The sequence below is a fragment of the Trematomus bernacchii genome, unplaced genomic scaffold, assembly GCF_902827165.1.
Source record: "Trematomus bernacchii unplaced genomic scaffold, fTreBer1.1, whole genome shotgun sequence".
NCBI classification, from domain to species: domain Eukaryota; kingdom Metazoa; phylum Chordata; class Actinopteri; order Perciformes; family Nototheniidae; genus Trematomus; species Trematomus bernacchii.
The window spans coordinates 6,213,565-6,285,653 of record NW_022987803.1 but is presented as its reverse complement, the minus strand read 5'-3'; the positions used below and the strand labels follow the sequence as shown (position 1 = coordinate 6,285,653).

The window sequence follows — 72,089 nt, the reverse complement described above, 5'->3', positions numbered from 1 at the left end:
GTGTCATTGTCCATATCATTCGCACCACTATCAGGTAGCACGTGCTCTCCATGTTTACGATACACATGACGCCTGAATGATTCGTATAATGTGAACGTTGACTTGCAGTCATTTAGTCCACAAGTAATATTAAAGTTGGCTTCGTGGGCGTGGATAAGACCAACATGTTGAACCAGTTTCATTAAGGTGAAGGTGGTTCTTCTACACCTTGTACATCTATATGGTCGTGGCATTTTTAGTACAGTAGATTGATCATTCGGGTCACAGTGACTGGTAAGGGCTTTTCACCCACCTCAGTAATGTCTAGTATAGTACGTTGGAGAAAGGTCAGCGTATTCTTCATGTAGGGTGGGTAAGCCAAGTTGAAAACAAAGTAGGCACAGAAGGCTGAAATTACCCCATCTTCAACTCCTGCGCCCCTGCACAGATCTACACTGTCCAATTTGACCAAAACCGGAACCTTCCTGGTAAAGGCCATCTTCCAGTCGGTGTCTACCAACTGTACAGTTGGGTAGGGACTTGGAGCGTCGTGCTGTTCAGAGAAAAGAAATTACAGAACAATGGTGAAGTTAGCAAGTTATTAAAACCGATCCAGCTTCATGATCAAGGCTCCATACCATCATCATAGTCTAGCAAAAAACAGCATGAAACTTAATTATTACAATTTTCTAGTGAGACAAAAACAAGTGTTTTACCCCTGTAAATTATAAGGCACTAACTCCATACCTGTCCCAATGTAATGAACTGGTCGGCCTTCTCTTTAAAGATGTGGGGCAGCAGGATCAGCGCAGCACGGAAGTCCACATCTGTAGGACAAGGTGGAATAAGTAAAAGTTAAACATTTAAACGTAATTTGAGATTTTCAAGACCTAGCCTAGTTGACTGCCTTTTGATAAGAGTGCACAAAGCAGATGGACATCACTTCAGGCAACATGTTGACTTTTCTGTAAATTGAATGCAAAAGTTTAATGAAAACCCAGTCTGTGCCTATTAAAGCCTTTTAGTACGAGAGAAAAATAACTCATAAAATAATGATTTCTTTTCTACAAAAGCGCTTTAAAAAAAGCACTGACCATAAACAAAAATAAAACGGTAGAATACCTGGTAGATCCTCTGCCAACATTTCCTCCCTAGCTTCAGAGTACATTTTGGCTAATGGGGATTTTCCGTGTGCTAGCTTGACCACCTTCGGCACTATGCAGGTGAAGCCCTCTTTCCAACGCCGGCACAAGTTCACCGCAGATGGCTGGATCCTGTCAACCTCATCGCACAACTGAAAAGAGTTGATAGAAAGGGGAAATTCATTAGTCATTTTACCAAATCATCTCAATATTGAAGGACCAGACCAGTATTAAAAGAACTCTCTTTTCTTCTTTTCAATGAAATTGACTGTTACTGTTCCGAGTGCTATGGAGTACTTACATTGACACCAAATGTGTGCTTTGAACAACTGAAAATTGACTGAATGTACTTTAATTCATATCACTTACCCCTGAGGGTGTTCTAAGGAAAGGATATTTTTTCAGTACATCCTCAACTGTCATTCCATCCGCGATCTCCTTTCGGCGCCATGAAAAAGTTAGCTGCATTCGGTCTTTTACAACAGAGGTGTCTGGGTTCATCTTCTCATACTGCATTTGCAGAACGTGCACATGCCTCTCAATAGAGGATGCATCCTCACCGATTACAGCAGGCACCTGTTGGAAATAAAAAGTGAAAAGGAAACAGTTCAAGTTTGAAGTTCAACTTCACAATGCAAACATTTTTTTTATCTCATCTGAACTAGAATTTTGCAACCACAAAAAATTACTGTTCAGACACTTCCAGTAAAATATTATCGTGCACAATAACTTCTCCAATAAAGGTATGCAGCTACATCAATTCACTCACTCCTGACACAGATCTGCAACAGCTTCTTGCAGCTTTCGTAGACTCTCTGGCTCTCTTATGGCCAAACTTCTCCTTACTCCTTTTCACCTCATCTTCGTGGATTAAAGGTGCACGCTCAGCTTTGAATTTGCGTTTGAGGGACTGATGCCAGGTATGCTAACACAGACAATGAAACAAAGATAACCCGCACTATTAAAAAACAATTAAATGAACGTATCCAAGGAAAAGCATAAACATAATACATTTGTATGCATTATTGTATTTTATATCATTCAATGTTTTCAAAATCATTACATCGGAAAATAACTAGCTGCATAATATCACATCATCTATCTTTTTAACTTACATAGCCGTTTCCCTCCAGATCCTTAAGGAAGGGGTACTTCATAATAAGTGCTTGAACCACTTGCACATATTCTGTGTTGGTGGGATACCTGTAAGAAAGATTAAATTAAGGAATAAAGCTATTTATACTCTACCAACAAATTGCTGTTTAAAAGCCACAATTGTGAACATACATCTTAGAATGGATCTTGAAATTCCCACAATTCATCACTTCCCACAGTAAATTTGGCTTTGCATCTTATCTGCCTGAAGTATATTGGTGAAGCTAAGAGTAAAAGTGGACAATACTGACTTACATTGTGTATTCTATTATTGCTTCATGGAGAACACGAATGATCCTATGTCGATCTCTGGATGACTTCTGACAAGCTTCTTTGTTATCAAGTTTGGTCTGAAGATCTCTGGGGAAAGGAGGAAGAACGAATCCAGCAGGCAGTCTCCCCCTTGCCTCATTTCTGACATGGGGTGGGGAAGGGAGGGGATGAGGAACTTGTATTACCAGTAGTAGACAGATCAACCCCAAAGTAACACATAATTATAATTAGCAACCAAGGCAACAATATATTCAATGTTATACTATTCCATAATACCTCATAATATCTATTAAGACATGTTTGAAATTCTTTGCAATGTAAAACTTACCTGTCAATAGTCAAAGACTGCTCAATGTGTTCTTCGGGCACTGGTACTAAAGTTAGTGTTACAACATCCTTCAGCTCCTGTACAAATTTGTTGAACTTGACTTGTTTTTTGAATGACCCAGGAAAAAGGTATGATACCATGGTATCTGTCAAGCCACACTCTACTGTTTCTCCATCCACTTCATTGTCTGAAAAGAATGCAGGCGCACGCACACACACACACAGAGAGAGGGAGAAGAAAATAGTCATTTTTCAAACCAAACAAATACAAAATATATACATTAAGAGAGTAAATAGTGCACATCTTGTATAAAAAAAAACGGTAACTCTTGGTCTACCAGTGTGTAGTAAAATCAATAGCTACCGTGAGAGCAGGTTACTGGTCACCGTCCTAAACAGACATTACTGAAACGCATTTGATAAGCGACATCAATAACGCCTGGTTTAGTAGCTTTTATGTGCAGCCGGTCAGTGCTACACACAGTTCAGGGCTAACTTATTAGGAAAAACATTGACTGAGCACAACATACAATCACACCTGGACAAAGTAATAGGAGCATAAGCACAAAACTCAGCGGCTTCTCTTTCAGGCGCAGCCTTACTTGAGAGACGGGATCACGTACAAGAGCTTCACTCAATCAAGCTAACATTAGCCAAAAACAAGCAACTATAATATAACTCCTGTACTCGACAAAACGCCCCTGTGTAGACAGTCCTATTCAAAACAATGGCACGTCGATAGCTGCACCATGAACTGAACTAACGTTAATGGATTAACAAGGTTTTTCAACTTTTTAAAACACTTGTACCTCACCTCTCGGCAGAAATCTGCGGACTGAGGAGAAATCACGCTGAGCAAGCTGATGACGTCATCAACGGGATAACGTAAAAAAAATAAAACTCCGCTCAAAACCCCATATCAAAAGGTACATATAGACCTTATAAATTAACGGAAAAAAACGACAATAGTAACAACATAAAATGAAGAGGGATTTTAAGTGAAATGCATCTCTCTTTTTTTATATTCAATAACAAGAAGCATGTCAAACACAATGACATGGTGAATTAAGCCCTTATTACTCTCATGAAGGCATAACATTACTGAACCGTTAACGTGCAATCGTAACAATTGTTAGGATTTCCACTGTCTTAAGGTTAACTTATTAAAGTGGAAACTCACAGGCTATTTCAGATTGACCGCACTTAATGTTAGCTTCAATAGGTTCGCTAACTTTAGCTAGGTAGCTTTTTAGCTAGCAAGCAAGCCATTCGGTTCAACTCAATTAGACACGACCTTTAGATAAATCATTTAACTTAGCAGATAGGGTCTATAAAGCCATACATTGGTCATGCACTGGAACCTGTATTTTTGGAGCGATAAAACGGTTAAATGGCTGAGTTTAGCAAGCTAACGGTAGCTAACCCTAGGCTGATAACGTCAATTTTCTAGATAACACTAGCTAGCAATTTAGCCATTCAGTTCAGTTAAAGTTTCTTCAGTTTAGACAGAATAGATTGCATAGAACATATAACGCAGTATGTCAACATAATATTACCTCTGAATCTCTGTGCCTCTTCTTCGGTCACCTTTATTCCTGACTCTTCCAACTTCTGGAGGAGCTCCTCGGTTGAAAGCTCCATGGTTTGCCGCCAAGTGCAAATGACAGTTTGAAGTTTGAATAAGCAAATGACCTGCCGTTGCTACTGCTACACCGAATGCGCATGTGTGAACTCTCTCATTCAAATATCCAAATCCACCATTGTAGCTCTTTATTTAGCATTATCATCACTGTTGTTTCCAGGATAAATATTTGAAATTTAGTAATTTGCTGTCCAATTCTAATATTTCCAGCCTCTAAAAGGCTTCGGCCTAAATATTGCATGGAATTGTGTAGGCCTACATTACAACTCAATTCCTTCTAATCAAATTTCACAGACAATAAAAAAGTATTGTTGAACCTAGGCTTAATGAATGTGTGCACGCACAAAACCAGATTTCACAATTGCCTTAGCAGCCCTGATGCATTAACCATCCCATCCCCCAACAGCATTTTGGTCACACACTGACATCTTTGTGATTGTACCCCTATATGATGGAAAAATGGTACAGACATGGACCCTTTCTCAGTTTGTAACTTATATGTACCTTATCAACCTAGAAAAAGTACCTATTAGTACCTTATGGATCAACTATGACCCTTTGAGGGTACATCACCAGCAGTTGTACCTTAGAGAACATAAATGGACCTCCACCGTACCCTTTTTTCTGACAGTGTAAGAAACATGAAGATGATCCGTGGCTGGAGCAAGTATATTGTAAAGCCGGGCCGGGCAGTCACAACATCAGAGTTCTTCCTGAAGAATGTGAACCAGTTCATGGGGTACATGTCTGAGTCAAAGCCCCGGGGGTGCAGGCTCACCCAGTCTGATATGACCCACATAATGAGAGAGGTGAAAGCCAACATGAAACACTTGAATAAGGCAGTCACTCTACACCAGTTTAAGGTGAAGAGGAACAAACTGGATCGTCTGCCGAGCCAGGCGGAGCTTCTCGCCGCCATGGCGGCCGCTGAGAAGCGCATCCCGGAGCTCCTCGACCTGATGGCCGGCAAGCCGACCTCAACCACCCAGAAGCTTCTCTATGGCTATCTCACCCTCCATTGGAGCCTCCTGTATGGCCACCGTACGGGCGTGTACGCAAACATGAAAAACAGTGAGGTCTTAGAGGCAGCCATAAGGGGAACTGCTGAGGGCTACATCATCCATGTGCAGGATCACAAGACGGCCAAGACATATGGCGAAGCACAGCTGGCGCTTACAGTAGAGGAGTTTAGCTGGGTCATGCGGTGGATGGGACGAGGGCTGCTATAACAGTACTGCTGAGAGCAGCAGACAAGACCCCAACGATACCTCTTCTTCAGAGCACGAGCAACCTGATGGGTCATTGGAGCGGCAGCAGCAGCGGAAGCGGAAGCGGGAGGGAAAGAGGCCAATGAAGTCGGGACCGGGGCTGGTTGACACTCCTGATGATGGGGCAGGGGCCGTGGACTCAACCTGTTTGCCCTGGTGCACCGTACGAATTAGACGCCTAATTTGGTCCCCAGAACCCCGCTAAACATTGTGATTATATATACCGTGTATATAATTATTATTATTATTATAGTCCCACTGTTAGGGACTGGTGCTGGAGGTCTCTAGTCCGTCCTTCGGGGCTCTGTGAGTGGGCAAAGAGAGGTGATTTTCCCGGACTCTCTCCTGGAGGTGTGAAATAAACAGAGTCCCACTGTTAGGGGGCCATGCTGGAAGTCATTAGTCCGTACTTTGGGGGTCTGTGAGCGGGCAAAGAGAGGTGATTTTCCCCTCGTCTCTCCTGGAGGTGTGAAATAAACAGAGTTTGTTTGTAGCCTTTATTTAACCAGGTTAAAAAATCCCATTGAGATCAACGATCTCTTTTTCAAGGGAGACCTGCGGTACATTAGTTACACATAAAAACAAACAGAAAATAAAAACAAACAGAAAGTTTGAAAGAGTGAAACACAACGTAGGTTAAACATTTTAGTAGTACTGTTATAGCAGCAGTAGTGCAACGTGTAAATAGTTGATGTTTTAGGCTGTGTGTACTGTGGTTTTTGTTACTGCAACGTGTAAATAGTTGATGTTTTAGGCTGTGTGTACTGTGGTTTTTGTTCAAATAAAAAAATAAATAAATAACCTTGATGGTTCCCAGGGGCAGATAAAGTGCCACTTTCCATCAGCACCGGGGAGGCACTCTCCTTGGTGCTGAACCCTGTGATGAGCGCTCAAGTGTTGGCGGAGGAGGTGTAAGCCAGAGGAGGGTGAAAAAAAGTTAAAGTGTTTGAACCTCCAGCCCAGAAGGGGGGTGGTGGTGCCAATAAGAAGGCCGAATTTGGATGCTGATGGGCCGACATAAAAGCACCACAAAATCCACCCCCTTTAGGGTCACCAGGGGCACGAGAATACCCTCCACAGAAGGGGGGGTGGTGCCGTGAAGAAGGACGAATATGGATGCTGATGGGCGGACATAGAAGCACCATAAAAACCACCCCCCTTGTAGGATCACCAGGGGCACGAGGTTCTGGTGGGTGTGAATACCTGTGTTTAGTCCGTGGGGGGAGTGCTTAACTGCGGGGGCCCGGGGACTCACGGTGTGCAAGGTTATGGAGGTGCCACTGTTATGGGGACATGCTGGAGGTCTCTAGTCCGTCCTTCGGGGCTCTGTGAGCGGGCAAAGAGAGGTGATTTTCCCGGTCTCCGCCCTGGAGATGTGAAATAAACAGAGTCCCACTGTTAGGGACTGGTGCTGGAGGTCTCTAGTCCGTCCTTCGGGGCTCTGTGAGCGGGCAAAGAGAGGTGATTTTCCCGGTCTCCGCCCTGGAGGTGTGAAATAAACAGAGTCCCACAGTTAGGGACTGGTGCTGGAGGTCTCTAGTCCGTCCTTCGGGGCTCTGTGAGCGGGCAAAGAGAGGTGATTTTCCCGGTCTCCGCCCTGGAGGTGTGAAATAAACAGAGTCCCACAGTTAGGGACTGGTGCTGGAGGTCTCTAGTCCGTCCTTCGGGGCTCTGTGAGCGGGCAAAGAGAGGTGATTTTCCCGGTCTCCGCCCTGGAGGTGTGAAATAAACAGAGTGCTACATTTTGTAAATAGCAGAATACCTCCATGGCGCATAACTGCACTTTACAAGCCAGGGAAGGTGCTTCAATCCTGGGTATACATTTTGTAAATAGTGCAATACCTCCAGGGCGCATAACTGCACTTTACAAGCCAGGGAAGGTGCCTGAATCCTGGGGTAAACATTGTTTAATTGTTTAAGTGTTTTTAAATGTATGGAACAGTGTTTTGTCTCTTTCAAAACTCTCCCGCCATTGGCCGGATACATGGGGACGATTTTATATTCACTATGGCCGTTAATATTCCAGTGAGACGAAGTACGTCCGGTGACGGGAGTGATCCCATGTTAATTTTGTCCAAAAACCAGAGCATTCCCTCACGCAAACAACAAACTAGACTTTTGAAACTACAGGAAGATAAGGAGGACTTTTACAAAACAGTAATAGAGATTGTTGTCCAGAAGGATAGCATGGACTTATATTCATCTTCAAGTCAAGGTAAGACCACAACTGTAATGAAAATGGGATCTTACTTAGAAAGAACAATCCAATATTTAGATTTTGGGTATCCTTTTGTTGATCGGTCTGTTTAAAATTAATCATAGCATCAGACTAAAAAAGCTTTTGAAAATAACAGAATATTTCGATTAAGGTCAAAATAGGCTATAATATTTGTAAATCTGACTCTTTCAGAGTCAGTGCCTCACCAGCCATGAACCTCACCGCACGTCACTGGTGTCTACGTACATGCACTCCTTTAGGATAGGTTGAGGGAAAAAGGATAAGAAGTAAGGAACAGGTGGAGAGGCACAACGTGTTTACGTACATGCACTCCCTTAGGATAGGTTGAGGGAAAGGGGTAGCAAGTAAGAAGTAAGGAACAGGTGGAGAGGCACAACGTGTCTACGTACATGCACTCCCTTAGGATAGATTGAGGGAAAGGAAAGTAAGGCAAGTAACAAGTAAGGAACAGATTTACATACTAAACACACCGTCTCAAACTCTCACTCATCGACGCTGCATTACTACTATTATTATGTGTTTATGACCAATAAACATTTGAAGAATTGTATAATAAATATCGTAAGAAATGCGCCATGGCTTCGTCATCAGAGGACTACAGAAGAAGACCTGCCCCCGTCGACGTCAGCCAATGGCTGAAGACTAAAATACGATATAAAACATGACGTTAGGGAGAGAAACGCTCTCTTTCATTCATTCTACTGCAGACAGCTAACTGCTTAAAGTGGACTGTGGACCAGTGAATTGAATTTAGGAACCACAGCTGTGTTCCCTTCCATTGCATTAATAAATAGTTAAACTTTTCGAGAAGCTTCCTGGTCTTCTTTAGACTAAAGGCCCTGACACACCAGGCCAAAATCGTCCGTTTTCGTTAGTCGGACGATGAAGCGTGCCCTGTCGCCCAAACTCAATTTGGTGTGTCCCTCACCGTCGGCCATGACACGCCTTATTTGGCCTTTCATGGCCGACGCACGGCCGATTCAACATGTTGAATCGGCCGTGCGTCGGCCACAGGCAGTCGGACAAAGAAATCACTCTGATTGGCTGTTCAGCTAGCGAATCAGTGCATGAGAAGCGAAACGGTTGCTTGAGAATGTCTTCCACAAGCAACACTCCAATGGCTGATAGCTCCAGTACCGCACGAAACATGTTTTCGATGGACGAGAGTGAAAATGGAATGCACACGCTATTTGTTGTTTGTTTATATCACGCAGTCTGTTCTTCTTCTCTGTCTTCCGGTTGTTGCCTCTTTTGAATGACGAATACACACTACCGCCGCCTGCTGCTAAGGAGAGTTATTGCCACTCACGCATGCGCAGTTCGTACGTGCTCGGCTGAAGTCTTTGCGGTGTGTTCCAGTGCGACACATGGCCAAGACGCAGGAGAACACAGCGACGCAACAGTCGGCGTCGGCGAGTTCTCTGGTGACTGCTTGGTGTGTCAGGGCCTTAACTCTTGGTCTTCAAACAAAAGAACACAACATCCCCAAACATATTAGGCACTGATACTGGTAGTTCCCCTCCTCGGTACTGCTGGATGCCATTGAGCAAGGCACCAGAGCCCCACACTTCCCCTGGGGATGATTGGTTCATTGCTCCTCAACCAAGATGGGTTAAATCTCCTGTTGTGTTCGGGTCAAATCTGACCGATTTACTACTTTCAATCAATCATAACTTTTTTGTTTTACATTCGATTGCATTAAGGCTTTATGATATCCTTCACAGTAGACATTTGAACATATAAAATTGCTGATCACCACTTTCATTGAATTTTGGATGATTTAGTCAACTTTGTAACACAGACAACAAAGAAATGGAATTAGTAACCATCCGGATCAGATAAAACACACACACAAACACCCCCACACACACACATACACTAGATGTGTGTGTCCCCTTATGTGCCCATCCCCCCATGTGAATCACACCTGGCACACACACAGGCGCCGTTTACACGAGGAGAAAACTGCTTGTATCTGCATAGTTTCGCGTGCGTATAGCCCTATTATTTACACAAGGCCGATAGAAACGGACCCCACAAACGATAACGGGTCCCAAGGTGGATAGATTTGCAAACGAAATGCTCTGGGGGGTCAACCGAGTCCGTGTAATACGTGTCTATAATACGTGTCTATACGAATATTTCCTGAAAAAAGAACGATAGCCCCACCTCTCCTGCTCACTGCTGTAGCATCTGTAACGATCAACTATCAAAAATAGCTGTGTTAATTAAACGCACAAGGGGTTCTTGAATGAAATAATATTATAAAAGGCAAACCAGAATTGTTAACGCCCAATATACTCCTTAAACAAAATAAACAGAGTCAGATTTCATGCATTGATCCATTATATTGACAATTTTCCAGCCAAACAACACAAACAAAATTAAACAGTCCGCTCTGCGATACACCAAACTTGTCTTTACTGCCTAATCCAGGCCATTATTGTTCATTGCTCCTGCGCCCGTCGGCGGCAAAAAGAGAAATGTTTGTAGGCAGAGGACCGGCGTGTCCCAGAGGAGCGATCTCACCCGGTGTTTGTAGAGAATATCTCTCTTTCTGAGCGCGTCGATGCAATATCCACAGATTCGGTTTCTTTCAGTTAACTTCCCCGTTGCATTTATCCATATATTTACATGCTGAGGAAATTACTATATCCCGCTGAATACCAGCAATCGCCACACACACTTCCTCCTGTCAGTAGCTACTGCTAGTGCTACTGCTACTGACCATGCTACAGATATTAGTGCAAAATCTACAGCTCCTCTACCACAACCATCAGCAACAAGTGGACATGGAGAATTACATGAACTACATGTTGCTAAATACACCGCGGGGCATAAACAGAAGGGTAGCCATGGCAACATTGCTGCGGGGCTGCTCCGGGCTGCTCTTCTTCGCTGCTTTTGGTGTATTTTGGCGGAGGTTACAGCGCCACTTACAGTCCCGGCATATGTACTACAGCGTTTCCAGCGGCCTCGTTTGAACAGACACGTTAAATTAAACGAATGCATGTGAACGGAAGACTTTTTTGAATACGCATACTGTGCATAAACGCAAACGTTCCCGTGTGAAGGAGGCCACACACACAGAACAATTTGATAGATTTCCCGCTCTTATGTGTCCATCCCCCCACATGGATCACACCTGGCACACGCGATACATGTTCAGTGTCTATTCTTTGTATATTTACTGCAGTTTTTCATGTATACCAGTAGTCTGATACAATATGTACAGTTTGAAAGGGTGTTAAATGAAATTTGGTGATGATTAATGTTTTTTGTGTTAATGTAATAACAGTTAAAACAGGACCGGTCAAATTTGACCGAACACCAAAGTAAGGGGGGGGGGGAAACGAACACAACCGGAGGGTTAAATGAAGATTCTGAATTGTGTACAGAGTGAGGATAAACATTTCCATTCCATTGAAATGCTGTGAGGTGAAGTCAATACTGCTTCTCATGCGAATGTGAAGAAGAAAAAAACATTGATACTGTAAAGCTGTTATGCAGTGTGGGGGCTCAGATTTGTTTAAGAATCATGCAGTAATATTGAAAGCTGAGCTCATTCATTCATTCCTTCCATTCACAGCGTATGCACTCACTGACACTCAAGTGCTGAGAGAATCTGTCAAACACTTCTCTGGCCTCTGACTCAACTCTCTTTTCCCCTCCTCACTTTCTCCGTCTCTTTTATTCATGCTCATTTTACAGTAAAACATTTATAATGTAGCTGCACATGCATTCACAGTAGCTAAGAATGTACACGAGCAAGCATGCCCACATACCCACACACAAAAGCACAGATGGCATGCAAGTTTGTGTTTGTGTACTTTATGTGTATTTCTGTGAGACTATGCGTGGGTTACCATGGTGACACATCTTTCTTAAGACTTAGTATGGCACTTACTGTGAAGAAAGGGAGCATAGGAATTTAGGAATGACACAAATAAAAAGAGGGGGAAAAAAAGAAGAGAAAGGAGGGTATGCTACATGTCCTTGAAGCCTACAGTCTTTTTTTATTTAAAATAATTTGAAATGTGTTTTTGTAATATTTGGCTTTATATGATTTCATTGATTAATGTATTATGCTGAACCAGATTTAAAGCAGGAGAAGGATAAGGGAGGACTGTGCCTCAGGTTGTAAATGGGCCTCAACCAATCAGAGGAGTCAGAGCAACCCCAAATTGCTCGATGTCTTCTAAATGACTTGAAATAAAAATAATAATCAAGTTGTTAAGGATTTTTCCCCTAACCTGGCATTTGTTAAAGTAGAGATCAAAGGAGAGAGTGAAGTTAAGCAGGATGTTTATGGCACTAAAGAGAAGCAGATCTCTACAAGGCAGAGCTTACCGCTCTAAGCTGGTATGCCGACAGCTCTTGTCACTGTGGATATCAGTGGAGAGCTGTGCATCTGTAAATAGCAGGTAAAACTAAAGCTAGCATTAAGGTACCTGTACGAAGAACTACAATTGCAGAAGTATCAGAAAGAATAGACATTACATAATGTCTCCAACACAGTCAGACTGTTGAGAGGTATTCCTGCAGAAACCTAAGAGGGTGGATAGGTCAACAAAGACACAGAAAGAGAAGAGCTGGTCCACCTTAACAGTCAGTCCACCTTAAGCTTGAGACATTGTTTCAGAACAACACAGTCTCACGGCATTTCGTGTTATAGTCACAACATTTTTTGATTTCAGACTTTCTAACCAACAGACCCCAGCATGTCAGGTTGGATAATCTCTCTTCCATGACCCTCAGCCTAAATACCGGTGTCCCACAAGGCTGCGTGCTGAGCCCCCTCCTCTACTCCATCTTCACCCATGACTGTACCCCTGTACATGGTTCAAACACCATCATCAAGTATGCAGACGACACAACGGTGATCGGCCTCATCCACAACAACAATGAGACGGCCTACAGGGAGGAGGTTCAGCATCTGACTAAGTGGTGTGCCGACAATAACCTGGCCCTTAACACAACAAAAACTAAAGAACTCATTGTGGACTTCAGGAAATCGAAAGGCAACACACACACTCCCATCCACATAAATGGAACGGCGGTGGAGCGTGTGTCTAGTAGTGATGGGAATTCCGGCTCTTCTTGGTGAGCCGGATCATTTGGCTCGGCTCACCAAGAAGAGCCGGCTCTTTCGGCTCCCAAACGGCTCTTCAGTTTACCACATATTATACCTTTTATAATTCAATCAAATGTAGCCCTGTTTTGACTAATGATTTATATGTGTACACATATCATTTAAATTATTCAATACATCCTTTGTACTGAAGTATTCAAAAGTAAAAATTACATGTTTAATATCAATTATTTGCTGTGGCCAATTGTTTTCATTGCATTTACAGACCCTTGTATCTCTCTGATACCACCCAATGAATGCACTGACTTGCTTGTAGAACCACGCTACACAAAGCAGATAGCAACACAAAAACGTAAGCATAGACATTTAAAAAAAGGGGCTACTGTATCGACATTTTAAAATTATATTTAAAGAAAGGGCCCTGACAAAACAGCAGGGCTCTATTTCAGTATTAACTATAGAAAAAAAGACAGCAACAGCTGACATCAAATCTTTGCTGAGCCCAAGGATAATCATAAATAAATAACATAGTGAAAATAAATGTATTGCAATGCTCAACACAGCAGCATCCAACCGTCTCTAATCCTTGGATATTACATGTCACTGCATGCATGCACGGAGCAGCTGTAGCGCGGAGATCATCATATCATTCTGTCTTGTATTACTTAAAAAAATTAAAAATTTAAAAAAAAAAAACGGCTCGTTCGCGGGCGCGAGCCGGCTCGTTCGCGACCGACACATCACTAGTGTCTAGCTTCAAGTTCCTGGGGGTCCACATATCCGATGACCTCTCATGGTCCAACAATACCACCAACATAGTAAAGAAGGCTCACCAGCGTCTCTTCTTCCTGAGGAGACTAAAGAAAGATCACCTCTCTCCTCAGATTCTGGTGAACTTTTATCGCTGCACCATCGAGAGCATCCTGACCAGCTGCATCACAGCCTGGTATGGGAACTGCACAATGCTCAACAGGAAGGCATTGGCGCACAACATCTTCAAAGACACCTCTCAGTCCTCCTACCCTCGGGGAGGCGCCTCAGGAGCCTCCGGTCCAAGACCAGCAGGTTCAGGGTCAGCTTCTTCCCTAGGACTGTTACCCTGCTGAACTCTGCTCCCTGATAGACTCAAGCCCATACCCACCACCCACCTGTTTCTATATTTTACTGTCAATGCCGTTTACACTGTATATATTCATCTGTTTATAGCCTATTTATAATTATTCTTATTATGTAGACTCCTGCACTGCTATTTTGCACTTCTAGTCAGATGCCTAAACTTACATTTCATGTACTATGTAATGACAATAAAGTTGAATCTGAATCTGAAATTAATCTATTGATTCGTGTTCACCAACACGATTTCGCCATTTTTTTCGTGTCACACAGAACGATTTTAAAAGCAATGTAAATAATAACAAATGAGAAGGAAAAAATAAATTCAGTATTCTGACACAGAACGATTTAAGAAGCAATGTATTTATATGGGTAGTATGTTTCGTGCCTGCACCAAATAATAACAAATTAGAAGGAAAAAAAGATGACAAAAAATACAGATTTCAGTATTCTGAGGCTCTTTGCCCCATTTATTTTCCTCGCGGACGGCAAAAAAACTCCGACATTATACAATTTAAAATAAAAGGGATAGGGTTAGGCTTAGGGTAAGATATTGAGTAAGAAAATGTTTTATGAACCACACAGCTTCTGGTATTCTAAGACCCGACCGGACAAAAAGACGTGGTGCAGGCACGAAACATACTACCAATAGAAATACATTGCTTTTAACCTGTTTAGCCCGAGAGACCCCGGTACCGGGGCCCTCCCGCAACATCTTGCAGGAAACAGTGTCTGAGGGCATGTTCATTTAATAAACTATGAATGTTTTATATCCATGTAACGGGAAGAAACTCATCTAACTGATTTTTAAAAATTTTTTTTTAAATAAAACCCACAATGCTAACGCTGAGCCTCTGAATTAGCAACGAGCGAAAAATGCTAACAGATTACTGCACCGAAAATCACTCATAAAACCTTATTATCTATCTTTTCTGCACATCCAATACATCGATTCACATCGTGAGATGGCACAGAATCGATGGGTACATACATTATCACTCTATGATACGAACTCGCAACTTTATAAACAAAAACAGACATCAAAACATGTGGCGCTAGGTAGCTAAAAACGCTAACATGGCTTACCTGTGTCGTAGTCTGGTCAAAAGTGGTCTTCAATGGCATTAAAACGATAAAAACGCTGCTGAAGTTAATCCATAGGTTAATCCAATGTGTCTGTGTCCCTTTGAAATGATTTCTGATAATCCATAAGCAATAAAACTGCTTTTCCGTTTCCAGATGTCAGAGCTAGAGTATAGAGTGGCGAAGTCACGCCCATCTACTTCCGGTCCATGGGACCTTATTTCGGAAAAATAATGTATTGAAGTCAATGGAGAGAGAAAACTTATCTTTCGATCCCGTTTGAATTGTGCCATGAATTACACATATGATGTTTGTCAATATTAAAAAATAATTTCCATGTAAAAAAAGTCACAGTTTGTCGTAAAACTGTTGAAATATAAGACTATGAAAAATACGCAACTAGAAAGACTACAAATCCCAGAGTCGCGTAAGTGATGTCACAATTGTTTTCCTCCACTAAAATAGAGATAGCTAAGATAAGATAACGCCATATAGATAGAATCTATCTATATGGCGCTGGCTAAGATAAGATAACTTTAACAAGATGCCTGTGTGCTTAGTACCAGGTTGTTATCATACCAGCAATGGGTCTTGCTCGTTCTTTTGCTTCCCGTCTGATGAAAGGACCAGGAGTGGCTTGATCAAGTTAGCTACCTAGCAAGTAGCTAGCACGTTAGTTAGCATTACAGCCTTGTCATTTTTATTAGCCTTAACATGAAGTAACATTAAGTAACCCAAAATGTTAAACAGTAAGAGTAGTAGTCATATTTCGTGAACCCTTTGAAGAGTACTGTCACCGGTGTGGTCATTCTATAATACACAATTTAAGCCCGGGGGAGAAATGCTAACGCTAACGCTAGCGATCTTTTCTACTTCATGCTATCTGCACAAATGGTTGACATTAAACATTAAAACGACCAGGCAGTTCAGAGAGAATCAAAGGAAGGCAGCTTTGCATGACATTCTTCAGGACCTGTTTCATTGTGGTGATAGTGAGGGTAGTCAATCGTTTTGTTGACAAGACAGTAGTGACGGCCATCTTGGTGACGTGTGTTGTTGACCAGAGATGTAGTTCATTGAGCGTTTCACACAAACAAATGTTTTACGACACATTTTTTTTTTTTTGACTTGCAAAATTATCTTTTAAATTCACAAACATCATATGTGTAATTCGTGGCACAATTCAAACGGGATCGAAAGATAATCTTTCTCTCTCCATTGACTTCAATACATAATTTTTCCGAAATAAGGTCCCATGGAGGTCCACCGGAAGGGGAGGGACTTCGCCACTCTATAGGTTCGCTCTGATGCAAAACTGCATGCGCGAAGCCCGCACCTTTTATTTTTACCATGTGTGTGTGTGGGGAAATCCCCCTTCGATTCTATTGGCTCTAACGGTCAGAAAGAGGTGTCAACCATCAAAATCGACCAAGGGGGGCCAGAGATATGGAAAATCCACCCAAATGACCCCAGAAGTGTTTTTATTTTGCTAAATCTCTCTAATAAGGTCAAATGTCACTTGTTTTGCATCAATCTTGATACAGGGTACTTATATGTTGTACTTTGGATTCCTAAAGCTTTTAGTCTATTAACCCATCTTCCAAGGGTAGTTTTCACTATAAGTAAAAAAGAATCTTTGGACAGACACTATAATTTACAGTTTTTTACTATGTTCAATCTGAATTTTCTTTAAAATAAAAAACATCTATATTGATTCTGACTTTTCTACATCCAACTCACAGGTTTATCATTACTTTGAGAAAAAATATTATTAATGTAACCCTTTTAGAAGGGAAGATATGGTCATTTGTTCTGGGAATGTCATTTTCGAGCCTGAGACCTGAAAAATAGGCTCAGGAAAATCATGTTATTGAACACGAATCAATAGATTCAATTAATTTTGTGACTATAACACGAAATGCAGTGAGACTGGGTTGTTCAGAACACCTTTACTTTTACAAGCAAGGGGTCTCTAGGAGATGTAGCAATTATAGTTGTGCAGCAATGGTGTATTTTTATTTATTTAATTTTTTAGGCCAACAGGGTTTGCATCGCAAGCGCTCCCTCGCAAAAAGACAATGATATGTTTCCATTGGATTTTCATACAAAAGGTCTTTGGCAAACATACATTTATAATACTTATAATATTTGTTCAGCAGGATGTTGAAGTGAAATGCATCAATCTGGTGCACTTTGAGCACAACATGAATTTATGGAAACAGCTCTCAACACTCAGATGAAAGGGAGCTGTATACTTTTCAATAATCCAAACATCTTTAGAATATGATCACAACCAATAACAAATCATTTAAACTGGTTTATTCTTATCTATTTTAGTTCTAATAATGCCTACAACAGGGGGTGTGTGTGTGTGTGTGAGACAAGGACAGAAGCTGCGGTGTTTGCTTATTTGCAACTCTGTACGTCCAACAATGTATAGGTCTAACGTCTGTAGATGGTGATATGACGTTGTAGGCTTGCCTTTGTAGGCTTGCCTTTGTAGGCTTGCCTTTGTAGGCTTGCCTTTGTAGGCTTGCCTTTGTAGGCTTGCCTTTGTAGGCTTGCCTTTGTAGGCTTGCCTTTGTAGGCTTCTCTTAGGAACACGTGGTGTGTCTGTGGTGGGGGGTGTGTGTGTGTGGGGTGTGTGGGGTGTGGGACAAGGACAGAAGCTGCGCTGTTTGCTTATGTCCACATCTGTAGGTCCAACAACGTCTTGGTGTAACTTGTGTCAATGATTATGTAACGTTGTATGCGTGTCTTTGGAACACGTGGTGTGTCTGTACAGTGCTAATGTTAGTGCTAGTTAGCTCTCTGTTGACGCTGTTCTTTGGATGGGCCAGTTTAGCCAACCAGCATTTACTACTGAATATTCTACAACCTATCACATCATACCCTGACCTATTAGTGGCAAGTGTGTATTGGTTGTAATCATGGCTACAAGAGGGTGTGTGGGACCAGGACAGGAGCAGCGCTGTTAGCTAATTTGCACATATGTACGTCCAACTATGTATTGCTCTAACTTCTTTACATGCTGAGAGACAGAGAGAGACACAGAGACACACAGAAGGTCACTGTAGCTCATGCTAGCTGTGCAATAGCCATGTATCTGTTTAGTATGGGCCACGGCACCATGTCACCTACGTGTGGCCTACTGCATTTACTCATTGACTTTTCATGTGTCTAACTCATCACATAAACATAACACATCTTAGTCATCTCTACAATGTCAGTGTAAGGCTTACACCTGCACTTACAGTCATTGCACTTTCACCCATTCACTCTTAAAGCTGCATAGCGTCAAAGGACAAGCTGTCTGCAGCCAAGCTTGGCTCATGCCAATCCATTACAAATCTATGGCCAATCAGGAACTGAGAAGTTAGTGGAACGTCTTTGTCACACATTTCAGACGGTGGTCTACCATAGGGCTGTGCGATTATGGCAAAAATCATAATCACGATTATTTGGGTCAATAATTGATATCACGATTATTAAATACGATTATTCATTGATAAATCAATTTATTGAACTTTAAAACAAATACAAATAATAATTTGAACAGTATCTTTTTAACTGTTGATTACCCTGAACGTATAATTCAACTGAAAAACAAAAATAAATGATACATTTAAATAAATAATATCAAAACAATAAATACCAATAAACAAGATCAACTAATATGTTTGGAGCGCACTTCCCCAAGCTACTAAACATATATAAATATGATAAATACAAATAAATGACTCCAAATTAAATCAAATATGTTGCAGTGCACTGTCACAACCTAGCAAAGCAAAATTATAGTTTTTTTCGATTATGTTTTCGTAATTGTGGCAGGCCAAAATCGTAATTGCGATTAAAATACGATTAATTGCACAGCCCTACTCTACCATATCTGCTTTCCAACAACCACCATCTCTGAGTTGCTCGTTCACACTATAACATTTGTGTTGCTTAATGTCCCCAAGCAAATGGTCATATCATGGGTTAATATGCTGTGCACCCACTACATCATGGCATGTTATGTGTCATGCCATATTGCTGATCAAGTACTTACTGTCATGCTACATAACTGACATGATTGTGAATTAACACATGAGCAGTCGTTACATGACCAATGACGTCTGGCCATGATGTGTAACTGTGTTTTTCTGTACGTTTCAGATATATGTGAGGATGCCAAGGCGGAAGAGGCAAAAGATGAGTCGCTTCCCTCGAAAGGCAGTTCCTCCTGACAACAAAGGTGAGCGCCATGAATCCATTCAATGCACATGTGCTACATTGCCTTCCTCTGTTATTGTCCAGCCAACGACAGTTGGTAACAGGTGGTTTACATTGCCTATGAAAGGACAACCAAGGGCCAAGTTGCGTACTGTTGCTGCATTGATACGACACACACTTTCATGTGTCTGCACATGGAAGGGTTCAGTGCTGGACTCCATTCAGATGGAAGCACAGAAGCTGGACATTGAAGTGCTGGCCCCAGGATTTGAAGGACACATTGACATCTTTGACTCTCTCTGGACTTTCTCCATGGGCCCTGAGACTAAAGGTCTTTGTAACGTCACCCTGTCTGATGGTAAGTGTCCTGCACTGTATGAAGCTTTGCAACTGGCTTTGCTGTCACATGCATCATGTTTGCTCGACATAGGTGGATTCTATTGTGCGATTATCAAGCACAATGACAACTTCTCTGTTGTGCATCTTCAGCCTGGTGATTCCACAGCACTGCACATGTCATGTGGCAGGTCTGTGGCTGTTCGGCACACCACCTTCGATGACCTCATGCTGTATATCACTGCTTTGTCACACACTTACCAAGCTCCTGACTTCAGCGTCATCACTGTGAATGCCAAGGCGGCACTACATGGTGTGGCAAGTGATTCACACAAAGCCGATAACGTTGCACTAAGGGTGCACACCACATCTTCTGAAGTGACCTTCAGTGGTACATCTCCCAATGACAGCTGCCCATTGTCAATACCCAAAGTGTTGTATTGACTAAGTGCTTTGTGCCCCTTGACAACTGGTGCCCAAACGGAGATGGCGGCAAACACTTACTGCCAACTCACACTGTGCCTTAAGTACTGAGTCCCAGTGATTGTACGGCTCCCCCTGAACATGTCAGATATGTTCAAGGGCATTTCCATCAAGCCCACCGCAAATACCGTGCAAATGCAGGACGTCAATGTGTTGCCATGTCTTTGGCCGCTATGGCTTGTCACAAGGGGAAATCGGTCATGACTTGGAACAGACGACAACTTGATGAGGTTCTCAATGCTGGGAACAAGCTGTACTCTTTCCTGGCTAGAAGCCATTGCATATCTGATCTGTCCCGGCGAAAACATCTTCTGATCGCTGATTTGCCACCCACTGTCACTTTACCACCTTACACATACACGTTGGACTGCAGCAGCCCCGTCAGTGGAGATCTGTTTAAGGACACCGGTGAGCTCTACCATCAAGGACTTGTATTCCCTTTAAAGGAGGGTCTTAAGAAGATCTTTGCCACATACAATCAATGCTTCCTCACTGTTGCAGCAAGTACTTGTGCTATATTCCATCAGGACGGACAGTATGTTGTTGTTGACTCGCATGCACGTGATGTCAAAGGCAAGCCCAGTTCAACAGGAAAAGGCATACTGCTATGCTACAGGACTGTGGAGGACTTATGTGTTCACATTTGTGTTTGCAGAGGCAGACGCTACACACAATCCACATTCGGGGCCAACTTTGAGATTACAGGAGTTACTCTGAACAGCACAGTGATGATTTCAAGCCGCCACACTTCTCCTGATGTCAGAGCTACGCCGCCCACCTCAGAACCTCCTGATATTGATGCGGCCACACTTGTGATGCATTACACACACAGCAACACCCACTGCGCCAGTGTACAGACATACCGGCGAAGCCTGATTGTGTAGTGAATCTGGACATACTTGCCCCAAGTCCTATTCAGCTGGTAGGCGCCACTCACAGTATGGACAACGAAGATGTTACAATCATTGGCGTAACGGCAATGCCAGCATATCAGTTCAATGTCTTGTCCAAAGACGTGGCACACACTTTGACTGATCAGTTACAGTTGCACTACACGGACAATGGGGCACCCCCCAGTGGATTGTATGGCGCCCTCGGTGCCCCGTGCTCAACTGACGACATTGTCGCTGATGGCAACTGCTTTTTCAGAGCCATATCACAAGTCGTGTGTGGGAGCCAAGATTCCCATCACATATTCAGGCATAACATTGTTCAACACATGATGTGCAACGAGGAGCTGGTAAGTTGCTTTCTCAGACACCAGCACTCCAGCGTGAAGGACTATTTGAAACAATCCAACATGTCTCACACATCAACCTGGGCTACAGAGGTAGAGATCCACGGCGCTGCTAACCTGCTTGGACTAGATATCTACATACACAGTGGCACATGGTTGAAATTTCAATGTAGAGGACCCAGACTCACACAGCAAAACATTTATTTGAAACATTGCAATGCCACACACTATGAACCCGTTCTTTGCACAAAGAAGGGGAACTTGTTGGAATGTCATATGTTGTGTAGGTCTCCAGCCTTGCCCTACGCTAGAGCAATGGTAACCAGGAGTGCTAAGAGGGGCAACGTTGTGCCACAGGTTGCAGATGACATGTCTGACACACAGCCCACTGAAATCCACACCTGTCCTTCAAGCGCCCCTCGCTCCCAACCTGGGACCACTTCCAAGTATATCAGAAACAGGAAAAGACTGGATAGTAAACGACAATATCATGCAGACACAACCTATCAAGACCTGAAGAAGACAAGACGTGGAGAAAAATATCACGGCAATCCACCATACAAAGCCAGAGTGAAGGCAGCCTGGAAAACACACTACAACGACGATGACATGTACAAAACAAAAGCACTCAACACAAAAAAACAGCGATATAACGCAAGCACCAGCTACAAAACCGCTAGGCGTGAAGCAAGCATCGCCCAATACGCCAGAAGCTATACGTACCGACATGCTATGCGTGAAGCCTGCCAACACAAATACAACACCAACGACCCACATAAATCGACCAAACGTGAAGCCAGCATTACCAAATACTATCGAGACAGGAAGCATCGCCGTGCTGTTAAAAATGCCAGCATTACCAAATACTATGGAGACACGAAGCATCGCCGTGCTGTTAAAAATGCCAGCATCACCAAATATCACAAACACAAGCCACATAGACTCTCCGTGATAGCGGGCGGTGCAAGACAAGCCGCTGGGACCAAACTCAACAAACAGGACTTTGCATGTGTTTTGACCAAGTTCAATGAAGATGTACAGCACGGTCCTAATTACGTGTGTAATACATGCCAACGGTCCTGTTTCAGAAAACAGGTGGTACGTTGCAAACGCAAAAACTACCAGCACAGCAGTGCTGCCAGGACTGCAGCAGCACACTGTATCACAGACCAGTTTTTGCACAAATGCCGCCACTGCCCAGTGCCCTGCAGGCGGAAAGCCTCACCCATGGGCAAGTCATGGATCTGTACCGACTGCCATTGCAAATTACGTCGCGGTACCATGCCGACACTGTGCACTGTGAACACCTTGCACTTGAAACCCATACCTCCTGAATTAAGTTGCCTGAACCTTCTGGAGACACAGCTGATTTCTGCACACATTGCATTTCGGAAATGGGTGCCATTACCTAGAGGTGGACAAAACGGTGTACACGGCCCAGTGACATGTGTCCCTGCCAACATCACGGCCACCACAAACATTTTGCCAAGGTCAGACGACGATGAGTCACTACTGCGAGTTCACCTGAAACGCAAGATGTCATACACGGCTAATTACGGCTACCAATACGTGAGTGTTCAGCGTATCAAAACAGCCTTGCTGTGGTTACAAGCGTCCAACCCTTATTACGCTGACATAGTCTTCAACACCGAATGGTTGAATCGCTATGAGCAAGACGTCAACGAACAGCCTACTGACAAAGACGCACAGCCAGACGAAGCATGTGTTGAAGAGGAAACATCACATGACCGCCAAACACATGGCATGTTTATGGACACATTGCTCCTGCTGAAGGTAACAATCCTGTTGCCCTTCTTACAGACAAAACCAACAAGGCCAAAACTTTCCCCACAGGGTGGTCCAACCTACCACGATTTCCGGAACCACAGGGTGACCTTGGCCAGTTACTTTAAAAGTCGCATCATCCGATGGTCGGTTTGCACATAATGTCGATTACATCTTCTACGCTCAGTACATGACTGAAGTACAGATGGTCTCTTCAAGTATCTCCATCGCTTTACGTAAAGGACATTTCGGGACATCTCGAGGTACCATTACAGGGGCCATGCTAAACAACACTGACACTCTGAAAACAATACTTCAAACCAATGACGGCTACAGATTCCTGCGGCCCATTCGTGGCACACCTGCTTTTTGTGCTGGAGCCCAAAAGGATGTCTTTGCCATGGTCAGGCAGCTTGGATTGCCCACGTTCTTCTGTTCCTTCTCGGCTGCTGACATGCGGTGGGAGAATTTGCTGATCAGCATGATGCATCAAGAAGGACGATGTGACAATGTCGCCGATTTAGACTGGAGTGACAAATGCGGTCTTTTGCGTCGCAATCCTGTCACTGCAGCACGCATGTTTGAGAAAAGATGGCGGACCTTTCTAAAAGATGTCATACAATCACCAAGCCAACCAATTGGAAAGGTCGTAGACTTCTTCTATCGTGTGGAGTTCCAGCAGAGAGGGAGTCCTCATATTCATGCCATTTTCTGGATTGCCAACAGCCCACAAGTGGATCGCGACAGTGATGAGGAGGTGGTACTGTTTGTTGACAAATACATTTCATGCTCACTTCCAGAAGGTGATGACAGTCTTCACGAACAGGTATCAACCCTCCAAACGCATAGCAAAAAGCATTCCAAGTCCTGTCGAAAGAAACGCACTGTCTGTCGCTTCAATTTCCCACGACCGCCAAGTGACAGGTCCTTCGTTTCCAGAGGAGGGAATACTGACGACTTGTGCTCGCCCCAGGACACCACCAACAACCACATGACCAAAGACGCAGCATGTAAACTCATGACCAAGGTCAAAGACACAGTCACTGATGTCACGCTGACTTTCACTACTGTGTCACAGCTGTATGAGAAACTTTGCATTACCCAGCAGCTGTTGGAAACAGCTTTTGCCTGCCTTGCTGGCAAAACACAAATTGTCCTTAGGCGCCAACCCACAGACGTATGGGTGAATTCATACAACAGCCACTTACTTTCAGCATGGAATGCTAACATGGACATTCAATTTGTTGTCAATGCATATGCCTGCATTGTGTACATAATTTCATACATTGCTAAAGCTGAGCGCGAAATGGGCTTACTTCTCAGCGCCGCTCACCGCGAAGCAACACAGGAGGGCAACACAGATGCCAGACAGGCCATGCGCAAAATGGGACGTGTGTATTTGCATAATCGAGATGTGTGCGCACAAGAAGCCGTGTACAGATTGCTCCAGATACCTTTAAAAGGATGCTCGCGCGCCACAGTGTACATTCCCACAGGAGAACACGCCACGCGCATCAGCCGGCCTATGGCGACACTGAAACGCATGGCCAATTCACAGACGCTCACAAACGACAACATGTGGATGACCAGTCCTGTGGACCGATATGCAGCCAGACCAAACGAACCCGTTTTCCATAAAATGTGTTTGGCTACCGTTCTGTATAACAGCCAGAGCGCTCAGGGAAAAAATCCAACTACGCCAGTGACTGGGATTTATCGTGAAAAGGCAACCGGCACACACTGCCGTGGTGCGCTGTGTGCGGTTCTCAAATGACACACAGCTGGAAAAGTACTTCCGAAACATCTTGCAGCTGTTTCTACCTTACCGCGTACCTGATGACCTCAAACCTCCAGGTTGTCCCACATACGAAGACTTCTATCGCCACGGTCACTGGCTGCTAGACGGCCTGCCTCACTCTGTTAAAGACACTGTTGACGTGAACAGGCTAACATTTGAGAGGGAATGTCAAGACATTACACATTCTGACAACGACATTGTCAACAATGACATCCTTCAAGACGCCTGGTGCCAAATGTGTCCACAGCAATGGCTGGAAGATTTGGAATGTGACGAGGAAATGAGGCTACGCGTGCAAACCGTGGATGAAGACACTGATGACAATCCGGACTTCCCTGACAGTGGCGCCCAGGGAAGTCGTTTTGAGGCACATGCTAACTCTATGTGTCGCACTGATGCACTTCACCTCCTCAAATCACTGAACGTCCAACAGAGAGACATTTTCTACCAAGTCAGACATTGGTGCAATGCCAAAGTCAATGGCAAACAGCCAAGACCTTTCCATGTCTTCATCACTGGCGGGGCTGGCACAGGCAAAACACACCTCATCAAGGCCATCCAATATGAAGCCACTAGATTGTTGTCCCAGGTTGCCAGTTCCCCGGACAAGGTCACCGTCTTGTTGACTGCCCCAACTGGCATTGCTGCTTATTCCATCCAAGCCACCACAATACACAGCACATTGTCTATAGGCATGAATGTCAAACTCCCCTACATGCCCTTAGGCAAGGCCAAACTCAGTACCTTACGTACTGAATTAAACTACCTGCAGATCCTGGTGATCGATGAAATCTCAATGGTCAGTCATAACTTGCTGGCCTACATTCACGGCAGGCTTCGCCAAGTTATGCAATCCGGTGATCACTCGCCATTTGGAAACGTCTGTGTCATAGCTGTGGGAGACTTTTTCCAGCTCAGCCCAGTTCAAGCCAAGGCCTTGTATTTGATAGAACCACTATGTGATTTATGGAATGGCAATTTCTCCATCGCACAGTTGACCACCATTGTACGCCAACAAGACACTGTCTTTGCCGAAATGTTGAACAGGCTGCGTACAAGACTGAAAACCACCGCCCTTCATCCAAGTGACATCGCACTGTTGAAAAACTGTGAAACCGGAGTCGCCAGTTCGGCCTTGCATATTTTCCCCACCAACGCACAAGTCAACTCCCACACATCATCCAGTTAGCCGACACATGTCCAGAGCGCTTGTGTGTGCAGGCACTAGATTATGAGAAAAATCCCAAAACCAGACTCATGCAATTGAGACAGGGACACTTCAAACATGTCTACAAATCCATTCTACCCGAGTCCTTGGACATAGGACATGGAGCGCGTGTCATGCTGATCAAAAACATTGATGTGTCTGACGGATTGGTGAATGGAGTGTGCGGCGAAGTCATGGACATTGTCATCAATGTCAACAACACATCACACAACACTGTGTTCGTGAAATTTGACTGTGACAAGGTGGGAAGTCACCGTAGGAAGCGTTCCCCTACTGCTGCTGCACACCTTTCGGCTACTCCCATACACATGGAGGAGGAAAGGTTTGGCGGCAAGGGCCAATTGCACAAACAGTTCCCATTGAAGTTGGCCTGGGCTTGTACTGTCCACAAGGTGCAAGGGCTAACTGTAGACCAAGCCGTCGTTTCGCTTAAAGGCGTCTTTGCACCAGGACAGTCATATGTGGCTTTGAGCCGTGTAAGCAGCTTACTTGGCCTGACACTGCAGGACTTCAAAGACAGCGCCATCTATTGCAAACCCAATATTCAAGACTCCCTTGCAGGCATGCCAGCATTTGTACCCATCAGTACTACACCCACACAGAACACTCTGTCATTCTCAATATTCTCTATGAATGTACAGAGCTTGACCAGTCATTTACCTGATCTAACACTTGCCGTTCAGCCATTTACCTACAGCTGTGTGGCTGTCACAGAGACATGGTTACCTCACACTGTCACACCTGACACTACACGCATTCCAAACTACACATTTCACAGTATGCCACGTTGCAAGGCCTACAACACACCGGACCCGGTTTTGGCGACATACAAAGACCAACAAGGTGGAGGCGTTGGGATCTACTGCCTAGACCAGGGGTTTTCAAAGTGTGGGAAGGTGAGCCTCCCCTCAGAGAACATAAGAACAGCCGCGCCCCCCCTCCCAATTATTATTGCTATTATTATTATTATTATTGTTGTTGCTATAATGCAGGGGTATTATTATCCAGTGGAATGCCCTTACCTACTGGCCTAGTTAAATCAAAGTGGTTACTTATTTTTGTCTGGGCAGTGTAGTTTTACACACCATCTTATTTGACTTTCTCAGGGCAGACCCCCACAAAGAAAAAAATATATGTACACACGTAAGGTCATCATCTTAACAGTTTTTAATGCTCGAGTCATCCGTGAGCAGAGCATCAAGTTGGCATGCCTATTACAGCTGAATGCGGCGATTACCATCTTGTTCAGCAAAACGCCTCACAAACGTATTAACATCCAAAGCTTTAGTGCGTTTTGATTCAATGCTGAGCACAGCCAAACTTGACAGTCTCTTCTCTGTCATTGTAGACCGCAAATACCTTATTCCTTCCGTGTACTTGGGTCCGAATGCTTCTCGTTTTCTGCCGCCTGTTCAAATGAAATCGCCGCCAATCACATTTCCTCGCTCGCGCCAGGGTTACAAGGCTCGCGTCTTGTGCTGCATTCACTTGCACTCGGACATCAGGGATTTTCTCTGATAAATGTCCGATGAGCCACAACTTTTATTTCAAAACAAAGCTGCCAACTGGGGTGGCCAGACGCTGTCTCCTCTCTCACTTTAGGTAACTTCACTAAAAATCGATCCATGTTGCCGCTCGCATAAAGTTAGCTGAAGTTAACGAGCTAGATTTCATTGTTTCTCTTTATTTTTTTCTCACGCTGCGCCTCCCCTGAAGCTCTCTGGCGCCCCCCAGGGGAGGCGCGCCTCACACTTTGAAAACCGCTGGCCTAGACCATCTTCAGTACACCAAACTGGATGTTCCTAACGTGAACATAGAATGTCTTGCCTGTCATTTCACCACTGACAATTTCATTGTAGTGGTTGTCTATCGCCCACCCAACTATCCCATCACACTGTTCAAAACAAACATCACCCAGTTGACCAACTTCCTCCATACCACATCAAACAACATTGTCCTGTTGGGGGACTTCAACCAAGACCTGCTCAAATCACCTTCCCTGTCCACATTCATGACTACCCTTGGATACACCCAACTGGTCTCTGAACCCACGACAGAAAAGGGAACCTTGATCGGTCATGTCTATCTCACTAATACAAGTCCATACCTGGGAGAAACCACGGTCAAGCCAATGTACTTCAGCACTCATGAAGCAGTGCAATGTTTACTCACCAAGCAGTCGTAACCACTTCCTTTTCTGTCACTGGCAAACAACACTCCCCGTAAGTTGCTTGTGTCTGGACAGTGGAAGCAGGGAGAGGAACCTCTATACCTTGATCCCTGCCAAGTCCTACATGACTGTTGTTGGGTGTCTGTGCCACAACAAGTCATTACCAGCAATGCGCTGATGGTGTAAATGTACTTATCTTGTGTGTAGACAGTGGAAGCAGGGACAGGCATACTAAGTGCCTTCATCCCTGCCGAGTCTCCACAGAACTGTTGCTTGGTGTCAACGCCAGAGCAACTACTTTCAGGTACTGTGTGGCTATACAGATGTACTATCTTCATTTATGCGTAGGTAAGGAGAGGCAAACCCTTGCTTCTATCAATGTGACCACCATCCACAACCAACCCTAACACATTGTCTGTCTTCTTCCACGCCGAACTAACCCCACTGTCCATCACTGTACAGTCATTTGCACCGGTTGTTCCACATTCACCACAGACGTCTGCATAACACGCACCTATCCACATTGCCTAATCGGCCACACATGTCCTGCAAACACATATCACTTCTCACACAACACCAATTATTGTCTTTCATTAACTACAGGACATACATGACACATACATTACACATCTTCCATTCCATTTCTCATTTTATCCTGCAATACAGTACTCTACAGATTTCAGGACTACTTTTCTAGTCATACCGTACTATTACCAAACACACAGCTTCACGCATTAATTCCATGACATTGACCACATAAGTACTGTATTGCAGGTTTGCTTTTTGATCTATAAACACAGCCACAAAAAGCAAACACCACTGGTATGGCCTCTCGTATGAGACAGGGTTCGAATCCCTGTAGTGGCTTGCACTATTGTTGGACTGTACATATTCCTTTTACACGCCATATCGATCACTACACAACTCCTATAACCAATGACTCCTACCTATACCTCTTTTCCACTACCACAACTTCACCCACAAATCACACCCTGCTTAACGCAGCCAGAGCCATGCCACTCCACTAACACACAACCCTAATACCTCCTGCTCAGATCACACAAGGCTCATTTCCCAGGCCTGGCGCGCGCCACCTGGACGACCGGCCACCCCCCCCCTACAGGCGCTCGGACGCGAAGGCCCGCCCACAACTGCGTGCACGTCTGTGACCGCAGTTTTAATTCATCTTCTTTTTTAAGCTGACGGTTCGAGATTACTAGTAGCCCAATATTTCATTGCACAACAGTTCTTGGGAGGCTGTCACAGGCTCTTAAAAGTGTTGCAACAAATGCAGAATGTGGGCGTGGGCTATACATTTTTTTTTAAATTGCGATAGCATAAAATGAGCTTCGGACGCAAAACTTGGGACACACGTCACAGCCCATGACCTTTTTGAGAATGTAAGAAAAAAAAGAAGAAAAAAACTGCTCACTAGCGCCCCCTATTGTGTGGTAGTCACATATAGTTTCTCAGAACTTCACGAATTTTGGCACGGACATATTTTTAAATAGCTTCCATTAGCCCCGCCCCCCAGAAAGTCGGCCATTTTGAAAAATGTGCGTTTTTCATGTATTTTAAGGACATTCTTGCGAACTCCTCCTAGGGGAATGATCGGAAAAATTCCAATCCAGGACAAGTTCAGCCCATATCAAATGTGATGCTAAATTGCGAAGAAAATGTTTGATTGCTCAATCGGGGAGGTCGTAAGTAAACAGCGAATACACAATTTTTGACAATTTACATGTCGCAAATTACTCCAAACTTCTCGCATATAGTTTTTCCGATATTCACGAAACGCTGTATACACATTGCTATTATGATTGCACACATATTTCAAATTGCTTTTCATGCATTTTAAGCACATTCTTGCGAACTCCTCCTAGGGAAATGATCGGAAAAATTCCAATCCAGGACAACTTCAGCCCAAATCCAATTTGATGCTAAATTGAGAAGGAATAGTCCTTCGCTCGAACGGGGAGCTCGTAGGCTAACGGAGAATGTAACATTTTTGACCATTTATATGTCAGATAAGCTACTGAGACCTGCCTGTCTGCCTGGTACATCCACACACACACACACCACACACACACACACACACACACACACACACACAACACACACACACACACACACACACACACACCACACACACACACACACACACACACACACACACACACACACACACACACACCGCCCTTTGCTGGTGGCATATTCATTACAACAGACACCTATACACTCCACAACACACACCTACTCACTGTACAACACACACATATAAAGCATATAATAAATATCAGGCTACAGCCCTTGTATATTTTATTATGTGAAGCACTATATGGTTTCATGAAAAATATCTACTGTTTATTTGTAGATATCTCCTAACGCCTACAAATAAAGGGTGAAATGTAGGCCTGTTACATATATTATTGAGCGATATATTAAGGTTAGTTTGGCCATTAAAATGCGTTTTGATGTCATTTTATGCGAGAAATATGAGTTATTATTTCAGATTATTTGTGCAGTAGATGTGCATGATCTTTAGTTTTGCTAGTTATTATGAAGATTACTTCAGGAAATTGTGTACATACAACGTTTTCATCGTTACCAGGGTGGTTGCTAGGGACGCTGCTATCGGTTAAACATTGTGTATGCTCTCAAATTGTAATATTAAAACGTCTTTGCCATCATTTATTTCTATTGCTGTTCGCGCACAACTTGAACGTAGCAGTTTCACAAAAATGCCTCAGGAAATTGTGTACATTCAACGTCTTTTAAGTGTTGCTAATGCTAACAAGCATGTTGTTTAAACATTCTCTCTGATGTTATATTATTTCTGTTATGTTGTGTAACTGTTTAACCTCTTAAGCCCTGAGCCTGTTTTTCAGGTCTCAGGCTCGAAAATGACATTCCCAGAACAAATAACCATATCTTCCCTTCTAAAAGGGTTAAATTAATCATCTTTATTCTCAAAGTAATGATAAACCTGTGAGTTGGATGTAGAAAAGTCAGAATCAATATAGATGTTTTTTATTTTAAAGAAAATTCAGATTTTACATAGTAAAAAACTGTAAATTATAGTGTCCGTCCAAAAATTCTTTTTTACTTATAGTGAAAACTACCCTTGGATGATGGGTTAGTAGACTAAAAGCTTTAGGAATCCAAAGTACAACATATAATAAGTACCCTGTATCAAGATTGATGCAAAACAAGTGAAATTTGACCTTTTTAGAGAGATTTAGCCAAAAACCCCCACTTCTGGGGTCATTTGGGTGGATTTGACCCAACTCTGGCCCCCCTTGCTCGATTTTGATGAATGAAATCTCTTTATAACCGCTAGAGCCAATGGAATCGAGGGAAAGTTATATACACACCAAAACGTTAACAAATAAGGAGTGAGAGTGACGCGTTACCAAAACCGGAAGCTGCATACACTCTGGTGGCTACCATTAGCAGCTAACTTTTCTGCTCCGATTTTTACATAAAAAAATGGAATTATGGATTATAAATAATTTCTTCAAAGGCACAGGTACATTATCAACCTATGGATCAACAGTTGTAGCATTTTTTTTCTTTCGTTTTAATGCCATTGAACACGTCTTTTGACCTAATTGACAGCTACGGTGAGACGATCTGCCGTAAAAGTAAAGGTACGTGTTGTGATGTCTGTGTTTGCTTCCCCTGTCGCAAGTTTGGATCGTTCAGTGATGATACTATACCTAAATAATCAGTGGAGTCTCAGCTTTAATCGGCTATATTGTATGTGCAGCTACGATAAGTAATAAGGGTATTTTTATCTTGAATTGTGTGCCGCAGTGCGTTAGAATCTTTTCGCTCAGGGGTCATTTAGACGCTTCTTATGAGACTTGTGTTTTGTTTTGGTAAAAATGGTTCATATCTTCAGTTAGCTGAGATTCTTCCCGTTAATCTGGTGCTACACATTAATAGTTTCATAAATGTTAAGAAGCCCCGAGACATTATCTCGAATAAAAAACGGTGGGAGGGGTCCAATGGGGGGACCGCCGTGCTTAAGAGGTTAATGGTGTTATCTTTATTGTTAGTGCACGGCGCAATAACGCCTCTGATATTGTGATATTGCTACGCACCCCCTTCCCCATCAATTTATATTGATTTGGTCCACAGCACAAACATATTAGTTTAAAGGTCCCATGTCATGGCCATTTCCACTGATCATAATTCCATTGTTGAGGTATACTAAAATAGATTTATATTGTGCAATTTTCCAAACTCACATTGGTTTCGCATACAGCATCTCTGTAAAGTATGTGTATTCACTCTCTGTCCTAAATGGCTCGTTGGAGCTCTTGCCCCCCCCTCCCTGTGAGCCCAATGTGCTCCGATTGGTCAGCTCGGCCACTCTGTTCTGATTAGTCAACCACCAGAGAGGCTCCGCCCATGTCTAACAGTGCTTTTTTCGGCTCGCTCTGAGCGGAACATCAGTCTTATAATGGCGTCGGTACAGCCGTATATTTTATACGCTAACTAACCGAACTGTACCTACAACTGTTGTTATAGAAGAGTAAGTTATTTTTACCTGTAATAAACTACTACTGTTTGATGAGAAATCAAATCATGGTTTGCTATATATGAATGATATGTTATAGGAGCAAATAATTCAGGGAAGTATTTCCATCAAACTTTATTTTTAGAAATGTACAAAATGAACATGTGTAAATATTTTTTTTTCCCCCACCAACAGTCTGCGAATCAGAGGCACAGTAGGGCGGGTCTTCGCGGAATGCAGGTGGGAAAAAATGTGTGTGTTTAAAAAGAAAAAAGTCGGAGCGAGAGTTAACAGCTCATCTAGTTGCATCTGTACTGTAGCTAGTAGCCTAGCTTCACCTATCGGGGTGGCATGGGGTGGTAACTGCCAACAAAAAAAAATAGGCCTTGCCACCCCAGTTGGCAGCTTTGTTTTGAAAGAAAAGTTGTGGCTCATCGGACATTTATGAGAGAAAGTCTCTAATGTCCGAGTGCAAGTGAATGCAGCACAAGACGCACGTCTTGTAGCCCTGGCGCGAGCGTGGAGATATGATTTAGGAATCCAAAGTACAACATATAATAAGTACCCTGTATCAAGATTGATGCAAAACAAGTGACATTTTTAGAGATTTAGCAAAAAAACACTTCTGGGGTCATTTGGGTGGATTTTCCATATCTCTGGCCCCCCTTGGTCGATTTTGATGGTTGACACCTCTTTCTGACCGTTAGAGCCAATAGAATCGAAGGGGGATTCCCCCACACACACACATGGTAAAAGAAAAAGGTGGGGGCTTCGCGCATGCAGTTTTGCTTCAGAGCGAACCTATACTCTAGCTCTGACATCTGGAAACGGAAAAGCAGTTTTATTGCTTATGGATTATCAGAAATCATTTCAAAGGGACACAGACACATTGGATTAACCTATGGATTAACTTCAGCAGCGTTTTTATCGTTTTAATCCCATTGAAGACCACTTTTGACCAGACTACGACACAGGTAAGTCATGTTAGCGTTTTTAGCTACCTAGGGCCACATGTTTTGATGTCTGTATCATAGAGTGATAATGTATGTACCCATCGATTCTGTGTCACCTCACGATGTGAATCGATGTGTTGGATGTGCAGAAAAGATAAATAATAAGGTTTTATGAGTGATTTTCGGTGCAGTAATCTGTTAGCATTTTTCGCTCGTTGCTAATTCAGAGGCTCAGCGTTAGCATTGTGGGTTTTATTTAAAAAAAAAAAAAAAAAGATCAGTTAGATGAGTTTCTTCCCGTTACATGGATATAAAACATTCATAGTTTATTAAATGAACATGCCCTCAGACACTGTTTCCTGCAAGATGTTGCGGGAGGGCCCCGGTACCGGGGTCTCTCGGGCTAAACAGGTTAAGTAAATGTGTTCTGTGTCCTGATTATGATTTAAAGGAGGATCAAAGTAAACCAACAGCAGGAGGGTCGCAAACAAGGATAGCACCAACAGTTTGAGTTGAGGAGGACCAGGACAGTCAACCAATGCTAAAAAGGAGGCGAACTGGAGAGAAACGGAAGCGGAGTTCGGCCACTGGTTTGTGTTTTTGTTTTGTTTGTTGTTTACATCAATTAATTGTAGATCAATACATTCACATATTCTTCAAGCAAGTTATTAAATGCATCTTCACACCAGAGTTCCCGTTAGCCGGTAATTACCGGACTATGACCGGTAAAATATGCTGAAGACCGGCAAATCTAAATCTCTCCGGTCAAAATGTCCGGTCAAAAATAATTTTCCCTTAGCGCAATACCGCATCAATTGCGCCACTTATGTGACAGACAAAAATAGTCAATTCTAATGTCTAACACTTAATGTGGAGAAAGAGATGTCCTGTATGGGTTGATTGTGCGTTGATCTGTTGGTAATGCCTCGGGGTTCCGGTGGGCATGTAAACAAATGCATAATGCTGCGCTATACTTTGTGGCCTCACCCGGTTGCATAGCAACGCTTATTGTTTAGGTGTCTTTTAACAAGCAGGTAGTCATATCATTAGCTAGAACTAGCTAGATCTGATCGATATGGACATAAACGCGAGTAAAGTCTAATCTGATGGGAGAGAGAGATCGGCTGCTGCTGACGAGTTGACACGCAGCTCTGCATGATCCCCTGCAGCGGCGAGCAGAGCAAAACACACTTCAGGTTAGAACATCACACGTAGCTATTTGAATTACCTCTCAAACTACCTAAACTAGTTATAGATATGTTTAGTTTTACTGTCGGGTCACTCATTACTGGATCCGCGAGCTGCATGATACTGGCGGGCTGTCAGGAGAAGGAGAGAGCGCTCCGTTTATTATTCCCGCGTTTTTGTAAGTTACTGTACACTTTTGAATAATGTAGTTTATCTACTATAATTAGTTTGTTTAATATCGAATTATATCAATTTGTTTTAAAGCTCAATAAATAACAAAGAAGACCTTTGACCGGCACTTTTCTCATTTTGTCCGGAAGATTTCAACTTTAATGGACATGTTGACCGGCAAAAAAATATTCTAATGGGAACTCTGCTTCACACTTTTGCAGGTGCTTCAAGAAGCGTAAATCTTGTATGTACTCCGTCTACTAGTGGTCAAGAGAGCGAGACTGGGACCATCCAAAGCTTAGGTATGTTTTTCCTACACTTAATGATGATTGTTTCCCCACTTATGTAGTGGTTAGCTAGATTTACCCTTGCTTTATATATGTACTTTTTCTAATTCATTTTTAAGGCTCCCTCATACAAGAGGTACAAGAACTTCTAGGACTTCCTAGTGAAGAACGTCTCTCTTCACAGTGGAAGGAACGACAAGCATCCACCTTGGAAAAGTGGACGGTGTTAAGGCCTTTTATGGTTAATCAGATGTTATCTTCTGAGAAACCTAAAGAGGGGGTTGGCCAACACTGTCGACAAAAGGTTGCAGTCGTCACATGTCAAGATTGTTTGCCAAGACCTCTTTCCTGCACTGCCTGTGATGTTGCCATACACCAATCGAGTGTACATAAAATCAATGTTTATATGGCGTAATTTAAATTAAATACATTGTATTTGATTTAAAACTGTTTTATTCTAAAAACCGAATGTTCACACATGACTTCCGATTTTCCGCTAGTAAATCTCGTCATTTCCGGTTAGCATTAGCATGTGGCGAATGCTACGTTTTGAAACTGTGAATTGAAGGTGAAATTACATGTGGTGTTGTACACTAAACACACTGTTTTTAACACTCATTTATTGACGCTGAAATACTGTTATTAGGGAATGTTTAAATAACCACAGACATTAGAATGCTGTAATTTAACACCAGAAAAACGACAGGAATTGCCTTGGACCCGTCGACGCCGGCCAATAGGAGAAGACTACAGTTGATAGCCTGTGATGGACAGGGAGAATCGATCTCTTCTTCACCCTCCGCTGCCCCAACGCGAACGGGACTGGGAGGGGGGGAGCCACCAACTCGCAAATGTCATTGTAAATCACCGCATAATTTGTTTAATTAAATGCTGTTAACTTTTATAAGCTTCCTTGTACTCTTTTCAGTTTATCCTTACACCTGCATTTTGTACACTGTCCCTGCCTGCACCATGTCCAATGTTGTCTCTGTTGACAACCTGCTAGTAAACACATTCCTAGTATGTTGTAAAACTACTTGGCTTATTTCTCCTATTAGGAAAGAGGACACGGGATGACAGCTTCCTGGACACCATCATGGTGATGGATGACCGGCGTGCCTTGGCCAGCAAGGAAAATGAGGACCGGCATGCCATGGCCAACAAGGAGATGCACGACGAACGGCTGCTGCATGCACACAAGGCCCAGAAATCGCAGGACCAGCTTCTAAAGGTGATGGCTGACTCGGCGGCGCGCCAGGTGGAGGTGGCGGCGCTCCAGGTGGAGCAACAAAATAGCTTTCAGGCTGGGCTTCTGGGAGTGCTAAGCGAGCTGGTTAAATCCAACAGGCCTCCAATTAAAAAGAAAAGAAAAACTTGTCGTCGTTAGTAAACTATACAATGACTTGTTGGGAGGCGTGTCTGACTGAGGTCGGAAGGTAAACAGAAGCATACAGCGGAAGCGGAAGTTTCTTCTCTCGGTTTTTTGGCGGATTGCAACTTTAAGGTGCATACCGCCACCTACTGTACTCGCCGTGAAGTTGTTTGCGGCCTGCCAGTAAACCCAAAGCAGAAGAAGAAGAAGTGACGTCAGCAGCTCATTTGCCTAATCCACCCCCAGGAACTCATTTTGGTGTGAACGCGATCTACAGAACTAAAAGAGCTCTCATGAACTACTGTGGGAAAAGTACTTGGTGTGAACGCGCCTAATGGGACCAATCTGGTTAAATAAAGGTTTGAAATGAAAAATGAAATGAAAGTGTGGTCTGCGGTACAAAAGAGATTTAGGGGGACAGTTGCTCTCTCTCTCGAGCTATGCAAATTGCTGGTAAAGGAGGAGATAGACAGAATCAGTGGCGTCGCCTGGCCTGGATATCCGGGGCTTTAGCCCCGAATGTTTTTTCTGTAGCCCCGGACAATTCTCCCTCAATAATATAATACATTAACCGTGCTTTACGTGAACCTCATCATGACACAAGAGAGGACGGCAGCACTGTAATTTCCCGTGTTCAGTGAATGAAACAGAGGCATGACACCAGACCAATCAGAGAGTTGCATGGAAATAAACGTGTGCTTGTGTCATTCAAGCTCGGCTCTGTGTGTGTGTGGCAATAGCGCATTTAGTGTGATAGAGAGAGAGTGAGGGAGAGAGGGACCGGTGCCCGGTGCCAGCATGGACCGTGTTGTTAGCATCTGGTTAGCTAGCTGCACTAACGGACATAAGGAGCTGTTTGTTCCACAAGAAGCTGGAGGAGAGTCCTCTCCGACTGAGAGACTCAGGTGAGCTAAAGGACTCTCTGAGTGTTTAGATACTTAACTTTAGTCTAAGTTATCTCAGTGGGTCTCAAACGGTTTGGTCACAAATTATTCAAAAGATTATTTCCGCGGCACACCTTCATATGATCATTATAGTTAGAAAAAAAAAAAGAGAATAAAGGAAAAACAGTTATGAAATACTATATGGCAGTAAAACAAGAATAGAGTTTAAAAGGGGAGTGATTTGTAAAATGTCCATAAAGAAAAAGAACATCTGTTTACAGTTCTGCTTCATATGGGTGTTGAGAGAGGTATCCATAGATCTCTCATGTTGCTCTCAAAGTGCACCAGATTGATGCATTTAACTTCAATATTTAAAAAAAAATCTTCCCGGGGGAGCATCCCCCCAGACCCCCCTAGAGGAGGTGAGCCCCCCACTCATAAAAAATACCACTTTACCCCTGCCTATATGCCGTGAGCTGATTATCAGTCGCGGGTGTATTGTGTGTGTGCTGTGGGGAGTGTTGCAGTAAAAAATGCCACTAGTGCCGCCGCCACTGTGGGCTAAGCCCCGAATGTTTTCGACGCCCCTGGACAGAATTATGGGAATTGATCTACCGCTCAACCCTAGTCACTTTATACTTGATCTGGTTGCAGAGGATGTATATAATAGAAACCAGAAATACCTGTTGCATATACTCCTGATGACTGCTAGGAAAATGGTAACATTGAATTGGAGGAAGCCACAACCACCTACACTGGCACAATGGAAACTAAAATTAAAGGAGGTACATGGGATGGAGGCTCTGACTGCCCAATTACAATTAATGACAGACCTGTTTCAACAGAGGAGTTATTTCTCTGCCTGAGAAAAATCCCAGATCCTGTGATGTATGTGTGGTATTATTTTTAATAGTACTACTATATTGTCATTTCTTATTTGTATTTTCCTTTCCCTGTTTTGATTTTCAAATGGATGTATAGGGTCTGCATTTTTATTTTTTATTTTATCTTTTCCAACATTTGCTGATATGTACTGTCTTTGGTGCATATTGATACTGATGTGCTGTAAAGTGATGTAAGGTGTTTCTTTGTTCAATAAAAACAAAGTTAAAAAAAAAAAAAAAAGTTGCAGGAGAAAAAAAGAGCGTCAATTGCCGTGCAGCTGCTGGACATCTGACAGGGGGGAGGTGTCAACACCGATGCTGCGCGGGCTCTAAGCAGGTAGCGCGCTTTGACTTCCGAGGCACCAATTAAGCTGGACAGTTTCAACGGTAGGTAATGAGCACACATTTCTAAGCATTAAAAAGCTAAATATACACAAACATCGCAAAATGTTTATGCAAAACAGCCACTTATCTATTAACATCTTAAACTGTAAGCTATAGGGTGCGGTAATACTTTAAACTTGTTTACGGAGCTATTTTGTATTTTATAGCTCAAAATGAAAGTGGCAGCCTCCATTGTACCTAATTTTGGCAGTTGCAGCTAGCAGTCGCTCTCAAACATACCCTCAGTTAATCGAACTATTTTTAGTTAGCGGCATTTAACAACCGCATTAAATATGGGTGACAGGGCCAGAGATGTTTTAGATAGATTGTTGTTTTACTAATGAGAAGGTTAAATCCCCAAAGACAATGATGTCAGTATTGATACTATGTATTAATGTATTGCTCAAATATATTATTACTTGAAAACGGTTGAGTAATATTTGAAAACCTGTTGATTAGTAGGCCTATATTAACAATAACAAATAGAAAAGAGTATAAACAATGTTTTTAATTTAGTCTGCATCTCATGCACAAGATGTATGCGCTGACACTAATGTGGTACCGATTGATGTCTGTCCAAGAACACTGTCCATACTTAATTCCTCTTTTGTCAGTCATAAGAACATCTACAGTGAAGTACATACTATATATATATATATGTCATAGGTATTTTAACAAACTAAGTGTAAACTTTCACTACAAAACAACCACCCCCCCTGTCAGTACATAATTCAGAATGGATCTTCTAGACCTACCTGTACAGACTTGGTGCAAGATGGTTCTCTCCGATACTACTACTTTGCATGGTTAACCAGGTTCAGACTGGTATTGTGTACTATAGAGGTGGGTAACAGAAGGCATGTAAGAGTCACCTGTAATCCACCACTGACATTTCACTGAAACATTGAAGTAGGGTAGGCCTACATGACAAACTGATCATTTGATAATATTTAGTTCCTTTGTCAATTTGGTGTTAATATTTTGGCTTGTTTTTATTGGAGGTTCAAGATGCCAAGAGGGTCAACAAAAACGACCTGCGTTGGCTGAAAAGCAAGCATTGGTGTGGCCACCAAGACCTGCAAGTTCTGCAAAACACTGCAGCCGAAAAAGCAACGACTGGCCAAGAAACATAAAACCTTATGAAGGGGCCTGGCGTAGACCAAGACGCCGCCGTGCATATGCCCTCCACACTCACGCCGTTGAACAAGGCTGTTGATACAGCCATACCACGTGTAGAGTGTGCATGGACCCCAGTGGGGAAGGCTCTCCCCGCCTCTCCATAGGCATGTGAAATGCACTCGCAGAGGCATCCTGTCAGGCGTTTCTTGGACAGAGCTTTACCGGCCACACCATCCCAAAAGCACACAAACACCTGTTCAGTGCGCCCAATGGAAGTTGTGTGCCCTAGATAACATGCCAGCGCACGCACTGGGCAGAGGAGGTGCAATTTAGCCTCCCTGTCCCCAATATGGGGTGGAAGAATAAAGCCGTTTAACTGTATAGCCCTCAACCTGAACGAACTCCTTAGGTTCTTGGGAACAAAGGAGGGGTTCGGTCTGAGTGTCGCCCCGCTACGGTCACCCCGGATCAAAAGGCAACTCAGGTGCACCGACAGCGGCCAGCTCGGACACTCCCCTGGCCGAAGTCAGGGCAAGCAGCAAAGCTGTTTTCAATGACAGTGCTTTCAGGGAGGAGAGCTCCAGAGGCTTAAATGGTTCTGTGACCAGAGCCTCGAGCACCAACGGCAGATCCCATTGCGGGGAGGAGGCATGCACCACTGGGCGCTGTCTCCTGACCCCCAGCAAAAACCACGTCATAAGCGGCTGACTGAAGGCTGACCTGCCGTCAAATCTCTCTTAGCAGGACGAAATGGCTGCTGCATACACTTTAATTGTGGAATGAGCAAGCCCCCTGTCCACCAGTATCTGTAAATAGGAGAGAATAGAGCCCAATGTACATGATCGAGGCTCTAGACTCCTTTCTTCACACCACTGCTGGAATCCCAACCACTTCGTCCTGTAACAGGCTGTGGTGGATCCTGCTCCTGCTGCCTGGATAGTCTGAATAACTTTGTCAGACCGTCCCTCCTGTCTCAGCCTGTCCCTCTCAGGAGCCAAGCCTGGAGAGGTTGGCCCAGAGTGGGTAACGCCCCTATTGCACCTGCTTCCTGAGACAACGCCCCCCAGACCTGAGGAACCGTCCAGGGCTGGCCCACCATCATCTGTGTCACCTCTGCATACCACGGCGCCAAGTGGCGACCTGGGGCCACTAGGATGACTGACAGACGTTCTCGTCTCACCCTCTCCAGGAGGGGGAGAATGAGACGCAGCGGTGGTAAGGCGTAGAGCAGCTATCTTGGCCATGGCTCGTATGCAAACGTGTGTAGATAACTTGTTTCATTTTGTAGTCATATTAGAATCTAAAGTTTTTACAGAAGGGATTATGGATATCTCTTTTTATCACTCCATAAATCAGAACATTTTGTTTTTTGTCTAACCTTGCTTCGTGCAAGTGACAATTGTTGTCGTCCTCTCGTTTTTTTCGCAGTTCTTTTGCCATTTTGAGATTTAAATTTCCAGCGATAAGCTAAACCAGGAAGTATTTTTGCACACCACGTGACGCATCTGAACGAATCACGTTGTCAGAAATTGACACCAGCCAATGAGATTTCGTTTTTTGGTTTAAGACCCCTTTGTACTTTCACGATTGGTTGCTGATACAAAGGAAATGACCATATTTGGATCCGATGAGATTGTGCAGGAGAGACGGAGCTTTCCAACGATACCAGTGATTACATGGTGCAAACAGTGGTCGCGGTACTTTATGTTATGTTAGAATGCTAACTTTTGGTGAATTTAGGAGAAATCTACAGGCACAAATAGACGAATATTAGTAAAATAAACACATAAAGGTGTATTTTGTACGTTTTCCTTCCAAAAGCCTGAAAGAAAACAACAAAATTGACCAGTGCATGAAAAACGATGTTTTTGCCTGCCGTGTCTCGCCTTAAGCTTGAGAGATCTTAGATTGTCAGCGCGAGCCGATGTCCGGGCGAATGAAGGAGGTGTAGGCAGCGTAATGCACATGGGCTGTTAGCTTGAGTAAAGTGATGCATGTATATTATATCCTGTTTTATCACGAGCCTGAGACGCAGACCCTTCCTGGGTCAAATGCAGAAATGCGCATGTGAGCATGAAACCTTAACTTTAAATGAAGTGCAAGATGCACGGCATGAAATGACACACACTAGGTAAAACTGAACATGACCCGTGATCTAGGTCTAGCTTAATTAGAAGTTTAGTTACGGCCATGAGAGTCATAAATATGCTGATATGCTTTAATTACTTGCTTAAGTGATTAAGACTGGTTTTGATATCATCTGAAATGAGAATGATGGAGGGAGAGCTAGTGGTAGATCCAAACGAGTATGATTATGAATGTGTAAGGCAGTGGCGTTGCCTGGCCTGGGCATCCGGGGCTTTATCCCCGAATGTTTTTTCTGTAGCCCCGGACAATTCTCCCTCAATAATATAATACATTAACCGTGCTTTACGTGAACCTCATCATGACACAAGAGAGGACGGCAGGACTGTAATTTCCCGTGTTCAGTGAATGCAACAGAGGCATGACACCAGACCAATCAGAGAGTTGCATGGAAATAAACGTGTGCTTGTGTCATTCAAGCTCGGCTCTGTGTGTGTGGCAATAGCGCATTTAGTGTGTGTGTGTGTGTGTGTGTGTGTGTGTGTGTGTGTGTGTGTGTGTGTGAGAGCGAGAGCGAGAGAGAGAGACCGACCGACGCCAGCAGGGACCGTGTTGTTAGCATCTGGTTAGCTAGCTGATAAACGGACATAAGGAGCTGTTTGTTCCACAACAAGCTGCGGAGAGTCCTCTGGTGAGAGACTGAGAGAAAGCTGACAGGTGAGCTAAAGGACTCTCTGAGTGTTTAGATAGTTTACTTTAGTCTAAGTTATCTCAGTGGGTCTCAAACGGTTTGGTCACAAATGATTCAAAAGATTATTTCCGCGGCACACATGATCATTATAGTTATAAAAAAAAAAGTTATAAAAAAAAAAAAAAATAGAATAAAGGAAAAACAGTTATGAAATACTATATGGCAGTAAAACAAGAATAGAGTTTAAAAGGGGAGTGATTTGTAAAATATCCTTAAAGAAAAAGTCGTTCTGCTTCATATGGGTGTTGAGAGATGTATCCATAGATCTCTTAATGTTGCTCTCAAAGTGCACCAGATTGATGCTTTTAACTTCAATATTTAAAAAAAAAAATCTTCCCGGGGGAGCCCCCGAGAGGAGGTTAGTTCCCCCCCCCCACTCATAAAAGCGCTGAATGAGCAGTAGTCCGCTTCATCTGTTGATGTAGGCAATTAACTGTCCATAGGGCAGAATATTACGGAGGGACTGATGAAGTGGCCTTGATTTACGTCTTCTCTAGAAGCTGGAAAACGATGCTGCCTCTTTGATAGCATTGATAACATGATAGCATTATATATATATATATATATATATATATATATATATATATATATTCAGCGTATGTGGGAAGTGAGACCTATCTTACCTTACCTTTACCCTGAACTTTGGAACTAAAGATAGCAATAACGTATGGCGGACATTCTCGTGAATTTGTTGAAAACTGCCTTCTTGCCAGCGCGGCACCTGACGCCTTGTTGTCACGTAGAGGTGAGGCGCAGGAGGAAAGTGGTGCTCTAGGCAGGAGGGGGCGAGAGCCTGGAGCTGTGCAGTGGAACTGCTAGCCGCCTACGGACGGCAACTCGGTGTCCGGACGGGCTACTGAGCCGTGAGGAGATGTAGCTGCTTATGGGATGCAGGCCTAAGCCCTACCTACGGGAGGGGCTGTGATGGTTGAAGCCAGAGATGGGGTGAAACTTCGCATGCGAGGATGTAGGGCCTGTGAGGGCCGGAAGCGCCGGCATTTTGAGCGGCCCTGATGCCGGTGATGCCTTCTCCAGAGACTGAAGGCGTGCTTCAATTGTTTGCATGAAGTAAGCCAGGGATTTGGGGTGTTGATCGAGCTATTCCGTGGGGCTAGACTTCCTTGTCCTTTTTTTTTTTTCTCTCCCGCATCCGGGTCTGCGGGGTAGCCGGCTGGAGCCGCTGACTCGAGCTGGGGGATGACGTCATGACATCAGTCGTCATGACTCCACTCCGGAGGGATTCCCCGATAATTTCTTAGTTTCTCATCATGGGGGGTGTCTACTGTCCCCGGCACAAACACACTGACACACTGCCTGAGGAAGGTTATGTGTATTTTTTTTGTCATTCACTTTTTTCGGATCACTTATTTATTTATTTTGGTGACGATCCGACCTTCATGCTGCTACTCTGGTTCAAACTGCATCCACCAAACAATGTGATTTGTCTCCACCTCCCCAAAATAACCAAAATCTGACACGGTGTGAAATGTCTTTTTTAGCTGTTCTGTCGTCATTTCCTGCGATCTTCTTCATGCAGTCAGTCAAAATGAATATTAATACGGGGCGTTTCTTTGACTATTTATAGGCAAATATGGGCGTTACGTGAAGCCCGCAAAAGCTGCGCCGCATTTCGAGTTGATTGTGATTTATAAAGGGAAACCGGCGTAGGATGTGCGCGTGCAGTGTTTTATAAATCGGAATATTTTTTCTATCTTTTAACACAATTAAAGATGTTTGGAGTTTTATTTTAGTTATTAATTTTAATTTTTTGTCCAAGAGATGTTGATTTGAAACCGTTGTTACATACAGTTACCGCATTTCCTGTTTCTACTGGAGAGAGGGAAGTTTGTTCCAAAGCTTGCCGCTGTATACACCCTCCATCTGACAGGAGGGAGCCTCGTTTAGCTGCGAGTGTTACTCCGACACGGAGTTCACTCCGTCACAGAGTGGGTAGGGTGTGGTTTGGAATTGGGCCTTACTGTGGCAGACACTTCACACGGACGTGCAAACAGAGTGGAAATGGGGAGGGGAGGGCATAGAGATCAATTTGGAATTGAACCAGTGTGTCAGGTGGTTTTGATTGAAGCAGCCTTAAACTGTGTAGGGCGGGATTTAAAAACTGTGATAACTCTTATGTGTTCAAATTCATCATACACTTCGCTGTACACTGTTCTGTCTTCAGTTTCGTATCTGGAAGATTGCTGATGCAGCCGATTGCACCTTTTTTTTCTCCTGAAACAGATATACGTGCATGACTGAAAATAAATATGACATGCTGCACTGATTCCCTATTAAAAATTCATCAAGCATTCAACATATCTACACCATCTATCCACACTTTCAATCATGCGGTAAACATTCATTTCACATTCACAAAGAAACATCACAGCTGAATATTTCACAACAAATCCCCTTCATGCATTTGGCATGTTGCATATTTATTTTAGTATTAAAGCTCCCATGTCATGCTTTTCCGGTTATTACCCGTCCCCTTGTGTGTTATGAAGGTTTTTATGCATGTAAACGGTGTGCAGAGTCAAAACCCTCAAAGTACACCCTGTAGCGAGTAAAACTCTAACACAGAAAATACCTCCCCAAAACGCCTCGTTGGAGATACGTCACTGCCCATTTGAGTCTTCCATTTAGTTCCGGGTACCGCCTGATGTCATGCGGTACCCGGAACGAAATGGACCAATCCCGAAGAGCTATGGCCACACCAGCAGCGGCGTGTTCCTCCTCCAGAGGTTCGAAGAACCGGCATTTCACAGACGAAAGCTTCCAAAACATTGCCCAGTTTGAGGCCGGATATGCACAGCTTGTTTGGACCGTTTGGAGCAGGGGAAGATCTGGGTATACAACCTGTAAGTTTGCATTGTTATTTGTGTATTTATCAAACAAGACTGTTTAAATGTGTAAACTGTGTTGGACTGCTAAGCCATTGACACAGTGCTAACTGTGCTAACTAAGTTGCTAGAGTTTCCATATATCAACTCTAATATCAGCAGATGGCCTTGCATACATGTATCTCATAGCAGGAGAATGTCTGCATTCACACACAAAATACCTATTGACAGTATACTCCGGGTGATTTGCCGGTCAGTCGCGAAACGTAATTACATTATAGCTGGCGTAGCGATCTAACACACGGAGCTAGAGCTAGTTTTGGTCAGAAAAACATTTTTGTGATGCTACGTTGCTAGCGTTTAAATATATCAACTACAATGTCAGCAGATGGCCTTACATGTTTGTCATGGCAGGAGAATGTCTGCAGTCACACACACGGAATACTCATACAGTATACTGTACTGTGATTTACCGTACATTGTGACCGTACATATACTGCATGTAGCTAACGAGGCTAGCTGTATGCTAGCGCAAAACAATGTATTCATGCAAGTTACATTGTATGGTAGCAGAATACCCGTATACGATTGCAATTATAAACACGTTATTGCTAGCCTAATATGAACCACTAGCTTTTGTTCATAGTAGTTTTATTACACTGCATTATAGTTGCCTTTCCTCCAAGCTAACGTTCATATCGTGTTAGCTACCAAGGTAAACAAAGCTAGGTTAGCATATTAGCAGGCAAGCTGTTCATTACACAACTACTACTAACGAATCTAAAACAACTAAGTTTCTCTAATATTTTGTGATTTGCATTTGATTTCGTCCAGCCAGATCCTGGCGGACAATCCATGACGGGGAAGGGATTCTACTACTACTGAGGGTGCTAAAAGGCACCGCACCGACTGTGCGCAGGCAAGATGCGAGGAGGAGGAATGAATGATATACCGTGTGTATATATGTATATTTATGTTCATTTTGTACATTTCTAAAAATAAAGTTTAATGGAAATACTTAGTAGGCCTATCCTTTCTTCCCTGAATTCATATAGCAAACCATGATTTGATTTCTCATCAAACAGTAGTAGTTTATAACGGGTAAAAATAACTTACTCTTTGTTATGAGAGTAGCTCGTAGGCCACAACGGAAAGACAAGGAGACATACACGAGTTTACAAAACCACGGCACATTTATTGTGGTAAATGCAGAGACAGGTGGTTGAGAGGATCGCAGAGTTAGTCTTCCTGCAGCCGCTTTGGAGAGAGACTGTGTCCGGAGGTGTCCGTGATCGTGCTGATTAGCCTCTTCAGCTCCACCCCATAAGTAAGACAAAGGCCCTGGGGCCGTCACACTCTTCTATAACAACAGTTAAAAATATATATGTATATAAAATATACCGCTGTACCGACGCCATGATAAGACTGATGTTACGCTGAGAGCAGCCGGGAAAAGCACTGACATGGGCGCAGCCTCTCTGGTGGTTGACTAATCAGAACGAGTGGCCGAGCTGACCAATCGGAGCACACTAGGCTCACAGGGAGGGGGGGGCAAGAGCTCCAACGAGTCGTTTAGTGGAGAAAGTGAATACTGCTGAATACACATGCTTGACAGAGATGCTGTATGCGAAACCAATGTGAGTTTGGAAAATTGCACAGTATAAATCTATTTTAGTAAACCTCAACAATGTAATTATGATCAGTGGAAATGGCCATGACATGGGCCCTTTAAGTATTTTTCGCTTGGTGTTTCACTATTCATTTTCATATCCAAAAAGCAGTAATTGAACAGTGTGACCAAAACTATTTTTTCTCACAATTTGCATAATACATTAAAGGGGCCCTATTATGGTTTTGGGGGTTGTTATAGGGTTTTCAGCATGTAAATGGTCTGCAAAGGCTAAATCCATGTGTTCCCTCCAGAGGGAGTTTCTCTCCCACACACCCAAATACCTCTCTAGGACAATACATTTAAATATAATATAATCTATAATATGATAATAACATACTTACATTAGATATAATCCTAATGGTGGTTTTAATGTATCTTAATACATTGTCTTCATCTATTTTACACAGTTAAGCGATATTACTGAATATAGTTCTACTTGATTAGAAATGAAATAATAATTTGATGTTTTTTCCCTGCTTTTAATAACAGTGACATCATGTAAATAAATGAAAACACCATTGATTAATTCAAAAAGAATCACAGGTATTACCACACTAGATTAATTATAATTGCTGCCAGATCCCAATGGGGCATACCAAGAGCGCATTAGATACAGTATCATGAGCAATGTTTTGCAGCCTCTCTTGAGTATGAAGATTATTACTGCACATGTAATGACCTTTTATTGTGCGGGGGGCAGTCTTTAGGTAGCGCTCGTAAAATGGAGCAATGAGCCCACAAGTAATTTCAAGAATTCCTTGCTGTCATTAGCAAAAAGGTAAAGAGTCTTACACGGATACATTCTAGTGGCCAATTTGAATTTTTTGATTGGTCAGACACATGATATCAACAAATACAATATGTATATAAATCGTTATTTTAAGACTGACACCCAGAAACAAAGCAAAATAATAGAATACAGGCATAGGGCGGGCTCATTCGCCCATTCGTATAACACCATAGGTCCTCAATACAACAACAATTTGCTCAGCACAACCAGGGACAGTTCTGGGGGAGGGCCAACAGGGGCCAGTGCCCCCGTAATGCTGACCTGAGAACCCCCTGTGGCCCCCCTCCAAAATAAATGTTTATAATATTACAATTTATTGACTATATCCACTATTACTTTATACTGTCTTTGTCTTTTTTAACCCACGTTTATTGTGCCCCTCTTATAAAATATCTGCCCCCCCCAGTCAAACCGCCACTGAGCACAACACCATACATGCCGAATGCAAACCCAACAATTCTCATTGTAACACCAAATATCCTAAATAAAGCACCATATACCCTTAATATAACACAACATAACCTGTAGATACCACATATATCCCAAATATAGCATCATATCAATAAAACACCATATCCACAATATAGCATCATAGCATAATTTAACCTTAAACTAACACCATATAGTTTCAATATAATATTGTATAGACCAACTTTATTTCCCATGATACAAAGCAAATAGAGACTGAAGTGTTCCTTTCATAATGAAGATGATTAGAAAAACAAATTTAACCTGTTAAGCCCTGAGCCTGTTTTTCAGGTCTCAGGCTCGAAAATGACATTCCCAGAACAAATGACCATATTTTCCCTTCTAAAAGGGTTAAATTAATAATCTTTTTTCTCAAAGTAATAATAAACCTATGAGTTGGATGTAGAAAAGTCAGAATCAATATAGATGTTTTTTATTTTAAAGAAAATTCAGATTGAACATAGTAAAAAACTGTACATTATAGTGTCCGTCCAAAAATTCTTTTTTACTTATAGTGAAAACTACCCTTGGATGATGGTAAGGTAGACTAAAAGCTTTAGGAATCCAAAGTACAACATATAAGTACCCTGTATCAAGATTGATGCAAAACAAGTGACATTTGACCTTTTTAGAGAGGTTTAGCAAAAAAAAACTCCACCTCTGAGGTGATTTGGGTGGAAATGGGCGTTTTTACCGTTTCTCTGGAACCCATTGGTCGATTTTGGTGATTGACATCTCTTTTTTACCGTTAGAGCCAATAGAATCGAAGGGGGATTTTCACATACACACCAACGTTAACAAAAAAAGGTGGGGGCTTTGCGCATGCAGGTTTGCATCAGAGCAAACCTATCTCTCGCTCTGACATCTGGAAACGGAAAAGCAGGTTTATTGCTTATGGATTATCAGAAATCATTTCAAAGGGACACAGACACATTGGATTAACCTATGGATTAACTTCAGCAGCATTTTTATCGTTTTAATGCCTTGAAAACCACTTTTGACCAGACTACGACACAGGTAAGCCATGTTAGCGTTTTCAGCTACCTAGCGCCACATGTTTTGATGTCTGTTTTTATTTACAAAGTCGCAAGTTCTTATCATGGAGTGATGATGTAGGTACCGATCGATTCTGTGTCTTCTCACGATGCTAGTCGATATGTTGGACGTGCAGTAAAGATAAATAATAAGGGTGTTATGAGTGAGTTTCTGTGCAAAACGCCGTTAGCATTTCTTCGCTCGTGGCTAATTCATAGGCCCAGCATTGTGTTTTTTTTGGAAAAAAATAAAAATATATATCAGTTAGCTGAGTTTCTTCCCGTTACATGGATATAAAACATTCATAGTTTATTGAATATTAAGATGCCCTCAGACGCTGTTTCCTGCAGATGACACGTTTTTCCCCCCTGTGCACATCTGCGGAATTCGCACCCAACATGTTAACAGTCAAGTTTTTTTTTTTTTTACTTTTTATAACATGAAATTCACATATTTAACAATTAAATCTTCAAATTAATACAAATGTAGCAATAAAGTGAAAGTCAAAGTGTTAAAATGTAGTTTTTTTTACTATAATAGGATAGTCAATACCTGTGTTTTTTCAGTTTATCAATGTAAAGTAGTGGTTAAATTAAGCAAAATTACAAAATATTTCTTTCTTTACTCATTTAAAAAATGTATAATTGCAAGAAATATATGAGTATTAACAGTATTTGTTATGTATTTGACAGTGATATATAGCCATAACAAAAGTATTTTTTGGAAAATTACAGAAATTCATTTATTTATACAGTTAGTTTTGTTAAATTCGCATTTAAAAACTGCTAAAAAACAGATAAATAATGTATTCAATTTTTACAGTTTTTTTTTGGTAAAATACATGACACATTTCAATAAACAGTTTATTCTTATACATTTAATATGATTTCCTGTAATTATGAAATACAATAAAAGACTGTAATGTTTTTGGGGGAAAAACTGTATATATGTGTTACGATCTGTCTGTGTTGGGTTTTGTCTTGTCTTTTTCTGTCTTTGGTTTCCTGTTTTGTTTTGAAAAGTGTTCACCCCTGTCCTGCCTGATTGCCCGATTGTGTTCACCTGGTGCCCCTGTGTTTTCTCCTCCCTCCTCACCTGTGTCTTGTTTGTGTGATTGGTCTTGTGTGTATTTTAGTTCTGGTTTTTCTGTCTGTCATTGTTGGTTCATTGTTTGTAGTTGACTGTGTGTCACAGGGTAGTGTTCTGTGTTTCTACTTTGTACCTTGGAATAAAGGATTATTCTTGGAAATCTGCATTTGGGTCCTGCCTGCTTACTCAACCCTGACAGAATGAACCAACCAGAAATGGGCCCAGCAGATCCATTTGAGGTGGAATTACAACATTTTACCTTTTCTTTGGCTTGCTGCTATAGTAGGTGGAGGGGAGCGTCCAGTGTTCAGCAGAGAGAGGCTGCTCTGGCAGAGGCTCACCAGGTGGCAACAGTGGATCCATCTCTAGTTAAGTTCTTACCTGACTGGATTTTGGATTTCCTCTCGACGTGTGATTCCCGGCCTGCTAGCCCCAGGCATGCTAGCCCCCTGCCTCCCAACTCCCAACCTAACACCATACATCTCGGTGTGTTCCGTCTGAAGTCAACCCCTGCTTCCTCCCCATTTCCTGCTCCTGTCCAGGAGCCGTTCGCGGGCACTCGTCTGGCTTTTGGAGGTCCACGGAGCCTCCAAAAGGCTCCTAGGAGAAGGAGTCGCAAGTCCAGGCTAGCAGCCCGACCCCCAGAAGCCATGCTTTGGGCTCCAGTACAGGCCCCAGCAGCCATGGTTCCGTCTCCAGAACCGGCCCACACAGCCATGGTTCCAGCCCCAGTTCTGGCCCCAACAGCCATGGTTCCGGCTCCAGAACCGGCCCATGCAGCCATGGTTCCAGCCCCAGTTCTGGCCCCGGCAGCCATGGTTCCGCCCTCTGTTCCGTTCCAGCACGCCATTTCTCAGGAACATGAGCAGGCGTGGCGAGACTTTGAGGAAAGCCAGCGGTCCTTGGCTCTATGCTTCCCGGGCCTCGCTGCTCGGGTCTCGACTTTGACGTCTTCTGCTGCATTTCCTGCCTCCTCCAGTCCACCTGTGGATTCCACTCCAGCCCCTCGTGTCCTGTCGGTGGTCCGGCCGACTCCAGCACCCCGTGTCCTGTCGGTGGTCCGGCCGACTCCAGCACCCCGTGTCCTGTCGGTGGTCCGGCCGACTCCAGCACCCCGTCTCCTGTCGGTGGTCCGGCCGACTCCAGCACCCCGTCTCCTGTCGGTGGTCCGGCCGACTCCAGCACCCCGTGTCCTGTCGGTGGTCCGGCCGACTCCAGCACCTCGTGTCCTGTCGGTGGTCCGGCCGACTCCAGCACCCCGTCTCCTGTCGGTGGTCCGGCCGACTCCCGCACCTCGTGTCCTGTCGGTGGTCCGGCCGACTCCCGCACCCCGTGTTTTGTCAGTGGTTCGGCCCACTCCAGCCCCTCGTGTCCCGTCGGTGGTCCGGCCGACGCCAGCCCCCCGTGTCCTGTTGGCTCTCCGGCCGACGCCAGCCCCCCGTGTCCTGTTGGCTCTACGGCCGACGCCTACCCCATGTCCTGTACCGTTGGAGGTCCCGCCGACTACTCTTCTGCCGGGGGTCTTGCCAACCCTATGTCCTGTGATGTTGGAGGTCCCGCCGACTACTCTCCTGCCGGGGGTCCTGCCAACCCTATGTCCTGTGCTGTGGGAGGTCCCGCCGACTACTCTCCTGCCGGGGGTCTTGCCAACTCCATGTCCTGTTCCGTTGGGGATCCCGCCGACTACTCTCCTGCCGGGGGTCCTGCCAACCCTATGTCCTGTGCTGTTGGAGGTCCCGCCGACTACTCTCCTGCCGGGGGTCTTGCCAACTCCATGTCCTGTCCCGTTGGGGGTCCCGCCGACAACTCTCCTGCCGAGGGTCCTGCCAACTCCACGTCCAGTATCGTTGGAGATCCTGCCAACACCTGTTCCGCTGTGGGCCCTGCCAACCCCAGATTCTGTCCTGTTGGGGGTCCCGCCGACTGCTGCTCCGCCGGCTTTCCTGTCGACACCTGTTCCGCTGTGGGTCCTGCCAACCCCATGTCCTGTCCTGTTGGGGGCCCCGCCGACACCTGCTCCGCCGGATTTCCTGCCAACACCAGATCCTGTCCTGTTGGGGGTCCCGCCGACACCTGTCCCGCCGGGGGTCCTGCCAACTCTGTGTCCTGTTCCGTTGGGGGTCCAGTCGACACCAGCCCTTGCTCCATCCGGGGTCCCATTGACACCAGCCCTTGTCATGTTCAGGATCCCGTCTACGCCTGTCCCGTCGGCTCCGGTTCCTGTCCGGCCGATACTGGGTCTTGCCCGGCCTCCGGAGCTGTCCCGTCGGTGCCTTCCTGCCCGGCCTCCGGAGTTGTCCCGTCGGCGCCTTCCTGCCCGGCCTCCGGAGCTGTCCCGTCGGCGCCTTCCTGCCCGTCCTCCGGAGCTGTCCCGTCGGCGCCTTCCTGCTCGTCCTCCGGAGCTGTCCCGTCGGCGCCTTCCTGCTCGTCCTCCGGAGCTGTCCCGTCGGCGCCTTCCTGCCCGGCCTCCGGAGCTGTCCCGTCGGCGCCTTCCTGCCCGGCCTCCGGAGCTGTCCCGTCGGCGCCTTCCTGCCCGGCCTCCGGAGCTGTCCCGTCGGCGCCTTCCTGCCCGGCCTCCGGAGTTGTCCCGTCGGCACCTTCCTGCCCGGCCTCCGGAGTTGTCCCGTCGGCACCTTCCTGCCCGGCCTCCGGAGCTGTCCCGTCAGCGCCTTCCTGCCCGTCCTCCGGAGCTGTCCCGTAGACGCCTTCTTGTTCGCCCTCGAGCCCGGCCCCCTGAGTGCCGCGGTCTTCGCCCTCGAGCCCGGCCTCCTGAGTTCCCCAGCCGTGGTCTTCGCCCTCGAGCCCGGCCCCCTGACTCTTCCAGCCGCTGCCTTCGCCCTCGAGCCCGGCCCCTTGAGTTCCCCAGCCGTGGTCTTCGCCCTCGAGCCCGGCCCCCTGACTCTCCCAACCACTGCCTTCGCTCTCATGCCTGGGTCCCCGATTCGCCCGCTGTGGCCTTCGCCCCTTTTTGGACTCTGCCTTGCTCCCGGGCCATCCGCCCGGGACCCCTTCCGGGCCCGTCCTCCGGACCCCCTCCACCCACCCTGTTGGTCCTGGTTGTGCGTCCCTCCTCCAGACCCCCTCCACCCACCCTGTTGGTCCTGGTTGTGCGTCCCTCCTCCAGACCCCCTCCACCCACCCTGCTGGAATGTTTTGGACTTTTTGGGACGTCTGGGATCCGTCCCTTGAGGGGGGGGTACTGTTACGATCTGTCTGTGTTGGGTTTTGTCTTGTCTTTTTCTGTCTTTGGTTTCCTGTTTTGTTTTGAAAAGTGTTCACCCCTGTCCTGCCTGATTGCCCGATTGTGTTCACCTGGTGCCCCTGTGTTTTCTCCTCCCTCCTCACCTGTGTCTTGTTTGTGTGATTGGTCTTGTGTGTATTTTAGTTCTGGTTTTTTCTGTCTGTCATTGTTGGTTCATTGTTTGTAGTTGACTGTGTGTCACAGGGTAGTGTTCTGTGTTTCTACTTTGTACCTTGGAATAAAGGATTATTCTTGGAAATCTGCATTTGGGTCCTGCCTGCTTACTCAAGCCTGACAATATGGCTCTTTTTACTTCAGTATATTCCCATGTGTAACTAATCATAATGCTGCGTTCACACCGGACGCGATGCGATGTTTGGGGGCGGCGCGATTACATGTAAAGTCAATGCAGAGACACGGACAGACGCGAATTCGCGAATTCGGTGGACGCGGCGCGAATCACGCGATTGAGGCGATTGAACGGTGCTGCGTTAAACGCGAGAGTTACATTTTTTCAACTCGAGCGTCAAATTCACGTGACGCGTTCTCGCGGAAGCCAATCAGCGGTGAGGATCTCAGCCGCCATCACTGACGTTCAACCACACAACATCAGCCGTTAGCTGTGAGCTCACAGCTCCTCATATCTGTTCAGAAACTGGACAAAAGTTAAACAAGTACAAACCACAGACTGTCTGTGTCATGGCGAATACAGTCGCTGCTTTATTTATGTCTGTGGGCCGTTATGAGTGTGGAATGAGCATATACAACGTTAGCTTAGCCTGGTCGACCCGATCTTCATTCAGAAAACAAGCATTTTAAAAGGTGTTTTGCCTGCCGTCTTGTCTGCAGACTTGTCAAAGCATTAATTCATGGTTGTTACTAACCGGTATCAGTATGTTGTTACTTCGGCATCATTTAGAAACGTGTATTACAATTTAATCACGGTAAAATATGTTCATTTGTTGTAGTTGTAGCTCCCGAGCCAGCGCGTCTTGTTTGAATGATGCGAGTAAACACAGCTGGCAGCCGCGGTGAAACTCCAGCGTTTAGAGCGAAGCGAATATTCGCATCGCGTCCGGTGTGAACGCAGCATAAGGATAAAGCTAGAAAAGAAACCTATTTACATTAAGGAGATTTAGGGGGAAGCACAATCAATCTACTGTAGTAATCCAGATCCCAAATGCATCCAAATAATACTGTTGATTTACAGGCACTACTGTGACAGAAGAACTGCATTATCATGACATTTTCACTAAGAAAATAAGAAGACATCTTACAGAGATGGATGAGGGCTGGAACTGCTGAGCTCCAGCATTCATGAGGTGACAACCTCGGTTCTGTTCCAACAGTGGAATCAAAGTCGAGAAGATGAATGAGGGAGAAAGAGCCATGGGAGAGGCAGCCATTGATCCAACAGAGAACAAATCTGTCTTTCTGTCTGTGGGGATCCGAATAACACAGAAGGATCACTGCTGCCTGCTGTAACTCTAGTTTCTCTGACTTGCTGCCCCATATTCTCTCATGACTGTGCCAGGCAGTAGACATGTACTCCTCTTTGATGTTGATGGAAAATATAGTTTTTTGGGGTTAACAGTTACATTTGACTCAAATCCTAATTCAGGCATTTTGATTTAGTTAATTCCGCTTGGAGAATATTCCAATATGATGATGTAAATTGAATAAAAAAAACTGTAAATGACACACGCCAGGTGGAGTTTTCTTGTACACAAAAGTGAAGTTTAAAATTAATTGTGTAAATACTTAAGGTCAAGCAATGCATTTCCCTTTCTCAATTAACAATTTCAAATGAATTGGTGCTTGGTGGCTACCTATGGTGGCCAACAAAATGATTCGAAAAGCACACAACACAAAGGAAACTGTTTCCAGGGGACACTAAAAAGAGAAGAACACAGCTGGGACCGGAGCACTTATTGACATTGAAGTAAAAAGATATGATTCTAAACTGTATTAGAGTAAACATGTATTGTTTGAACCGTTTTAAGTAATCCCATATAGAAATGATATTCTCACTTACAACTCAATGACACAGAGATCCTGTTTCACACACACACAGCTCCTTTTCACCAGAGCGCACACACATGTTCTTTTCAAGGTTCAGTATGTTCTTTCTGGGCTCATTATATCTGTATACAATGTTTAATTGTCTGAGAGTAACAGTTTATGTGAAAGATGCCATGGGAAAATAAGAGAGTGAATACCGGTGCAGAGATAAGATTGACTTTCACCTTGTAGAACCTTAGAATCTCACGTTCTGGTCAGAACTCTGATTCGCTGTATTGAACCCGGCCAGAGGTGGATCCAACCAGTAAGGACACCTGGGGGAGTGAGCAGCTCACACAGCTCCTCCCCACGGACTCTCTGATTCGCTTCAGAGTAAAATGGGAAGGAAGAGTCGACACATCTCCGCCCCAAAATATGGATATAAATACTGTTGTTTTTGTATGTAAAAGTACTTCTGGTTTGTTGAAGGCTGGTCTAGAGACGTGTAAACCGCATCCCAAACCTGAAGTCTGTACTTCTCGTTTCTTGAAGGCATGGTCTGTCTACCTGTAAACAGCATCACAAGCCTGAAGTCCGGAGTACTCTGTATAACTTGTATATGTGTTTGGTTTCCTACCAGAGTAAACTCAGATAATTGTTATAACTTTTGATTCCGGTGTTTTCAATTCCTTTCTTTATTTAATAGAGATCAGCCTCATCCAACGAACGGCGCGTAGCAGAGGGGGTGGCTATCAGCCACCCCAATAGGTGTTCTGCTCCAACAACATTCAGTTCAATACGTCCATTGAAGGTCAACTGAAGCTTTAAGTGACTTGTAATATAAAATACCTCTTTCTTTGTCAATTTTTTTCAAAAGATTCCAAGGGCGGAACGGATTCTGGGAACCACTCGACTACCAAGTAATTCCTTACGGCATGTAGGCTCATTAAAATGAAATTGCCAATATGACCAGTCAAGGGTGTAACTTTGGTTTGAGAAGTGGGGGGGGACACAAAACAGGGGGTCCTCCGCAATGAAACATTTTCTCTATTTAATTCCATTTCCTGCCTTTCTACAAATATATCGGGGACTATAGTGTTAACAAATCCAAGAAAAATGTGTAGTGTATATAATGAGTGTGCACACTTATCTAGTATCCTATCCATGTGAACCCGTTTTATTTGAGATGACCTTACCTCCTGTTGGGGGGTCCGGGGGCATGCACCCCCGGGAAGATTTTTGTCTTTAAATTGAAGTTGAAAGCATCAATCTGGTGCACTTTGAGGGCAACATTAAGAGATTTATGGATACAGCTCTCAACAATCAAATGAAACAGAACTGTATATATTTCAATAATCAAAAAACCATTAGAATATGCTCACAAGCAATAACACATCATTGATAAACTCCTCTCTATATCTTTATCTTACCTAGTCTGCATTCTTTCTTTTTATTTATGCATATTTGACTAATCACTCCCCTTTCAAACTGTGTTTTTTATTTTGTACTGACCTATAGTACACATTGGAAGGATTTCTTAACTTATTTTATATACAACTAATATTACATATGGAAATATTTGTTTACATAGATGACCAAACCGTTTGAGACCCACTGAGATAATTTAAGACTACAGTTTACAACCTAATCCCTCAGAGTCCTTTACCTCACTGAGCGGACGTGATCTCTCTCAATCCCCCAGGAGAGAGCTCTCCCTCTCCTTACTGTTGAAACAGCTTCTAATCTCCGTTAGCTCCGAGCTAGCACCAGATGCTAACAACAACCCCCGTAACTCTCTCTGTCCCTCTGTCTCTCTCTATTTCTCTCTCTCAGTCTCTCAAAGTCCGACAGGAAAGAGCTCTCCCTTCCTTATTGTTGAAACAGCTACTAATCTCCGTTAGCTCTGAGCTAGGACCAGATGCTAACAACAACCCACGTAACTCTCTCTGTCTCTCTCTCTCTCTCTCAGTCTCTCAAAGTCCGACAGGAAATAGCTCTCCTTATTGTTGAAACAGCTACTAATCTCCGTTAGCTCCGAGCTAGCACCAAATGCTAACAACAACCCCCGTAACTCTCTATGTCTCTCTCTCTCACAAAATGCGCTCCTGCCACACACACACAGATGCTCCTCCGTGACGAGGACCGCTTGCTAGAAAATAAACACATTTGAAAAGTGGGGGGGACACAAACGGGATTTTGAAAAGTGGGGGGGACATGTCCCCCCTGTCCCCAGTGGAAATTACGCCCATGTGACCAGTAACAACATCAACCATGACTGTAATCTAAAGGATTATAACAATTTAAACTGGATGTTTTTTTCTAAAGCCACTGATACAGGCAGCCAAAAAGAAGCCATCATAACATGTATTCTAGGAGTGGCGATGTAAGACAACCATTTGAATACTATCATACTCACGGCCTGAGCAACAGGGAGATGAATTCAAACAGAGAGCACAATATAATTTATGGTACGGATAAAGGGATAAGATAGAATGCATGCCTAGATTCCATTAAAGTTGCGATTGATTTTCCTGAAGCGAAGCATTTGCTTTTGTTAGCACAAAACATACGGTCCATTGTGTGGAAAATGCAGGGTGTTCAGCTAGCATTTAAATAACTCTCATTAAGCGTGCATACAGATGAAGCGTCTTATTTTGGACAGTTTAAAGTGCGAGGGTCGTGATCGGTTCATGCACGTTCCGTGATGGCCGGCCGGCCCCCAGTCAGACTTGATACCGCCCCCATGATAAATACATTTAATTATTGTGAAGCCAGCTGCAATGGATCATTGATCCACCAGGGGGTGCAGTGGAGTTCCACACTGGAGTCATGTGAAATCAACTTCTAAATAATAGATGTTGTTTAGTCGGAAAAAAACGAACGAGCCGGCTCTCCCGATTTTTAATCCTAATTTAATCATCATCATTGATGTTTATGTTCGCCGAATTGACATGAAATCACTGACAAATATGAATATTCTGTATTCAACTTCATTGAAACGATCAGGATGGGTGTTATTTTTCCCCACAATGACCAAGTCGCTGCAAATGATCCCATGTATTACATGTACATGGCCACATTCTCAACAAAGTTACGTAACGAAACATTCTGTATTCCTTGCTTACTTTTTATTTAATGCTTTATAACAGCTGGAATAGTTCGTTTAGAACAGGCACCTCACTCGCAATCTGCTCCTCCGCAACGCCTACCACCTACCTCCGGCTGAAATTATGAATGTACAGTAAGGCATAGTAATCATAGATAACACGGCAGGGTCCGTTACAGTTTGTTTTCATCTGATTTCAAATATTTCAAATGTCTGAAGTTAATAAATACATTCTCAGTGTTCAAGTCAATAATAGTCATATAAGAAAAGTACTGATCTAATAACAGAGATTTTATAAGGACTTTTCAATGTTCGACATCGCTCATGTGAAATACAGTAAACTGGATGTTGTGGTGCCGAGAGGCGGGGTATCAAAAGTACAAGCTAAACTTTTATTTAGCATCTGAACGATCTGAACACACTTGTAAACAACGTGATGCCCGGGAAGCGAAGACCCGGCGGAAACAGCTGGTCTGGTTCACTAAAATGTCCGTGTACAGTATATCTGGTACTAATGTATAGCGGATCTTTGTTAAGATCCATATGTCACGGATAGAACTATATATTGAGCTTTAAAACAAATGATATATATTATAATAAAATAAACACCGGCTGTTGTTATGCCTGCTGTAACGTTTACTTTCTCCGTTCTCCGCTTAAGTAATTATTACTTCCTGGTTAGCTTTCCGCTCGAAATTTAAATCTGAAAATGGCAAAAATAACGGAGAAAAAAACGTTCACAGAGAAGACGACAACAATTGTCACTTGCACTTGTCATTTAGCATCTGAACACACTTGTAAACAACGTGATGCCCGGGAAGCGAAGACCCGGCGGAAACAGCTGGTCTGGTTCACTAAAATGTCCGTGTACAGTATATCTGGTACTAATGTATAGCGGATCTTTGTTAAGATCCATATGTCACGGATAGAACTATATATTGAGCTTTAAAACAAATGATATATATTATAATAAAATAAACACCGGCTGTTGTTATGCCTGCTGTAACGTTTACTTTCTCCGTTCTCCGCTTAAGTAATTATTACTTCCTGGTTAGCTTTTCGCTCGAAATTTAAATCTGAAAATGGCAAAATAACGGAGAAAAAAACGTTCACAGAGAAGACGACAACAATTGTCACTTGCACTTGTCATTTAGCATCTGAACACACTTGTAAACAACGTGATGCCCGGGAAGCGAAGACCCGGCGGAAACAGCTGGTCTGGTTCACTAAAATGTCCGTGTACAGTATATCTGGTACTAATGTATAGCGGATCTTTGTTAAGATCCATATGTCAGTAGAGATGGGATGGCAGAAGGTGCTATATATATATATATATATATATATATATATATATATATATATATATATATATATATATATATATAATTCCAAAGCTGGTAAAGACCTTATATAAGACATATATATATATATATATATATATATATATATATATATATATATATATAATTCCAAAGCTGGTAAAGACCTTTCAAATTTAGCAATAATAGTCATATAAGAAAAGTACTGATTTGTTCTTGAATCAACTTTTTTATGGAAAATGTTTTATGTAATTTTATTTCATTTTAAATAAAATGAAAGACATTCACAGTTAATGTAATTAGATATACATTATTAATGCCATACATTTTTAAATGTAATTAGATATACATTATTAATGCCATACATTTTTGCATAAATATTTATTCAGTATGATAGCTGTCTAACAGAAGTTAAATCCATTTCTCACTTATTCTGACAATGTACTTAACCCCAAATAAAAGAACCCAATAAAAATAGTTGTTAAATAATAGTGAAGTCACGTTGTAATAACAATAACTCATCTCTCTCGGTTTTTTTTTGTTTTCTTTGTGTGCTTTGCCAAAAGCCACTGTGTCAAGTGTCCTAGTTGGGTTACCGTAACGAACAGCAGCCGGCTCTCGATTTTTAATCCTAATTTAATCGTTTATGTTCGCCGAATTGACATGAAATCACTGACAAATATGAATATAATGTATTCAACTTCATTAAAATGTTATTAACGTGCCTAAACTCAGTAATTCACTAAAAATTACTGATCCCTCCGCGTCGCGGAGGGATCTTGATCCCTGGGTGTTATTTTCCCCCATAATGACCAAGTCGCTGCAAATTATCCCGCTTATTACATGGCCACATTCTCAACAAAGTAACGACATGACTCCCAATATTAATTAAAATGCTTTTATGGATTTAGAAAATATTTTTATTGATTTAAAACATAGTTCTATGTATTGATTTAAATTGACATGCATCCGCTAAGAAAAATAGTCCGTTGTTACCGTTTTTTAAACAGTCAGAATGAAACGGCAGCTCTCAGCTGTGTGTTCACACTCCTAACTCTGATCTTTCTTTTCCAACAGTTAAGTTAACTGTAGGTTACTCTGAGTGACAAGCTTACAGTTAGTGAAGTAACACTTTTTTTTTGTGAGTCACGACCTCGCTGTTTCATTCTAACATAACGCTCCAAATATGACTGTTTCCACTCGGACTTCAATACAGCAACACCATTGTTTGGTTTCCATGGTAGCGTGTCTCTTTAGTAGCGTGCACTCCTTTCCTGTAAATTACAGGTCCAGCCAGGCAAAACAGTAATATGAAATATGAACGTTAGTTTTTAACTGAAATGATCAAATAAAGTCAAAATGTCACAGTGTTTACAAACATTGACCATACCGTTCACCAGCCCCCACCCCACTCTTTGTTTAAAACGAATTGGCCATCGGAATGTGTGTGTCCCAACCCCCCCCTGTGATATCTCTTCACAGGGGGGAGAGAGTTAGACGCTCGTGAATTGTCAAGGGGGGGGGGGGGGCCTCTCTGCACGGAGGAGCCGCGGAGAAGTGAATCACAGTGATCTGCTATTTTAAAGTAAATTCAACACATATCGACCCTAAATATAGCATATATTAAGAACGAGAAAGTGTTAACATCGTTTTTTGTAAACATATGACCAATGTGCGAGGGTGATGACATCAGAGCATCGTCCTATGGGCTTAGCCCCGGACAGGTACAACAGGTATTCACTCAGAGGGGGGTAGTTATCCATTTACATGTCAAAAAGCAACATACAGTAGGCGGGTGGGGGATGGTGAACGTTTACATTTCTCTACAGCAGTGGTTCCCAAACTTTTTGTGCCCAAGGCACACCAAAGGACAAGTAAAAATCTCAAGGCACACCTATTGTGCGAAATAGCCCTTATAACACGTGTTATCACTCATATCATGTAAAATATCTGTAAATGTGCATAATTATTTACTAATGCCAAATAAAATGTATAGATAGAACAATCAGTGGTTCAAGTTAGTATATTCCTCAGTGTAACATATCCACTAGTTGCAAAGCTTAAACATTTTTATATATTTTTTTATTTTAAGGGAAAGGATGTTTTCACTACTCAGTTTGTCAACTATGTTACGGACAAACTTGATGTCATTACAATCATCTGATTAAGTCCTGCACTTCAAGTAAAATCAAATTTGAAAGGCTCTTGAGTCTATTCTACCATATATCCAAAGATTTTTTAAAGTTTAAAAAATAATTGTATTAAAGTTTTGTTTTTTCATGTGATATGTTCAGCACTGTCATTAAGTTTAGGGATATTTTGTATTATAAAACTACCATACAGGTCATTTTGATAGTTTTAAGAGATGTCATGTAAAACTCCAACCTGTGTAGATATACATTATACTATAAAGGATATCAGAAGCACTATTTTAGATATTTTAAATTTGAAAAAATGAGGTGCAACATAGTTGACAATGAAAGTCAAACATTTGACGCAAATAACATAGTTGACTGGACACATTATTAACCATCAGCACTATGTTAATTTCAAGGCAGAAGTGCAAAATTCCATTGATAATGATGTGTAATGACGTCTACATGTCGTACAAATTGTCAACTAGGTTACCTGTCAACTAAGTTACTACAGTTATTACAGTATTGGGTAACTCAGTTGACAGGTAACCTAGTTGACAATTTCCCTATTTTGACCCATCATTTCAATGGTAGGCCTTGCCTGGATGACCACATGTCATTTTCTTGAACAGGTTAACATCACATTTGCACATATAATTGAATTAAAATCATTAAACAATTGTAAACCATAACAATGTACGTAACATTGTTGATTGTCAATGAGTATATTAATTGACCATGTGCTATTATACATAAAATATTGTAAAAATGTAGAGGACAATCACCACAGTGTGTTCAAAATGTCTGCCAAAGAGGAACATGGCATCATGTGATGCTGGTGACATGGTATTGGGACAAACAATTTTTGAGTTAAAGGGGGAAGTTCTGTTAGTAACATAGTTGACAGAACTTTTGCGGACATTCATATATTAAGATATTTAAATTATTTAAAGGGGGAAATCAATTAAAAATATGTTATTATTCTTTAGTATTTAGACTTTTGAAATAAATGAATCATTTTTTAAATTTACTTTAATGGTTTTTATTCATTATTTTGAATCCAAGACACCCTCAACTGAAAAACGGACATAGCAAAAACTGACAATTTAAGAACATCATGACACATTTCAAGCTAAATAAAGCATAGGATGCACATAATGTTTGTGTGATATTATAACATGCTTTCCAATAATAGGCAAAATATGATATTTTTGAAGAAAATAGTTAGAATAATTATAATTATCATCAATGGACATCAATGGACATGGAATGTACCCTAAATTGTAGAATCACTCAGCAGTTACATACACCAAACCTTCCAGTTATATTCCTATCAATATTATGAAGGCTTTTACAGAAGGGTTTGGTCATATATAATTCATAGCCTGAATTATATAACATTTTATACCTAAAAACATGGTGAAAATTGATATTTTAGGGCTGTTGACAGTATTTTCTGATTTATGGAGTGATAAAAAGAGATATCCAAAATCCCTTCTGTAAAAGCCTTAGATACTAATATGACTACAAAATGAAACAATAATTTTGATCCTGGCTTTATCCAAAGTTCAGATTTCGGTTCCTGAAATGTGTTAAAATATGCGCATATTTCATGAGATAATGGTTCATTTGGATATTTAAACATGCTATTTCAGAAGACTTGTAATACAAAAAACAATTGCCTTATTGTAAGTAATTAACTGGAGAAATATTTAGCTGATATCTTTAAGTTAAAAATACCCTATTCACCTGGGGTGTCTCGCCTTAATTAGATGTTTGATAAGTGCAGATCACATAGTAAAACACGTACACAGATACATTATTTTGTATTTTTATTAAATTCGACAATGTCAATTTCACTTTCCACTATGTCCACCGTTGTTTTTCACAACCAATGGCAGAACTTTATTGAGGCCTGTAATTAGTCAACTACAGGTCTCTTGAGTCAGTCTTTTTCTTCCAAAAAGCTTGTGACAAGATGTTATTGCTCTTGGGGCATTAAAAACAAGATTTTAACTTTAGTTTTTTATATAATATCTGCATTTTCTATTGTGAAAAACTAAGTCTTAGTTATTTAATATATAGCGCCATCTCCTGGTTAAACCCTGAAATTGGAGAATAGTGGGAGGGCCTAACATTCCTGAATACTGGTCTTTGGCAGGCAACTGGCTGGCAACTGGCTGGCAGTCGGCAGGAAGCTGTATGCTGGGGTCCAAAATAAGAGGCTCCATCTGTACAGATAAGCTTGTGTGTATCTTGAGACATGATCCATTTATATATTTTAGATATAAATCACAGGTGTATGTTCTCAAAATGAACATTTGCTTTATATTTTGAAAAAGATTATTTCTCTGAATGACTCTTATTATCCTTGTAACAACATATTTAAAGTAGCAGAATATACTGTATGTACGCAGCTCTGAAAATGTTGACATCAACACTTGAGATGGATTTTTCTTAAATATGTTAAGAAGAAAATATTGTGCTATTTGGTAGATTTGTTTTCTGTAGTGTTTCAGAGTAAGCTAGCTGCTATCTAAAGTAACCAAGCTGCAGATGTTGGCATTTAGCTGTGATAACAAAATAGCCAGCAGGCTAAGAATCCGTTTATCTACCGTCCAATTGTTTTTCTTTATTAAACACGTAAACGGAAGAGCGTCTGAGAGGCCTTTTTGCTTTTTACCTTACTAAATGGTCTAATAGTCAAATAGTCATTGGAGCGAGGGGCGGGGTGAAACTCACGGAAGTGATTTCAAAACAAAAGCACTCGTTTGCTAAAATCACACTTTGAATCACTACAGTATCCTGCTGAAGGAACGGTGATTATTATAAACTAGGGGAATTTAGCGATCACAACGAAAACGGCCAAGACACATATTGAGCCCAGAAAATGGATGTTATTAAGGGCTGTAAATATAATAAGCCTATGTCTACAATGGATAACATTGTTAGGAGATTTAAACTATACAGCGATTCTGCAATGCGGTCAACTCAGCCGTCTCTCGCGTTTGTTTTTTCAAATCAGCTGCTCTTCATTATTCCTGCTATATTTGACGAGTGATACAAATATTTGAGGGAATTCTTTTTTGTTGCCATTAGTTCTTCGTGAGATTGATCCTGTAGGACTCAGTACTAGTGAAACTATACCCCCACAAGTACTATGAAGTACTTACTGTGTACTTTTCCAATAATCCTCTGTCAATGTCCCCCTCCTGAGAACCCTCCACCGATGCTGTATACGAAGTTTGGTATTGAAAAACTGAAAATTTTAATTTAAATTAACATTTCACTGTTTTTGAAAATTATGCTAATTTAAAAAAGAAAAATGTAGGCGGAGCTTAGGGTTCCAAGAGGATTATTTGTAGAGCAGGTCCACCCGGATATGTGTGCAAAATCTCAGGTCATTCGGAGTTACGGTGCGATTTTGTACATTTATTCCGAAATGGGATTTTGATAGGTGGCGCCAGTGGCGTCGCATGGCCTGACTTTACCCCTGCCTATATGCGGTGAGCTGATTATCGAGCCTTCATTGTAACAGTCGCGGGTGTACTGTGTGTGGGGAATGTTGCAGTAAAAAATTCCACTGTAGCGCCGCCACCACTGGGCTAAGCCCCGAATGTGTTCAGGTCCAGGCGACGCCCCTGGGTGGCGCTAGCGAGCACGTTGGAATATTTTAACCAATTGACTCCAAAATGTTGCAATTTTTACCGGTCCTGGCGTCCGTGCAAAATTATACAACTTTTGAAGCATCCTAAAGCCCTCAAAAACAGGAAAGATGGCGACTAATAATAATAATAATTCCTCCAATAACAATAGGTTCCTCGCACTTCGTGCTAGGACGCCGTTGGGTCCTAGCTCTCCGTGCTAGGACGCCGTTGGGTCCTAGCGCTCCGTGCTCGGGCCCTAATGAGAAACTATGAAATAAGAAATGAATACAATTAAAATGTAATTATATCATATATTATAATGTGTTGTATTATTAAAGGTGGGGTAGGTAAGTTTGAGAAACCGGCTCGAGATACACTTGTTATATTCCATGGAATGCTCTTAACATCCCGATAGCAATGAATATCTTAAGTGCTTTGACAAAAAATCCATCCAAAAATGTCATCTGTGGAAGCCGTAGTACTGTAAAAAGCACGACCAATCATTTAGCCGGCTGGACGGCCTACCTGCCTGTCAGCCTTCCATCTGTGCACAAACTTATCTCGTGCCCTCATTGGTCATGTTCGTGTGTGTTGGAGGAGGGGCTCTGTAAGGAAGTGGCAGATTTTTTCCGGTTGTGTATTTTCAAATTCTAGCGCACTCGAGCTGGTTTCTCCAAAATTACCTACCCTACCTTTAAGTAATATCATACATTAACCCCATTATAGCAGATGCCACATTGAATGGATGAACACATTTATGCATCAATAATTACAACAGAGTATTTCTAATACAAGTTGTAAAAATACTTATATGTATTTAATACTAATAACATAATGATTCATTTCACTTTCAGATGATAATACTTTTCACTTGGGCAATTGACCATTTTGAATGCAGGACATTTACTTCGAATACGTATTTTTACCTATACTAATCTGAATACTTCTTCCACCTCTGAGTTTGGACCCTGTCACTGTTTTTAAAACTTTAATTCAATGTTTGATATTTCCAGAGACCCTTTCAGACCACTGCTGAGGGGGGGGATGGGAGAGTTTTGTCACGGTACCGAAGTGGGCCGGTCGAGAGTACCGGGCTGATTTGTAGTCCCAGTCCGCCCCTGGCCGAAACTGAAGTGGGCCGGACGGACGAGCCACTACCACCCCCCCCCCCCCGTCGACAATTTACTAGCGGTACTTACTTGCGGCACCGAGGTGGGCCGCTCGGATAAGTCACTAGCACCCCCCTTCCCCCCCATTGATAATTCACTAGCGGTAATTACTTGCGGTACCGAAGTGGGCTGGTCGAGAGTCCCGGGCTGATTTGTAGTCCCAGTCCGCCCCTGGCGGTGGGGGGTGGGTGAACGGTACATGGTCAATGTTTGTTTAAAAATGTTTGCAGTCGCGAAAGCTCTAAGCCCATCGGACATGGACAAAAAAAAGGATCAGTCTATCTATGTGTCGAGGGGGAACTAGAGACACCCCTCTGCCTTTACAGCCATGGTCCGGTCTGGCAGCGCTTAGCTCTCTGCTGCAGAGAGGAAGAGAAGATCACTGCTCTAAACAAAGTCAAAAATCGTACATCCAAACGGAATAAATATAAATACGTTAAGTCTTGTTCATTGTTTTTCATTTTTATTAAATGTTTGATATTTCCGGCACAGACCCTTTCATACCGGCAATGCGCGATAGAAACAACAGGAACTGCGACAGCATAAATACGCGAACACAAACCTAGTTAAACGTTACTGCTGGAGAAGAGAGATCACAGGGGGGTTGGGAGATCACAGGAGGGGGGAGAGTTGTGGCTGAGTGGCCATTAGATGTGTAAACAAAGAGAGTCACACACAGCCCCGCTGATCAGCTGATCACCTGAGAGAGCTCTGCAGAGTTTCATTCAGACTATTTAAAAAAACAACGGTCTAATTTTATCATTGCACAAAAATGAACTCAATGTGTGATTGTTATTGCAGTAAACTATTAACAATAGTATAATATTATAGTAAATATTCTTGTCAATGCAGAATATGATTATATCCGTGACAGTGGGAATAAAAAACGATATGCTACAGCATAGTAATAAAAGATAAATCCCACTTGTTGTAGCCTACCTGGCAGAGCAAGAAACACTCCAGCCTTTTATTTAAACTTGTTTAAAACATATCTAAATAAATATGTGTGTCCCGGGCCATAAATGTAAGTATACTGTCAGTTTTCAGATAAAGCCACGGCATCACAATTCTTCTGTATTCTACAATATAGTTCTTTTCACCTCCTGTATTGCTTTTTCAACCCACCAGCTTTTATGGAGAAAATAAGTTATATAATTATTAACCAGAGGCATGTTTCTCACTATTTTATGCATAGAAACAGACTAGATAGATAGATAGATAGATCGTACTTTATTGATCCCAAATTGGGAAATTGTTTTTGTTACAGCAGCATAAAAGGCATTTTACAATAAAACAAAATATACAAGAATAGAAATAAAATAAAATAAAATATAAAATAAAATATAAAATATACATGTCAAAATACAAAATAGAAAATATACATACAGATATTATATATATATATATATATATACAAATATATATATATATTCAAAATATATGGAATTATGGAGTATTAAATATGAAACAGATTATGTGTGAGTAAAATGTACAAGGTGGTTTTATTTCTAGAGAAACTATGGAGCAGAGAGTTCTCTTCCAGCCAGAGGTGATTTGTTGTACAGTGTTATTGCAGTGGGCAGGAATGTTTTCCAGTATCTGTCCTTGTGACAGGGGAGCTGCAGCATTCTGTTGGAGAAGGAGCTCCGTTGACTGTCCAGCTGCAGGTGGAGAGGATGGGTGGGGTTATCCATGATGGACAACAGCCTGTTCAGTGTCCTCCTCTCCACCACAGCTTCAAAGGGTTCCAGCTTGATGCCGATGACTGACCCAGACTACTGTGTGTGTGAGGAATCAGCTGTTTATTATGAGTTCCCCTGAGAGCTGCCGAAATGAGGTGCTACATCTGTGTGTTCACTTTCCAAAAACTATCTATGAGCTTCTCATTTTTTTTTTTTTATCTAAACATGAATGCCATGTTTGAAAAGTAAAATAAAATAAGGAATATCGCCAAATGAACGGTTCGTCTTTTACCTAACTGGCTACCACACACACTATAGGCTACTTTCCTCACCATGTCACTTCATGTTCATTGACACTTTAAGTACACAAATGCAATTTATAAAAACGGAACAACAACTCTTTGTTCATGGGCGGCAGGAGCTCAGTCCATAGGGTTTTGGTTTAGGAACTGGGCGTTAGCCAGTTCACCTCCCTGAACAGAACAAGTACAGACTGGTACTTTGAGAGGCCCCAGTTTGTCTAGGCACTGGACCACTACGCTGCTTCCTGGGCACTGCGTTTATAATAGCTGGACACTGCTGGTTTAACAAAGATGGGTTAAATGCAGAGACTACATTTCACGGTGTGCAATTCTGTGTAGATATCTGAAAATAAAAGTCACGATTAAGGTTTATTAGGTTTTTGTTGAATTTGTTCATACAGTATGAAGTCAAATGGAGCCGTTAATGGAACAGATGATTGGAAGACAGCAAACAATGACCTCATATCTGCTTGCTTGCTTTTAATTTGCACATGAACAGACCTGTTTGCTCTGCAGAAAATCGCTCCCTTCACTAATTTGCTGAATCTGCCATTTGAATGAAATGAAGGTATAAGTCATGCTATGCCCAAAAATACCTAGGACAAATTCAGAGACTAAATGCAACCCCTTTGCCCATTGGGCTGTGTTAAGTGGTGTACGACACCCCCTTAATTCACTAGTGCTATTCACTTTAAACATAAGACTTAGACCGTTTAAACAGGGTCATCATCGCTCATCATTACCCCAGTATATTCCCGAACGTCACAAAACTCTCATCAGTCAAATCACCATCCAGTGTGTTATTACCGTCCAAGTATACTCGCCAGTTTTCTTGTGTTAGGGATATGCTTTGCCAATGAGGTTTTGCTTTAAACACATGGAGGAGGAAACACATAAATCATGCAACCCAAGGAGAAACCTCAGTAGCAATCTGTCTTCCTCTCTCGCAGAACATATACATCCACTTGATCATTTACTTGCCTTTCTCTGTCTTTATTGTTTTCTTTCGTCTGTTGGTACACAGGGAAGCAGGCGTGTTAATATCAGCAGCTAGCCAAGATGAATTCATTTATCTAGCTTCCCTCTGCTCTGCATCTGAGTAGACACACATCCACTGGTGCAGCCAATAAAGCAATTGGTTCTGCTGCAGCCTGAGGAAAAGAGACAGAGGTATATCTTCTTCTAACAGACTACTCAGAAGAGACTGCTGGCCGTTAGCATACTGACACACCACACCACATTCTATTTTGTAGTCAATCCTCATTCGTTCAAACCTCAAAGACTCCTGTAGTCCATGTTAACTCAGAGTAGGTCAGGATGATGTTTTTTCCAAACCCCAAACAATGAACATGTTTCACAAATTAAAAGTACTGTAGGCTTAAATTGCGTTCCATGAATACTATCCACATACATCCAAACGACATAGCCTACTTGACAACCAAACATGCTCATTTGTAGAACCAGCTTTTAAAATATCACCACTACCCTAAGGGAGTGGTCCCTTACCCACTCCGATTCCAATTCCAATTTATTTAAAACGTCATGTCATCAAACAAACAAAGTCTTGTATAGGACATATATATTTAAACCTTCACGTTAACCTCGGCAGTGAATCTGTTGTTGTCTGTTAGTCAAACCATGTTAGCTAGATTAGCCCCTCGATGCTAGCCCACTTGCTAAACACCTATTTCTGTAGGCCAACCCGAAAGTTAGCAACACAAGGCCCGCCTTGACAAAAAGCAATGGGATTTTTGCATCAGATTATTGGGAATAAGGTCAGAAGTAAACAGCTAACGTAATGCTATAAACAAATTAAATCACTATCGCATGACTTCACGTCACCACCGTTAAGCTAAAAGCAAACTCTTGTATGGCGTGATTCCGTTTAGTAGTCTTAGTTAATCACTTGTTAGCAACCGATTTTTTTAAAGACACGTAAAAGATTCAGACATTTACAAATGGGGTATTTTGTATGCTTATGTTAACCACAGACCTTGTTTCAGGCATCTTACCAAAAAAAAATTATCTTCAAGGCAATGGAACCTTGAAATGCTAAATGCCAAGTCATTTCCCAGGAGTAGGACTCATTTTGCATCACTAGTCAAGTTATTTGGAAGTCAAGGGAGTTAGCCAGCATAAATTAAAGAGTATTGGATTGGACAAACGCTGACCGTTAGTTGATCCTGCTAACCTGCTAAGCTAATTACAAGAACATCTTTGGAACACATTTTGCGCTGCTCTTACTACAGGTGGATTAATCTCTAGGGCAAAAAGTATGCTTGCGTTAGAAGGTCGATACAATTATAAAAGGCTTAAAATATATTGCTTGTTGTAATGGTTGATTTGTAGTCACTGTTATTATACATTTAAAATCTTTAATGACATTTGTTTAAGTAAGTTGGTTCTATATTTAAGAACA

The 72,089-nt window shown here is 42.8% G+C and overlaps 1 pseudogene; it reads left to right on the top strand.

Moving 5' to 3' along the window:
- The first annotated feature begins 21,902 nt into the window (after positions 1–21,902).
- LOC117498606 lies at positions 21,903–40,349 on the top strand (annotated as a pseudogene).
- Positions 40,350–72,089: the final 31,740 nt, after the last annotated feature.